This window comes from Canis lupus, chromosome 18 (assembly GCF_048164855.1).
Source record: "Canis lupus baileyi chromosome 18, mCanLup2.hap1, whole genome shotgun sequence".
Taxonomy (NCBI): Eukaryota; Metazoa; Chordata; class Mammalia; order Carnivora; family Canidae; genus Canis; species Canis lupus.
In genome coordinates this window covers 11,470,629-11,538,721 of record NC_132855.1, presented here as the reverse complement: position 1 = coordinate 11,538,721, position 68,093 = coordinate 11,470,629, and the positions used below count along the sequence as shown (strand labels likewise).

General features: G+C 33.8%; 1 long non-coding RNA gene across 4 annotated transcripts; it reads left to right on the top strand.

Moving 5' to 3' along the window:
• The first annotated feature begins 11,604 nt into the window (after positions 1-11,604).
• Positions 11,605-65,147, top strand: LOC140608656 (uncharacterized). Of its 4 annotated transcripts, XR_012010623.1 has the most exons (6): positions 11,605-11,738; positions 22,664-22,717; positions 24,680-24,731; positions 49,476-49,579; positions 62,647-63,598; positions 64,824-65,147. It is a non-coding gene; the product is annotated as an uncharacterized lncRNA (long non-coding RNA). The 4 variants fall into 4 exon arrangements; XR_012010622.1 differs by lacking the exon at positions 62,647-63,598; XR_012010621.1 differs by lacking the exon at positions 62,647-63,598 and having other exon boundaries at positions 64,821-65,147.
• The last annotated feature ends 2,946 nt before the right edge of the window (positions 65,148-68,093 follow it).

Sequence of the window (68,093 nt, the reverse complement as noted above, 5' to 3'; positions counted from 1 at the left end):
TCTTCATCTCATGAATCTCACATATCAACTGGAGAGACAAATTTTAAGAACCTAATTATATAATTACACAGCTTATTATATTAATATAATTGTCAAGATTATTATAAAGAGAAGTTTCAGAATGTAAAAAGAGCACATCATAAAGGGTATCTAACTTAGTTTGGGGCATTTGGAAATGTGTCTTTGAGGAAATTATACAGAGTACAAAGTAGAAGTTTCTAGAAAGTGTGTGAGAGAAGGATAAATACCATAGTCAGAAGGAGCAATCTTTGTGGCTATCTCTGGTATAAAGATGAACATGATGAACGTGAGAAACTGACTTAAGAATGGGCATCTTTGGGACTGGGAGGCAGAACATTGTAGACAGGGGTCAATTCCTGTGTGTACTAATCATCCATATTAAAGAATTCATATTTTATCCTTCTAGAATGAGCACCCATTGAAGGTGTTTGATCAGTGAAATGTCACAAATAGATTTGTCTTTAAAGAGTACTATGAAGAATGTGTTGGGCTGAGGACAAGAATGAACTTAAAGTAGTGAGGAAACTAGTTCAGTATTCAGGAAAGTGGCAGTGTAAATATAGAATAAGGTGGTGGAAGGATATGGTGTTTGGATAGATATATGGAATAAGAAGAGAGAAAAATCAAGTTTTCTCTCTAATGTAACTGGATAATGATAGTTCCAGTCACTGAAATAGAGGATAAAATTATTGATCTTTTTCAGAAGAAATAATGATCTAAGTTTTAGATAGAAAAGGATAGAGTTGCCTCGACAAATAGAGATGTCAAATAAGGAGATGGCTCTAAGGCTCTGCAACTCAAAGATGAGGTCAAAGCTAAAGGCATCAATGTGTGAGTCATTATATGTCAGAGGGTAATTGAAGTATGGAAGTGAATGAGCTTGCCTGAGAAAAAGTGTAGAGTGAACAGAGACTAGCACATGGGGTCAAGACTATAAGAACCATTTAAAGATTAGATGAAAAAAAAGAAAAAAAACATCTGCAAAGGAGGTTGAGATCTGACCAGAGGTATACAAGGAAAAGAAAGAGACTATCTGGGATATCTGTCTCTAAGTATCTCACTGGGATTCAAGGAATCAGGCTTCTAATCAGGCCACTGCTACTATGAATCCTGTATGAACTCATTCTATTAACTCTGTATGCCTCAATTTCCTCATCTATAAAGTAGATGATAAGAATACTTACCTGCCTATCCCAGGAGCATTTGAAGATCAAATATGATAATGTCCAAAAATAAATGCAAAATAGAATAAAGACCTAGATGTAAGACCTGAAACCATAAAATTCCTATATGAAAACATAGACAGTTATCTCTGATATCAACCATAGAAACATTTTTTTTTTGTTCTTTTTCCTATGGCAAGCGTTAAAAAGCAAAATTAAACTATTAAGACTACATCAAAATAAAAGCTTTCACACACAAAAGAAACCAACAACAAAACAAAAAGAACCTACTGAATGGAAGAAGATATTTGCAAGTGATATATCCAATAAGGGGTTAATATCCAAAATACATGAAGAACTTATACAACTCAACACCAAAAAAAAAAAAAAATCCAATTAAAAATGAGAAGACATGAATAGACATTTTTCAAAGAATACATACAGATGGCCGAAAGACATGAAAAGATGCTCAACATCACTAATCATTCAGGGATATGCAAGTCGAAACCAGAATGAAATATCACCCCATGCCTGTCAGAAGGACTAAAATCAATAACATAACAAGCAACAGGAATTAGCAAAGATGTTTCTCAAAAATTAAAAATGGAATTACCATATGATCCTGAAATTCCACTAATAGGTATTTAATAGGTATTTACCCAAAGAATGTGAAAATACTATATTCAAAAGATATTTGCATCCCTATGTTTATTGCAGCATTACTTACAATAGCCAAGATATGGAAGCAATTCAAATGTCCATTCATAGATGAATGAACAAAGATAGTATGGTGTGTGTGTGTGTGTATATATATATCTATATATTTATATGTAAATATAAATATATATATTTACACATACAATGTATATATATATACAATGGAATATTAGCCATTGTTTAGAAAGAAAACAAACAAGAAACAAAAAAAAAACCAACAGACTCTTAACTATAGAGAACAGATGGTTACTAAAGGACAAGTGAGTAGAGGATGGGCAAAATAGGTGAAGGGGATTAAAAGTGCACTTATTTTGATGAGCACTTGTAATGTATAGATTCTGTTGAATCAGTGTATTGTAGATCTGAAACTAATATGATACTTTATATTAATTATACTCTAAAAAAAGAAAGAAATGATAATGTCTAAAAGGTCCTTGGGTATAAAAAAAAAACTTATGACAGCTTAAATTATAATTATGTATCATCATTTTCCCTCTTAAGCATTTTATTATCTCCCATTGTGTTACTGAGGGTAAATGTAAACAAAAATATGACCCTGCCACAAAGCTTTTTACCCAGCATGCCTGTCTTCTCACCTCTTTAGATAAAGTTTCACTCATTTTTCAGATCTTAATTCAAGACTCACTTCTTCAGTGATCTTTGGCCTCACCTTCCAATGTAGGCCAGACTCCGTTGTTATAGAACTGAGTTTCTTTCCTTTAGGGGACCTAACTTAGATTTTTGATTAAACATAATTTTGTGGTTATTTGCCTGATACTGTCTCCCATGCTAAAATACATGCTTCATGTCTTTATTGATCTTTGTTTTATTGCCATTGCTTGGGATACTATTTGTGAAAGGTTGGTATTTAAAAATATTAGTAGAATAAACTGAATAAATAGATAAATAAATATTGTCTGCAAAAGTCAAAATAATAAAAGAGAATTGGGGGCAGCCTGGGTGGCTCAGCGGTTTAGCGCCACCTTCGGCCCAGGGCATGATCCTGGAGACCTGGGATCGAGTCCCGCATGGGGCTCCCTGCATGGAGCCTGCTTCTCCCTCTACCCACCCCCTCTCTGTGTCTCTCATGAATAAATAGATAAATAGATAAAATCTTTAAAAAAAAAAAAAGAAAAGAAAGAAGAATTGAAAATAGAAAAATGCATAGCACATGGAGGTAGTGTGGTACCTTACCAGACTGGATGAACATTCATATCCCAGGTTTTACCAACAGCTCAGGCACTCACTTCATTCAATCTGAGTTAGTTTCTAAGTGGATTGGATACACTGCAAATTTCACCTTAAGAAATAATTCCCAGAGGTAGTGTCCCATTATACTTTAGATTCCCGGTTAAAACATCTTGAATATTTTCCTGTCTTATGCATAAGAAGTAATACTGTAAAAGTCCTCCAAAAGGGCTACTTCTCTATCTCCAGCTGGACTGAAATGAGACTTTCAAGTTTTTCTTTAGACTGCTGTCACCTGTTGCCAGATAGCTGACCTCTTGGATAAAATCTCTAAGGCTTGGAGGACAATTTGATGGTTAGAAACTTCCAAAGAAAAAGGTCTTCAGCTTTCAGGAGAGTGCTCAGGGAAGGCGGCCTTAATAGGATAAAGTCATTTTTAGGCTCAATGACATATACTATTTGCCAGAGGCTTTGGTCGTAATATAAAGGAAGAGAGGGGAATTTTAAAATGTGGAGCTCCATCTCAATGCTAGTTAGAGGCTACTGTAATCAAAGTCAGTTTCCACGTGACCCAGTTTTCACTCAGTATATAGTCTAATAAATTTCTGTATCTAAAAGTAATCTTAAAAACATGAATGTTAAATTGAAAAAACAAGGCAATGCAAAAGTCCCTAATGCAAAGAAAAAGTTCTTTAAAATTCTATTTCTTCAACTAACTCTTTCCTCAGCATCTGACAGATACCTCTTTGAACCCTCTCTTTTGCTGTAGTTCCAGAAAATTCTTCATCTACTCAGCCTGAGTCAAATCTTCTCTTCTCTCCTTCCCTTAGTTTCCTTTTGGGCACCAACCCCACCGGTGGCTTTCCGTTTTACAAAAATCAAAACAAAACAAAACACAACGAAATGAAGTTGATTGTGTGCCTCTAAAATTTCCCAGTCAATCATCACCCTGATTCAAAACAATGAAGAGACAGAAATTGTGCAGGGATTTAGAATTCTCCTCAGTAGACAAAGAGGAGAAGTGTGAATTCTTTATTTTCTTGTCACACAACCTAACCCCCAGATTTCTCATTTCTCCAGCAAATGAATATATTGTGTACCTATTGACTCTAAATTTGCACCAGCCTCATTTGAATTCAAAGCTGCTGATACTGGATATTTGACTTTGGGCAAGTCAGGCAATTTTCTCCTCTCTCAGTGGAGTTATTAATAGCTGCCACACAGGGATGTTGAGAGGATTACATGGAAAATATAGGAAAAGGTTCTGTTGTAAATGGCACATAGTTAGCTTGCCACGAGAGCTGGTTCCCTTTGAATAGGGCTCCCTGCTTGTGACAGTTGTAACTGGCACAGTAATAATTACTGAGGATTAATTTTGACACACATTCGTGTGGGCATGTAAGACAAGTTCAGAAATTTGTCCAAAGAGGTTATTCAACTTTTACATTTGACCTTGAATTGTAGAATGCTTGTGCTGTAAATGATTTCAAAATGTTTAATATTCAAATATCAGGAAAAAACATGGAGAGAATAGATTTTAACATGGGTTTTGGCAAATTGCTTACCACATGTGAAGCTGGATATTTTAATGAGGTGTTTTCTCTTGTATCATCACAGTTACTTATGTTGACAAGAATCTCTTGGACGTGATCAATGCTAAAATCTCGCTTTGAATATTATTTAATATTCTCATATTCTACAATTAAAAATTACCTCTATCTCTACTGACATTCATTTGCCTTTGGCTCTTTTTGCAGTTATTGTGAAAGAGTGATTCTCATAAATGTGACATTACCATTAAGATTATTTCAAAACATTTTTATTAGTATTTACCTTTGCTTCAAAGGTAACAGTCAACTTAACAGTCAACTTTGTGTCAGCTTAATCCTCAAGTACAGCAGTTCCAGTGAACTTTGCATTGAATGTTTTTAATGCCTGAAAAACAACAACTTACTGAATCAGTAAGAGAAGGAATCTTAAGTCTTTGGAAGTCTTTTTTACTGAAATGAAGAATCTACTTTCATTGAATCAGTGTTTTACTAGAATAACTAATTGAATATATAACCCAGAAATTCTTTTAAATCAAGATGTTTGAGTTTTCTTAAAGAATCATATTTCATGTCAAGGTAATTCTAAATTACGTTGGATAATCAGTTGGGGTCAGATGTGTTGAATTTTAGTATATGTTTGATTTAACAAGAACCAGTGGCATTTTTTCACTCAGGGATTTAGGGAATAAAGTTATTTGTTTATTAAAACAAAAATAGCACACAAATGGATTTCAACTTACTTCCATTTCACTACAGGACTACATTGTAATCCACCCTCCACAAACTCCTATCCTGCCTTTAGGTGGAAGAGTGAGGGGACAGAACAAGGGAAACTAGTACCTGCAGAAAAGTCTGCTGTGTGAATCAGGTACAACTGTTAGTCCTAAAGGGATATACCTTTCTCACTAATAGGAAAAAGCAACAACAAAAAAATGCTCAAACCGCCCCCCCCCTCAAAAAAAAATAATTGGTAACTTTATAGATAAGATTGGAGAGGAAAAAATTTTTGCAGGTGCTAACATAAGCACAGTATCTGTAAACTCCTACCACTCTTTTTTTCAATTTATTCATTACTTACTATTTGTTATTCACTATTTCCTACTTCAGAAGTGGATTTTGTTCAACTTATAATGAAAGGTACAGTCACAGCATTTGCTTTTGTTCCTGTGATTCAGCCTCCTAAAACTCAATGAGATTAAGACAGACATCTTCTATCTCTTGGGTTCCCACAATCCATTAACATGTGCCTACTCTTTTGCAATACCATGCTACCTTGATTACTGTAGTCCAGGGTCTTGGGATCGAGTTCTGCATCGGGCTCCCCACGGGAGCCTGCTTCTCCCTCCACCTGTGTCTCTGCCTCTGTCTCTCTGTGTCTCTCATGAATAAATAAATGAAATCTTAAAAATAAAGTTTCTCCCTCTCCTTCTGCCCCTCTCCTGCTCCCCCATTTCCACCTCACACTCTTTATTTCTAAAAAGAAATTAAAAAAAAAAATTGGGCATTACGAGTCCTCCAATGTTGTACCTCTTATACAGTATTGTATTGGCTATTCTAGGAACTTTGTCATGTAAGTTTTAGAATTCATTTGTTGAGATCTATAGAATAGCTTCTGATTCTAATTTGGATTGTGTTGCATATGTAGATCAATTTCAAAAGAATTGACATGTTAAAAATATTGAGTCTTCTGTGACCACAAAATATCTCTTCATTTGATGTGCTATAATATTTATATTATATAATATAATATATTATGATAGAGTAATAATACACAACATGATATATAACCGTAACTTGTGGTTTTGATGTGCTTACTTTTTTAAAAAAATGTTCTGGGAAGATTTTTTGTTGTTGTTGCTAGGAAGAATGAATTCTGTGGAATTTTCTATATAGATATTTATAACATCTGCAAATAGAGACAGTTTTATTTCTTCTTCAATCTGTATATCTTTTATTTATTTTTTATCTTCTTGTATTATTCTTTTCCTTGTATTGGTGTTTTTTGACTTCCAGTACAATATTTAGTACGAATGGAGAGAAAAAACGTTCTTCTTTTATTCCTGCACTTGATCTTAGCCAAAAGGTGGAAAAGCAATTTTTCTTTTATTCCTGATCTTAGGGGGCAAGTATCCAGTTTTTCACGATTTACTATGATGTTGGCTAGCTGTAGGTTTTATGTAAATGTTCTTTATCAAATTGAATAATTTCTTTTGATTCCTAGCTTTTATGTTTTTTTTTTTTTTATCTTGAGTGGATATTGGACTTTGTTAAATGCTTTTCTGAATCAATTGATATGATTGTATGATTTTTCTATTCATGTTGATTATATTGATTAATTCTCAAATGTTAAGCTAGCCTTACACACTTGGAATATGTTTCACTTGGTTATGATAAATGACACTTTTTATACATTGATATGTTCAGTTTGATGATTTTTTTTCTGGGGATTTTTGTGCCTATGTTCATGAGAGACATTGATTATGGTTTTCCTTTCTTGTAAAGTCTATTTGTTTTGGTATTGGGGCAGTGCTATTCTCAAGTGTTAGGAAGTTTCCCTCTACCTCTTCTTCTGGGAGAGATTTTAGGGAATTGGTGCCATTTTTTCCTTAAATGTTTGTTGGAATTTATCAGTGAAATAATCTGAGTTTGACAATTTATTGGTCTGGAAGGCTATTGGTTATAATTCAACTTTTTTAACAGATATAGAATTTTTCAGATAGTTTGTTTTTTGTTTTTTTTTTTTTTTTAGTATGAATTTTGGTAGGTTGGTCTATTTTATTTAAATTTTCACATTAGTGACCATAGAGCTATTCATATTATTGTTTTATATCATTTTAATTCATGGAATTAGCAGTGATGATTCCCTTTCAATTTTCATATTAGTAGTTTGTTTCTTCTTTCTTTTTTTATTGGTTAGCCTGGCTAGAAGTTTATAAATTTTATGGTTATTTTCAAAGAACTACCTTTTAGTTATATTTATTTTCTCTGTTGTTTTCTTGTTTTCAATTTTATGCTTAGTGCTCTAATTTATTTTTTCCCCTCTGCTTGCTTTAGAATTAAACTAATAGTCCTTAAAAAAATAAAAATAAATAAATAAACTAATAGTCTTTTTTTAGTCTTTTAAAATGGAAGCTTCCCTTATTGATTTTTAGATCTTTCTTTTGTATCATATGCAGTAAATGTCATACATTCCCCTTAGGCACTGCACTGTTTTCACAACATGAAAATAATTTTGATAAGTTGTATTGTCATTTTCCTTTAGTTCAAAATATGTTTTAATTCCTTTTGAGACATATTATTTGACCCATGTGTTATTTAGAAATTTACCATTTAATTTCCAAATATTTGGTGATTTTTTCCAGCTACGTTGCTGGTTTTAATTTCTAGTTTAAAAACCAATGTAGTTGGAGAACATACTTCGCATTATTTAAGTTCCTTTTAATTTGTTAACATTGTTCTATGGCCCAGAATGTGGTCTATTTTGGTACATATTCTATATGAACTTGAGAAGAATGAATATTCAACTATTAATGAAGAGAGTATTCTAAAATTATCAATTAGAACAAGATGATTGATATTGCTGTTCAGGTCCATTCTCTCCTCTTTGATTTTCTACCTATTTGGCCTTATCAAAGGAGGATGTTTAAATTTCCAGCTATAATAATGGATTTGCCTATTTTTCTTTTCAGTGCTATTGGTTTTTGCCTCATGTATTTGGATGTTCTATCATTAGATTCATATCCCTTTAGGATTGTATTAACTAAAAACAATAAACAACTATTCTTCCAGTATTCTTTTGATGAGTCTTAGCATGATTATTCTTATTCCTTTGCATTTATCCTATCAGAATCTTTATATTTGAAATGTTTTTGTTTTAGATAAAAATGTTGGGTTGTTTTTTTTTTTTCATCCAATCTGAAAATTTTTATTTTTTCATTGATGTATGTAGAACATTTTAATTGAAAGTAATTATTGATATGTTTGGATTAATAGTAATCATGTTAAATATTTTTTATTTCTTGTTAGGGATTTCTTTTTTCATACTTTTTTTATTTCAGTTGAGCACATTATATGGCTCCATTTTATTTATTCTGCTAATGTCAAATATACATCTTTACAAATATTTTAGGTTACCTTAGAGTTTACAATATGCATTTTTTATTAACATAAATCTACCTTCAAATAACACTATTCTCCTTCCCCTGTAGTGCAAATATTCCAAAACCATGTGTTCATAGTCTCTTGTTCCTGCCTCTTTTAACATTGCTGTCATTTCACTTTGCTTATATATATGTTACTATCACCCAATGCCTTGTTGCTATTATTACTTTAAATCAAACTAACTTTAGATCAGTTAAAAATAAGAAAAATAGGGCTTTTATCTTACAGCACTCACAAAAATGAACTCAAAGTGTATTAAGACCTGAAACTGTTAAAATCCTAAAAGAAGACAGGAGGAAAAGCTCCTTGTCATTGGACATTAACAAGTCCGACTATGTCTAATTAAAAAGTTTCTGCACAGCTAAAGAAATGATCAACAACATGAAAAGTAAACCTACAAAATGGGAGGGAATATTTGCAAAATGTACATATGATAAGAGGTTAATAACCAAAATATATAAGGAGCTCATATAATACAATAGCAAAACCCCAAATAATCCAATTAAAAATGGGCAAAGGACCTGAATAGACATTTTTCCAGAGAAGATATACAAATAGCCAATGGTACATGAAAGGTATGCTTTGTGTTGCTAATCATCAGGGAAATGCAAATCAAGACCATGGTGAGATATCATCTCACACCTGTTAGAATGGCTATAATCAAAAAGACAAAAGATAATGAGTGCTGATGAGGATATGGAGAAAAGAGCCCTGTGCACTTTTTGTGGGAATGTAAATTGGTACAGCCACTATGGAAAACAGGATGTTGATCCTCAAAATATTAAAAACACCATATGACTCAGCAATTCCACTTCTGGGTATTATCTGAAGGAAATGAAATCACTATCTTGAAGAGATGTGTACATCTCTAGTTCATCACAGTATTGTTATCATAGCTAAGGCATAGAAACAACTTAAGTGTTCACCAGTGGATGAATGGATGACGAAAATGTGACCTATATGGGTGATTATTCAGCCATTAAAAGGAAGTAAATCTTGCCACAATCTTGTTACAAAATGGATAAACTTTGAGGGCATTAAGTTAATCGAAATAAGTCAGACAGTGAAAGACAAATATATGATCTCACTTATACGTGGAATCTAATAAAACTAAACATAAACAGAGAGTAGATTAGTGCTTAGTGCTTGCTAGGGCCAGGAAAATGGATGAAATGGATGAAGGTGTTCAAATGATACAAACTTCTAGTTATACAATAAATAAGTACTGGGGATATAATGTACAAAATGATAACTATAATTAACAATACTATATGGTATACTGGGAAAGTTGCTAAGAGTGTAGATCTTAAAAGTTCTCAACAGACACGAACACAAAAGGTAACTGAGCTGATGGATGTGTTAACTAACCTTATTATGATAATCTTTTCATGAAATTCTAACATCAAATCACCCCATTATACACGTTAAACTAATCCAATGTTTTGTCAATTATATCTCAATAAAGCTAGAAAAAATAAGAAAAATATTGTATTTTACTTTCATTTATTCCTTGACCACTGTTCTTCTTTTGTTTATGTATATCTGAGTTTCTGACCTAATTTTCCTTCTCTCTGAATAACTTCTTTGACTAGATCTTACAAGGCAGGTCAGCTAGTGATAAATTCTCTGCTTTTGTTTGTGTGAGAGTCTTTGTTTTTCCTTCACCTTTGAGGATAATTTTGCTCAATACCGAATTATAACTTGATTTTTTTCTGACACTTTAAAATTTCATCCCACTATCCTCATGCTTGTGTGTTTTCAGAGAAGTCCACTGTAATTCTTAACCTTGCTTTTCTGTAGGTAATCTCTCCAGCTCCTAGTCCTTTTAAAATGATCCCTTTGTCTTTGATGTTCTGTTGTTTGAATATATCCTGTTGTGGGTTTTTTTGTTTTGTTTTGTTTTGTTTTTGTTTTTGTTTTCGTGCTATTTATCTGCTAGGTGTTTTGCGATTTTCCTCTATCTGTGGTTTGATGTGCATCATTAAATTTAGAAAGCTCTTAGCCATTGCTACTTCAAATATTTCTTCTGCTCTCTCTGTTTTATTTTCTCCTGCTTTTCCAATATTTGTATGGTACATCTTTTGAAACTGTCCTCAAAATTCATGGATTTTTTTTTCATTCTTTTTTTCCCTTTATTTCCATTTCAGCTTTGGATTTTTCTATTGCTATATTTTTAAGCTTACTGACTCTTTCCTCAGCCATTTCAAGTTTATCGATGAATCCATTAAAGATTTCTTCATTTCTGGATCGTGTTTTTAAAATTTGGTTTCAGTATTTTCTTTTAATTCTAAATTCAAATTTTCATACCACTGCTTATAATATCCATCTATGGTTGTATGTTAATCTATTTTTTTCATTAGCACTCTTAACATGTTTAGCATAGTTAATTTGTATTCCTTGTCTGATAATTCTCACATCTATATCATACCTGAATCTGGTTATGATGTTTGTTTGTTTTTTTTCTATAGTCCATGTTTTTTCTTGTCTTTTAATTTTTTGTTAAAGATTAGACATGTTGTTTTGGGTAGTAGGAGCTGACATAAATGGGCCTCTAGTGTGAAGTTTTATGTTAATATGGGTAGATGTTTGATGTATTTAAAATATTTTGTTGTGGATGTAGTTGCCAGATATTCCAAATTCCTCTAGTGTCCTTGGTCTTGTCTCTTCTTAGCTTTGGGCTTTTTAAAGTTCTGCTTTCCAGAGAGCATTTGCATTTTGCAGCTTTTTCAGCCAAAAGGCATTATGACTTCACTATAGCCTATTGGTATGGTGATAAGGTATGTTGGAGACAAAATATTTAATAATTTATTAAATCTCAGTCTTTTAGTGAACCCATGTCTCTAGTCTGCGATCTTCACATGTTTTCTTTATATACAATTTCCAGGTAATGATACTTGGCTTGAGAAGCCCTCTGTCATCTTTCTTACACAACGCCTACGTAAGTAGTTATACTGCCTCCAAACAATCTAGTTCGTATCACATAAGGCGGTCGATAATGTAAGAAGCACTTTTATAATTCCTACTCTGTATCAGGAACTGGTTTTAGACTTTATATATTTTAGATTATTTGTTCCCTATAAATAAGCCATGAAGGGGTACTATAATAATATATGCATTTTGTAGTTGAAGATACCAAGAGACAGGTTAAATAATTTGCCCTGAGTCAGTAGCAAATAAGTAGCAAATCAGGAGTTTGTCATTGAGAAGACTACCTCTTGAGTAATTAGAAATTTGGATGGATGGATATTGGCTAAATGAGCCTTTGTTTTGCCAGATAAAAGCATGATTTTAGTTTGTTATTACTTTCTCATGCCCTCATGTAAGGGCATAAATAGCACAGTGTTTTTACAACCACTTAGTATATTGTTTACCAGCTATTTGTGTGATTGCTACCTGACAGCAAGTCAATACTTGTTACTCGTGAATGTTTTCATTTCTTTAGTGATCCCCAAATTTATATTCCTCCAGTCCCAATTATTGGAGTATAATCCAGTCTTCACTATTAAATGAATTAGCTAGATGAATCTGTAAATGTTTCTGATGAAATTAGATTTCATTTTCTGTGGAGTCTGGTGGAGGAAATTAGACATTTAATTCAATGAATTATGAGGACATAGTCTGAGCTGTATTGATTTATTTACCCATTTTCTTTTATTGTGGACTTTGAAAATGTAGTTATAACTATTATATTTTCAATAAAATAGGAAACTGTATTTTCACTATAAAATGGTGGCATACATTTCAGTTAGTTTCTTTTTAAATGGTCCTTATAGTTTATATTTAAAACTTCTTATACTTCATGCCCTGTTTTTTTTTGTTTTGTTTTTGTTTTTGTTTTTTGTTCCCTGTTTTATATATTTATTGCCATGGTCAAATATATTCTATGCTTTAGTCTAAAAAGTTGGGTCATCTGGCTGCTAAACATTTTATCTTCCTCATATTATACTGCCCCATATTAAATAAATTTTAACATTTTATGGAATATCAACATGGAAACAGCCAGAACACAAAAGGTGTCTTCTGTAAGCTTAAACTATGAATTTATCAAATATCTTCATTTTCTTTAGATATGAGAATTTGAAACATTTAAAAATGTATTTTTATGAAGATAGTCAATTTTGTCAAACAATTGGGCCCACTGATCAGTCATTTTTAGGTAAATATGATGATATGTAATATCACAGGGAATCCACTTTATGTCTCAAGCATATAGAATATATAGGTGAAGAAATTAAATGTGTAGCTAAGCTTGAAATCAAGAATTGAAGAATCCACAAGCATTTGAAATGAAGCAGAAAAGCAAAGAAAGAATACTGAATAGACACCAAGCCAAATGCCCATAGGGAAACTGGGACCAGATATGCGCTTTAGCTTAGGGCTCTATACTACTGATATATTTTAATAATCCTGACCACTGAAGCACACAAGAAGTATAGGAAGCAGAAATTGAATTGCCATGAGAAGGCCAGGAACCACAGGCACATACTGTGAAATGTAACCCGGAAAAACTCCACCCCAGCTGCCACAGGGAAATAGCAAAGGAATTTTCTACCACCTCTCAGAACTCTATCTTCCCAATTTCATCCTTGTAAACCTTTGTTCAACTTGAAAGGTGAATAAACTGGGCCTTCTCCTGCCTCAAGGCCTTTGAATCTATTGTTCCCTCTGCTTTGGATATTCTTCCAGAGAGCAGTGTGTCTGTGTTGCATCCCTTTTCTTTGATCAGGTCATTGGTTAAAGATCATTTTGTCAGAGGCCTTTCCTAACTGGTGTATATAAAATAGCATCTGCCCTTCTCCAGCCAAGAACACTGTATGTTCCCTTTGTCTTACTTTAGATTTCACCCTAGCACTCGTCATCATCTAAAAGATGGCAAATTCATTTGTTTGCCATCAATCTTCCTCTAGTAGAATTAAAGCTATGCTTACAGAGACAGATTTAATCTCTTAGTACATAGAAAATCATCTGGCATGAAGAAGATGCTTAATAGTGGTTGTTATTAAGAATGTGAGGGAGGCAGGAAGGAAGGAAAGACATACTCACAAACAGGTAAAGCAGATAAAAGTTTGCCTCTCTCTCTTTCTCTCTCTCTCTCTTTCTTTTTTTAGAGAGATTTTTTTTTTTTTTTTTTTTTTAATTCATGAGAGACACAGACACAGAGGCAGAAACATAGGCTCCGTGTGAGGAGCCCGATGCAGTACTCGATCCCAGGACCCCGGAATCACGCCCTGCTCAACTGCTGAGCCACTCAGGTGCCCCCTAAAAGTTTGCCTTTCTAAAAGTAAAGGGGGCATGATAGTTTGGGTGTTATTGCTCGCTAAGTTAACAAGCTCTTCTCATTTAAGAAAAAAGTTGCTTAATATCAGTGATACAGTATGAGGGAGTAGAGATGTACATTTGATATTACAAAGAACTAATATTAACTGTGTTGAAAATGCCAAGTTAGTATTCATCAGTGTATTACTTCCCTGTAATCTGAGATCTAGTTTATGGCAGAAAGTATTAATTCTTAATCCTGCTTGAGTATAGGATGTTTGTCAAGATTGTACAACTATAAATATGCCAAAGAATTTATACAACCTTTCTTTCTCAGTTCATACTTTCTTCATGTTCTTCACCAAAAGATACAAAGCTTGTAAACTTTTGTTCGTTATGTGTCTGATGTCAAGTAGATTTTGAATAAGATCAAAGCAAGCAAATATCATCCAGTGGCCATGTCTAGTCAATAGAACTCTCCATGTTGTATGGGACAAATAACTAATTTCTAAATCTTTTATTGCCTTTTCATGATTTTGTTGTGTAACTTTGTGCTATTCAGGTTAGAAATGCTCACTTTCTATCTAAAAGCTTTAATTTCCCATAATGTAGATTGTAAACCTTCATCTAAGTCTTGAAAGATGTATCATACTGTGCCTTCTTTGGTTCCATCCTGAAGGAAAATGTAAAAATCACAACTTTTATCATCTTACTTCCTGATTTTTAAGCAATATCCATCAGAATTGCCCTTGGTTATGAATATTTGAAATCTACAGGGAAAACATGAATGACAGTAAAGAGAAAACAGGGTCAAAATGGTCAAAGATTTGTCAGACTGAAGAAGAAGATGTTTTAAGAAAGGTGAAAAAGAAGTTTCTTTGAGATATCTAAAAATGAAATCTAACGTTCTTAAAACATTTTATTTATTAACTCAGTTCAGTATCATGAATATTGGATTTAATTCTTTGAGGCAACCTCTCTTTACATTCCTGTCTTGAATCTAGAAGAGTAGCTTAATGTGTAGTGTGATTGCTTACACGTCATTATAGGTTTTATATTGTTTTAATCATTCATTCTTCAGTAAGCATTTATTATTTTTGACTACATGCATAAGCATTTAAGTCATGGGGAGAAATCTATCCCACTTAGTGAACTGATTCTGCATGCTATTATTGTGATCTACATTTATCAACATGGGGTCTGGATATCTGTGTAGGCTGAGTTAACAACTAGAGAACATTCCTCTTCCTTTGCTCCTCATAATAATTCATAGGAGAAATAAGATAGTCACTTCAATAATTTTTGTTTATTTGTATATGGAAGTGGAAGTTGGGGAATGGTGGATAACTGTGACCATACCTCGATTGTCTAACAACGTGAAAGTAGCAGGAACAGAGCTGAAAGGAAGGCAGAAAGAAGCTCTGTTTCCTTAACCTCCCAGAGGAGTGTTTGACTGGCTAAAAATTTAATTCATTGGCTTGATATAATTCAGGCCAATCTATAAGAACTGTTTACATTTTAATGATGATGGAGCTCTAAAATTATTATTATTTATAGAAGACATCATAACGATAATTAACAAATGTTAAACTGCCTCTTTGTTATTATCTTAGCCAAAAGTCACAGTTGGATGCATTTTCCTCCTATATTGAGCAACATATGATGGAATGAGCCCTTTAAAAGATTCTTTCTGGGCATAATTTAATACAGAGTTTGCTATGAATCATTAACAATGGTGGTATGATTGTAGCACTTATTTTTATATAGCTTTTAAATTTAAATTAAGTAGTCTGTTGATACAGAGGAGTAAATTATTTATCAATATATAGTAATCCAGAGAAAGAAAGGTTGAAGAAAAGAAAGATTACTCACTTTTAAAATGAATTATTATGTTGTGGTTTCTATTATACTGCACTGCTAATTTCTTCAAGAGGAGAATAAAAACAAAATTTAATACCTATGGATATATAATATAGTTGGGTAAATTGTTGGCTATATGATATTGGGAATCTGTGGCTAAGCTATAATATTGCTTACCAAATTATAAAATAAATTCTCTGTAAAAAATGCTTAAAGATTAAACATATTTTGATTGAGCTAGAGATTTTATGGTAATTAGACATAATATAATGGTCATAAGGTCAAGTAGAAAGCCATCATTTTCTAGAATTTCTAGAGAGTGCCTAAATATGTAGCCACAGGAAATTTTTCCAGATGTGATGAGAACATTTCAGAAAGAAAAAAAGTAAATTTGTAGTTTATTTTTATTTATTTTTTTTAATTTTTTATTTATTTATGATAGTCACAGAGAGAGAGAGAGAGAGGCAGAGACATAGGCAAAGGGAGAAGCAGGCTCCATGCACCGGGAGCCCGACGTGGGATTCGATCCCGGGTCTCCAGGATCGGGCCCTGGGCCAAAGGCAGGTGCCAAACCGCTGCGCCACCCAGGGATCCCCCAAGTTTATATCTGTTTATCCTTCAGAGGTCATATTTTTTCTAAACTTGGAGAGAAAGTAGAAGTTCACTTTTTCTTCCTTTCTGTATCCTCCAGACTGGACTTTATTTTAGGTATTCAAAAGTCCCTGATAGTTCCTTCTTCTTTCTTTGAGGTAGCACAGCAGGTCTTGGGCTGGGATGAAAGTTACTGAAATTTGGCTTATGAAGGTATGAAACATGCATGTCAAAAAAGAGTCACAAAAAATTAGATTATTTCTATAGAAAGACAGAACACCAGGAGGGTAAGGAGTAAACCTAAATGGGCTCCAGGAAGTGAGGAAAAGATTGAAAAATGAGGAGATTCACATGCATCATACATTCAAAGCCTAGGGAGCATCTGCGTAAAAGGCTCGCCTTACCCTACCAAGATTCTCAGCAGGCATGGAGAGTAAGGGGCATCTTTAGTGTAATAGTGCAAGGATGGGTGACCAGAAACACCAAGCCAGAGACAAACTCCAGTTTTGTCAGACTTTAGAACATTGGCCAACTACTGTGTGATAGAAAATATTTGGCCATAGAAAATGATCAAGATAGAGAAAAAAATAAATCTCAATTCCTCAACTCTCCTTTCCCAGAAGATAGTCAAAGAACCTATTATGAAGATTAAAATATACTTTTGCTGTTATAGACTAGAAAGATAGAATGTCAGGGTTGGAGCAATAATTTCTTACTGTACATCTGAGTCATTGATCAGAATTCACCCAAGTTACATAAAGCAAGCAAATCAGTGAGAAATTATAGAGATGTCAGTGACAGGAATTTGAAGACAGTGGATAAAATAAAATATTCTCTCTCCTATGAAAAAAAAAACTGGATGTAGATAGTTCATGTCTAGCATGGTGATTCAGCAGTGTTATTTGGGGTGTATCCTGCTTCTGAGTTTAATTTTCTTCATGTTTAGTGTAGGGTTTCCATTCCTGAGGTTCTTCTGTGGCCCAACATAGCTTCCGATGCTCTAGCTAACGTGTTTATGTCCTGAGCAACATAAGGGATGAAGAAGGAAAGAGAACAGGTCAGATGCCTCAGAGGAGTCAGTACCTTTTAAGGAGCTTTCTCAGGATCCCCACTCATATACCATTACTTTTTAAGAACTTGGTAATGTATACACCTAGTGGGAGGCTAAAGAATTGATCTTGGCTAACGATCTCTCCTGAACAAAAGATAGGATTCTTCTATGAAAGAGCGGGTAAATGGATACCTGGTATGCAACTAGAGGCTGGGCCACAAAGTAAGATGACCACAAAGAATAAAATATGTCCAGGGCTTGAAGTAATTAGCAGAGCATTGAGAGGTCATATATGTAAATCAGGGCCAAAAAGATCCTGATTCTTTCCTTCCTTCTTCCTTCCTTCCTTCCTTCCTTCCTTCCTTCCTTCCTTCCTGCCTTCCTTCCTGCCTTCTTTTCTTTCTTTCTTTCTTTCTTTCTTTCTTTCTTTCTTTCTTTCTTTCTTTCTTTCTTTCTTTCTTTCTTCTTTCTTTCTTTCTTTTCTCTTTCTTTTCTTTCTTTCTTTCTTCTTTCTTTCTTTCTTTCTTTCTTTCTTTCTTTCTTTCTTTCTTTTTTCTTTCTTCTTTTTCTTTCTTTCTTTCTTTCTTTCTTTCTTTCTTTCTTTCTTTCTTTCTTTCTTCTTTCTTTTTCTTTCTTTCTTTCTTTCTTTCTTCTTTCTTTCTTTCTTTCTTTCTTTCTTTCTTTCTTTCTTTCTTCTTTCTCTTTCTTTCTTTCTTTCTTTCTTTCTTTCTTTCTTTCTTTCTTTCTTCTTTCTTTCTTTCTTTCTTTCTTTCTTTCTTTCTTTCTTTATCTTTCTTTCTTTCTTTCTTTCTTTCTTTCTTTCTTTCTTTCTTTCTTTCTTCGTTCTTCTTTCCTTCTTTCTTCTTTCCTTCTTTCTCTTGTTTATCAGAGAGAGAGAAAGTGAGTGAGCATGTGCATGTGAGTACAGGGAGGGGCAGAGGGATAAGGAGATAAGCAGAGTCCCTGCTAAGTGGGGAGTCCCTGAGAGCATGACATGACTGAAATCCACAGTGAGACACTTAACTGGCTGAGCCACCCAGGTGCCCCATCCCGATTTTTTTTCATGTCAGACATCAATAATTCTATATGAGAAAGATAAAACATAAATAAAGAAGGAGGCAATGAACTATCATTAAAATGTGGTTGAGGATTAAAATGCACTTCCTTTCTGGACTTGATGATTTTATGATCTTCCTCCTTAAGGAAAATATATTTTCTACACGGTTAACTGTAGAGTTTTGGAAGATTGTCTAGGAAAGAATGAGACTAAAAGAAAGTTCAGCTGTAGAGATTTTTAAAAATATTCATTTCTTCTGTTTCTTTGATACAGTAGTCAACGAGTCAGTATATCCTATCAAATCTAATTATTTAATTGTCATGTCAATGAATTTCTTCTTATTTTATTTTATTTTTAAAGATTTATTTATTTATTTATTTATTTATTTATTTATTTATTTATTTATGAGAGACACACAGAGAGAGGTAGAGACATAGGCAGAGAGAGAAGCAGGCTCCATGCAGGGAGTCTGATGTGGGACTGGATCCCAGGACCAGGATCATGCCCTGAGCCAAAGGCAGACGCTCAACCGCTGAGCCACCCAGGCATTCCGAGCTTCTTCCTATTTTAAAGAGCAATGGTTAAAAATATCACTCATATCATTTGAAGAACTTAATCATGGATTTAATAACGCTGACTACTGAGAGTGCCCTAGCGATTCAGAGACAGCATAGCTGTGATTTGGTCCAGCACTCTAGTTAGCAAAACATCAGGGTGAGGGATCCCTGGGTGGCACAGCGGTTTGGCACCTGCCTTTGGCCCAGGGCGCGATCCTGGAGACCCGGGATCGAATCCCACGTCGGGCTCCCGGTGCATGGAGCCTGCTTCTCCCTCTGCCTGTGTCTCTGCCTCTCTCTTTCTCTCTCTCTCTCTCTCTCTGTGTGTGACTATCATAAGTAATAAATAAAAATTAAAAAAAAAATCAGGGTGACTCTTTTGCCAGTCTAGAAAGTTTTCTGTTCTTGATTATCAGATTTTTTGGGGGGTGGCAGGGGAGAGAATAGGTCATTGCGGTAGAGTAGACACATGAGAAGAGTAAAAAGCAACACTGGAAAATCTGTCTTCACAAAGACATTGTAAGTTGTTTTACTCAAAGGAGCATGAACCAATAATAGCCTGAACAACTTTCAGACCACATACTTTAGTAAAGCGCTTGTTTCTCAGTTATAATTTTTTACTACTTATGCTTTTTTTTTTTTTACTAGCTTTCCTCATTTATTCAAAAGCCTTTTTAGTTGCGTGAGGTTTAAAGTATTTTCTATCAGTGAAGTGGTAAAAAGTAAAAGTTGCCCATTAAAAAAATATATTTGGAATTAGGCTAATTTTTATCTTATCTATTATATATATATATATATATATATATCTTAATCTATAATATATATATACATATATATATACACATATATATACATATATATATATATATATCTTAACTATATTTTATCTTTATCTGTAGTTACTTGATTTTTCTTGTTCTTTGCCAGCCAGTATTTTCTACTTATGGACTTATTGGAGAAAGTCAGTAGTTTTCTGTGCCTTATTGATAGATCTGTTGTAATTGTTGGCACATTTAGTCACTGAACAGTCATTAATTTAATATTATGATCATCCGGCATCTACTCTATTCTACATATTTGTTAGTTTCTTCTGACCCCTCCTCATACCAGTGGAATGTAAGCCACTTGAAGGCAGCAGTTTATAGCCATGCAGTGCTTTTCTCATACCTATTATAATATTTTGTCATTTTGGAAAATAAAGTAAAAATATATATATATATATCTTAAAATGTAGCTGAATTTCATCTTTTCAGTAAGCTATGTAATGATTTTTAGCAATTCTTCACAGTGGCATTATTGGATTGGCTGCTATTTGTTTAAATTATTTATCTTTCCCCAAGAGATGATATTTGAAAGGGAAGGGCAGATTCTTAAGTTAGAATTATGTTTCCTGATCAAAAGCATAGGGCTTTGCTAAAATAATTGTTGTGGCTTTTTACTTCATTTCCAGATTATTGGGTAAATAGAAACTAAACTTTGTTGTTGATTTATACTTACCCTAATTTTGGAAGCTTCTGAGGTTGAAAGCATGAACTATACTTCTCTGTGTCCAACAATATATATTTTTAGTCAAATGGAATAAACAAATTCAAAGTACAAATGAACAGTTATTAAAGGTTCCTATTGGGCACCTGGGTAGCTCAGTGGTTAAGCTTCTGCCTTCAGCTTGGGTCTTGATCTTGGAGTCCTGGGATCGAGTCCCACATCAGGCTCTCCACAGGGAACCTGTTTCTCCCTCTGTCTATGTCTTCGCCTCTTTCTCTGTGTCTCTCATGAATAAATACATAAAATCTTTTAAAAAAACATTCCTGTATTATAGAATTAAAAGCTATTAGTTGTAAATTAGCAATGTGGTTTATTTCTAAAAACTTTACTCTTAATTAATCAGTGATCCATATTATAAACTTAATAAATTTATGTTTATAAAATAAGTTGCCTCAGCTTACATAATCATTTTCGAAATATGTTATAGGGAAACAATTAGCTTTCCTTCCCCAAAATCTATGTTCCCTTCTCTTAAAATGCCTTTAGAAAGACAGTCTGAATTCTAAGTTCTCCATACTTGCACTTGTCTATATTTTTTAGCTTACTGTTTTCTAACAAGTATATGATTTAGAGAAACTTCATTTCTACAACACTTAAAACTCAAAACATTTTCTTGAGCTATTCAGATAAAGCAAAAGTATATATTTTCAGACTAATTCAAATAATTATTCTAATTTTCACTTCATTCAGTGTATAAGAAGAAAGAATGTAGGTAATGAGTAAGTTGGAGAGTATAGCTAGTAAATATGATGACTACATAAATAATATAAATAACTGTCAAAACATAGATATTTCTGAAAATGAAAGGAGGTACTAACCAGGACAAAGGGATAACTATATGAAATAACTGAGGCTCTCCTGGGCAAAGTAAGACAAATATTCATATTACTGATAAATAATTCACCAGATCCTGTAAATTTACAAACACAGATCCTGTAAATTTATTGCAAAATGTGCTAGCTAAAATTTCCCATATTCTAATGTGTATATTTTCACTTTGGGCAGGGGGAACTTTTGTCATTATTTCATTCATTTGTACTTACAGAGTTCTGGGATGGGAGCTAGGTTGCTGGAGCTCATCACTGAAGGAAACAGACCCCACCAGGTCCATTTTCAGAGCATTCATCTCAAGCTTTCTTGTTTAATAGACGTATTAGCATTTTATGGCATTTCAAATGTTTTAGAATGCAGCACACACAAACTATAAGTAAATTTAGAATGTAGCACACATAAACTGTAGCCTAAATAGGTAGAACTTTGTAATAAAACTGATTTTAAAAATAACAGAATTTAAAGGAAAATCTATGTTTCCAAATGCCTGATGCTTTTCAACTGATTCCTTTTAGTGCTTATCTTCAGAGAAGAACTAGTAAAGTATAGGAACATCTTTAAAGAGATAACAAGTAATAGATTGAATAAAGTCACTCATCTGTGGGAATCTCTTTGAAAGTCAAAATGTTTATCACAGCAAGTAGTTCAAGAAAAAATGTAACTGGACAGTGATGGAAATGTCAGAGACAGAAACTAGAAAACAAAAAACAATAACATTGTTATAGTTAAGGTTCCTTAAAATCAGTTGAAAGAGATTTTTAGGGTATCTATTCCTTTTCTTCCTCAGAATCACTTCAAATAATAGTCTACTTGTATCCTGATTTGTACTCTAAATTGGCAGGACTGATCATTTTCCAGTGTTTGCCAATGGTAAGGAACACATCTACTCAAGTTCTCCTTCCATATTTGAACAGAAATATTGGTGTTGCTTCAGTAATAGAAGTTCTTGTAAAACAAAGCAAAACAAAACAAAGCAAAACAAAACTTTACCAACTGTTTGAGTAGAACACACAGCAATACTGTGTTTTGTTGTGGAAACATCAGTTTTGGTCCTGGATCAGTTACTGATCGGCAGTGGTTACTTATCTAAATAACTTGTCCTCTTTGGATTTTAGATGTGTGAGCAAGTTGGAATAAGCCTCTAAAATGTCTTCCACCTTGAATGTTTGGTGAGTGTTTTACTTTCATATTGTAATAGAATTTCTGAACTTCATTCTTTCCATTGTTATTTAATTAGGCCAATGTGGGACAATGAAGAGTTGGAGGCTAATGCACTGAACCACCCACATGTCCCATGTTTCTCATTATTGTATGTTCCATCTCTGGTTTTCTAATTTTCTTTTCCTTTCCTTCAGAGAGAAGCTTCTGAAGGAATAGATTTCCATTTTTTGTACATGTAAAACTCTGATTCACTAATATCTCAACTCTATGATACGGCATTTCTCTTACCATTTGACAGATTATTTTTTAGATCATCCACTGAAGACCTTTGTGTTACTAACTCAAGATAAGAATATGAATTTTTATCTCCCTTAACCTCTCTGCAGGACATGATCTTTTGGGAGCTTTCTCTTTTTGAAGTTCTCTCCATCATGGTTTTTCATAATATCTTCTTTTCACTTTTTTTTCAAACTTCCCTAGCCACTCTTTTTTTTTTTTCTTTCTTAATATTGGTATTCCACAAACCCTGATTCAGTCTTTCTTTAACTGTACTTAAAGCTATACAATTTCATCCATATCTCATAAGTTCAATTTCCATTTATTCTTGTATTCATGAATCTCTATCATTGGACCAAATATTTTTTAGGTTCTATTTTACCACATACACAACAGACATTCATCTGAATATCCAGCAGATACCTCAAATTTAACCAATGTAAACTAAGGCAAACCAAACCACTTTAGCCTTCCAACACAAAGATGTTTCTCCCAGAGTATTCCTTATCACTGCATCTGGTACTAGTTGCCTAAGTCTTTACCTTCTATCAATTTTACCTACTTAAAAAAAAAGTCTTAAGCTGTTCTTTACCCTTTATATTCATTATTATGACTGTGGACTAGCCTTTGTATTTTGGTGTTAATGATATAATGGCCTACTGACTAGTCTCTTGTTCTTCACCCCTACCCACCATCTAAAATGTTGGCATAGCTATAGGTTTCTGCAACAGTGAAATTATTCTACCTCTTGTCTGCTTGGAATCCTTCAGTGTCTTTTCTTAGCCCTTAAGATAAAGCCAGAATTACTTAACATGGAATAAGAAACCTTTCAGAGGTGGCTATTGTCCATCTATTCTTATTACCCCGCTACATAGAACTCTATGATTATTTACATATTTATTTCTTCTTTTGAATTATAAGTCCCTTGATGATGAGGTCTCTGAAGTATCTCCTGAGCTCTAAATCCTAGAAAAATGTCCCACATCTGAAAAATGTTCACGAAGTGTTAATTATTTAATTAAATGGATTATCAAGGTTAATCAAAGTAAAAATATTAATTAAATGGATTATCAAGGTTAATCAAAGTAAAAATATTGATATCTGCTCAAAGTTATATAGAGTAATACCTTTAACAAAAAATTAGAAACCTAAGTTCTAATCTTCTATTTTTTATTAATTAGTTCACCAAATCTCATAACTTTCCTGGTCCTCAATTTCTTGCCTAGAAATTGATTTTGTAGTATTAGGTGATTTCTTCAGGCTCTTCTAGTTCTGACTTTCTGTGAGACCTGGTACTGTTCCATGGTCGTAATTTAATGAGACACATTAACTTTTCAGGCCTCTAAGGAACAATTTCCTTAACACTCAAACATAGTGTTTCACCCTAGTTTCTGTCCTATATCTAAGTATGTTTTGCCCCAGGGAAAACAGACTCAGAGTGCTGTGATGGCAGAGAATAGTTTCTCATTTCCATCGGTTTTATATAAAGGGGAAAAAAAACAGTGTCATAACTCTAGTGGATTTATTTCCTGCTAACTTTAAAAGCTAAGAAATGCTTGAAAATATATCTTCAATGTCACAGATTAGAACGTCCTGTGGAGACAAATTAATTTTCTCTAAATGACATTTGAAAACTTGCTAAGGGCAAAGAACAGAAGAATATGGCTATCCAATGAGTCATTTTATAATTTCAGGATGAAGTTGACCACCTTGTATGATAAGTTTCTGTGGAGCAAACAGGACAAGGTGAGTTTTCCCCAGCTATGAGCAAAGTACCTATTACTAATTTATAAAAGGGAGGGATAACAGTCTGGAAAATTATAGGCACATTTAAATAACTAAATGTGCTATAAAGATATATGCCAAGATTTTGGCGACAAGACTTGGAAGAGTTATGGGTAAATTAATACACAGGGACCAAGTTGAATTTATGAGGCATGAAATAATTACAGACAGTATGAAGAAGAGTTTTATGTTAATGCAAATTGATAGTGATACTCAGACTCTGGTGTTTGCAAATTCTGTTAATATCCAGGAAGTGTGTAATAGAATGGAATAGAAATAGCTAAGCTAATATTAAATCATGTAAGTTTGTAAATCTTGTTTTTTTTTGAAGAAGGCATTATTATTGTAGCAAAAATAAATTGTATATTTATGGTGCCAAATGCCCAACATTGAAAATGCAGGTAATCAATGGAATGCTACCTAATTGGAAAGGTACAGATATATGATTGAGATACTCTTTTTTTCTTTTTTTCCTTGTAGACTGGCTACGTATTGAAAGTTATTTTTACATAGTTTGTACTTATGTTACTTTACTCTTATAATTTTTGTGATTAGGGAATGGCTTAAATCATCAGTATGACACATTTTAAATAATACATTCTCAGTCACAGGGATTTGAACTTATTTAGGAGTTGCAAATTTAAAATGCTGATGGTAGTATATTCTTACTAAATCTAAAGAATATTTCAGGGAGATGCATGTAATCCTTTTGACTGAAAAAATAACATTTAAAATTTCATAGAACTAAAAACATATTTCAAACATGTCCGTTACCAGCAGAGTAGTGGTTTAGATACTCAGAAGAGCTCTCCTCCTACAAAACAACTAAATCTTACATTAAAAATGCTTTGTTGAGTTTGAAGAAATAAGCAAAACCTTTAAAGGCCCAACAATCAAACAGCAAAGATGTAAGTTGAAAATTTAACAGAAAGCAGTGAAGAATAAGTTAACCTTAAAGCTGAGTTGGTCCAAGGTGTAAATGCCCATGCTAACCCTGAGATTAAATGCTGTTATGAGAATGTATCACAGTGTGTAGGAGCTTAAGCAGGAGCCCCAAGTAGTTACCAGAATCTCTTAGATCATAGCAGAAGCAAACAGAAATCCTTTATAGCTTAAAGTATCATACTTTTAGGCACTTAGGATTCCCACAGAGTAAGATCTAGAAAAGAAATGCTCATAATCAGAGATCCTAAAATAGAAGGAAAGAAGACACAGGGATAAGCATCAGCATAAAGAAGAAACACTTCATATGCTTTTCAAAAGGTTTTTTTTTAAACTATAATTGATATTCTTAAGGAAAGAAAATGTAATTACATAAAATGCTCAGTTAAAACCACAAAAGGCAGAAAAAGTGTGGAAGACAAAAGTCAGGAAAATGGGCAAGAAGAAGAAAAAAGTAACAAATATGGTAGATATTGATCCAACTATATCAATCATTTTAAATGTTGATGGTCTTATATGCACCAATTAAAAGACAGAGGTAGTCTTTTAATGCCTGGTGGGTGCCTGGTGGTTCAGTAGGTTGGGCATCTGCTTTCAGCTCAGGTCATGATCTCAATGTCCTGGGACTGAGCCCTGCATCAGGCTCCCTGCTCAGGATCTCTCTCTGTGATTTTTTTTAAGGTTTTATTTATTTATTCAAGAAAGATACAGAGAAAGAGGCAGAGACATAGGCAGAGGGAGAAGCAGGCTCCCCACAAGGAACCTGAGCAGACATTCAACCACTGAGCCACCTAGGTGTCCCATAAATAAAATCTTTTAAAAAAAAATACACTGGTAGTCAAAGCTGATAAAAGAACAAGATCTCAATGTATATTCTACAAGAAACTGAATTTGAATAAAAAGACAGACTGATAGTAAAGGGATGCTGAAATATAGATCATGCTAACATTAATCAAAAGAGTGGGGATCTATATTAATTTCAGCCAGAGCAGACTTCAGAGCAGGGGAAGCTATCATGGATAAAGAAGGAATTGCATAATGATAAAGAGGTCAGTAGTTCAGAAAACATAAAAATTCTTAATAAATATGTATTTAACAATACAGTATCAAAATATGTGAAGCAAAAGCTGATAGGACTACACGGAGAAATAGATGAACCTACCATCATGATTGAAGACTTGAATGCTTCTCCATCAGAAATGGACAGATCCAGGAGGCAAAAAATTAGTAGGGACATAGTTGAATTCAACAATGCCATCAATTAACTGGATATAGTTGACATCTATTGAGAATTCATCAAACAACAGCAGAATACACATTCTGTTCATGCTCACATGGGACATTTACCAAGGTAGAGTACATTCTGGGCCATACATCACACCTTAAAAATTTAAAAGATGGGGCTGAAATTTCCAAGCTTCTAATCATAGCTTAGTCCTCCTGGTGGCCAGCCTCCATTCAGGAGCCCACCCACCATTGCTCCATAAGAACAAAAGACACTCCTATCACCCAGGAGATTCCAAAGGAATCTGTTAAATAATGCCATCTCTACATATATCCAGTTTCCAAATGTGGAGTTGTTGGCGAGATTTCTACTTAGTTCCATTGTTGAATTTGTCTGACTTTGTGCCAGCATCATACTGTCTAAATTATAATAACCATTTGCTTGCTAATGAGGTAATTTTTTGTCAACCCCTTACTGGTGCTTCTTTTCAGGAAGTATCCTGTGTGTTCTGGGATCTTTTTTTAGGCATAGTTATTCTAAGTCAATAATCCACTTTCAACCTCATTGTCATCATCATTTGATATTACATTTGACAGTTAACAAATACATCTTCATCATCTGTCATATACATATACATGACCTATGTTAGGGGCTGTAGCGCTGAACTGTGCTATTATGGCCCCTAACCTAAGATAGCTTATAGACTTACTCTGGATTTTGTTTACTGTGCTCTAAGATAGCAAGCATATTCTCTTTCAAAGGAATGTGCAATTCAAAATTGAAAAGAGGGGGATCCCTGGGTGACTCAGTGGTTTAGCGTCTGCCTTTGGCTCATGGCGTGATCTTGGAGACCCAGGATCGAGTCCCACATTGGGCTCCCTGCATGGAGCCTGCTTCTCCCTCTGCCTGTGTCTCTGCCTCTCTCTCTCTGTGTGTCTGTCATGAATAAATAAATAGAATATTAAAAAAAAAATGAAGAAGAAAATATGACCATCTTCCCCTTGATTTTTAAGAGATGCAAAATAAGACAACCTCAGAAGTTTGCATCTAAGCATAACTGACTTCCAGCCAATTCCCAGTATGTATTTAAATTCTGGCAGGTCCGCACATCTGCATACTTTATTCCATATTGGTGAAAAGTCTGGAAAGTGGGTAAAAGCTTGTTAAAGTAAAATTAGAAAACCCAACTTTCGATGTAACTAGAGGAGGTATTTCTGTGATGTGATGCATGCTTGTGCTTGTAAGAAGGCACTGGTCTTCTAAATAGAATTCATTATAGCCATTAAAGAAATGATCCCTTTAGGTACCAGAATTATCAACTGCTATAATTCAGCTAGTACTTGCATTGTTCGTGATGGCAGGGAGTATTTTAATTAAGCAAAGTCAGACTTTTGAGGATTAAATCATTTGTCAGTTACTTTGCAAAATGACAACTAGCCAACTGAAAACAAATTTTCATAAATAGGAGGGGTAAAGGAGATGTCTAGGAAATCCTTTCTTCTGAAGCCAGGGGACAAATGAAAGACCATGGGAAGGCAGAGGAACAATAGAAAGAAGTGACAAAATAGAAAGCTCACGTTTTCACTTAACCTATCCCATTCCCGCTGCTTGAACTTAGGCTGTGATTTTTGGAGTGTTCTGTTCTCAAAGAGTTTTGCCAATCAGGAAGAGTGATGAAACCAGAGAGCCCATAAAACTGGAAAAGTACAGATGAGATAGCAAAAGCTTGTCAAGAGACAGAAGCTTGTGTAAAAAAATGTTTTTAGAAGCAAATACCAGCACAATATACTAAGTTTCTATTGAGGAAAGTATTAGAAGACATAAGATGCTATATAATACTGTCTTTATTCAAAACCAATGATAGTAACGAGTCCGGGAGGCTATAGGAATTAATTTTGAGTTGAAATGGGGGTAAGGCAGCAATTTATTGGATGGCAGTTGCTGGTGCTTGTGCTTGAGCAACTTTGTGAAATCTCAGATTTCTTTCCCATTTGCACATAGGGATAGGCCCATTAGAAGACCTAAGTCCAAAAACTCATTGCCTAACCACACTCTCTGTATCATATAGAAGCATCATACTTTTCAAAAACCCCTAAAGAGGAGTGAATACAGGAGCAGAGCAAAGCTGTTTTAGTACTCCTCTGCTTGAAAGCAAATTTCTTTTTTAATGGTAAGAATTATTAGACTTCTATAAAATGAATACCTATTAGATTTCCTTTTAAGATCCTTTCTCTAACCTCCTAATTGTACATAAAAGTTCCTAGATGCCAGAGAAATTTGTGTTGGACTAGTTGTAAAAAAAATATAGATACCCCACTTTCTTTCTCTCTTCCCTTCCCTCCCCTCTACTTTCCCTCCCCTTCCCCTTCTTTTCCTTTTCTTTTCCTTTTCTTCAGTCTGTCTTTTTTGGGGCCTCTTTTGTCTGTCAGACAGATTTAGAGCACTAGTGAATTACAAAAGGAGGCAGAGAAACCAGAGGGGAGAAATGATGCCCAGCAATAGGCCACATATTTGAGTCTGTAATATATTTTCACACTCTAATCTTGAATACAATTCCAATGTGGAAAAAAAATGCTTCACCGCTTGCATACCTGACTCCTCATTCTCTCTTGTGTTTATTATTTTCTAAATGGCTCAACTTTGAGGTGATTTTAAGGCAGTAGTGTTATAATGTTTCTTTATTTATGGGAGGATTAATCAAATGTGCTTAACATTATAATTGTCCTGAAGGCCAACTTTGACCACATTGATTACATTGTTAAGGTAATGTTGAATTTCTCATTCAAATACTGATTATTATTTTCCACTATTTCTAATATTTCCATTATTATTTTTAAGTCAGGTGCTCTGTTCTTGAGCTGTTTATGGAACAGAATGGTAGTTAATGTTTATGGCATTTACCCAAACCAATTCCATTTCCCACAGAACAATCAAAATATCCAGAACACAGCCTCACTTTTGCTAATTCATCTGGTTTTCTGCAATAAATTGTGTGTATAGTTCTCTACACTAATGAAAGTGTATTTTGCTTGTGAAAAAATAATTCAGCTCCATATGTTCACTTATATGATGGGTATAAAGATCTGAAATGCTTCTCTTTATTATAAAATATTTTTTAAAAATTTTCACATATTTCAAATAACTAATATTTAAAAAAACAGAGTTTTTCATCTACCATTTTAATATATATAGTTCAATATATATAGCTGCTCTCATTCAACCTTAAAAATATTATGATTTTTTAAAATGACACACTTATTCTCGTAGAAAGTTACATGGTGTATATAACCCTTTAAGCTAAAAAAAATATGAAATTGCCACAAAAAGGCTAACGAGTTATAGCATAAAAGATCACTTTTAAATTTTCCGACAGTTTAGCACATTAGAAGGACAAAAATCAGTAGCACGTTTGCCCAGTCCTGAAAAACATCTTGATTTAATCAAGACACTCTGTAGGCTTTTATAATTCAAAATAATTGTACTGTCTGTGAAATCAGACATTCAGATATGTAAGCTACCGTTTTAATAAGAAATGAATCAAAGATTAGAGAAACATTGCATTTACTTTCTTGTTTTCTCTTACAAGCAAATGTAGCTTTCCAACACAAAGACATTTCCTTCTATTTACTCTTTAAAGTTATATTTATACAATTGATGTATATTGTCAACATTAATGAAATGTCTGTCAAAATGTATAACAACACAGAAGTATAACAATTGCAGTTTCAAGGATAACTTACCCTTGAAATTCAGTTTTTTACTGTCTTTAATGGAATGGAAATTTGAAATGATCTGTGTGGGGAATTATTTTGATTAGTACTATCATCGATTCCCCCCAATTACCTTACTTCAAATTAGAAAAATACATTTTTTTCTCTTTGCTTTTCTTTCCATCCTGAAAGCAAATGAATTTTAGGGTTCGAAACATCATTGGCTAGCCAATTTAACCATATTAACTGTATGCTTGCAGGTGAAAATCATGGGTAAATTTTGCAAGAGGTTTTATATATATATATATATATATATATGAATTTAATATATATATAAAATATTGAAAGACTAAGGAAAGTGGTGCCAATAAACATGAATCTGAATTCTAATTTTGGCACATTCCAGCATTTTGAGAACAGCAAATCATTCTCTGAATCTCTGTTTAAAAAAAAAAAAAAAAGTCTGTAGGAAAAAGGTAATCTCATTTAAAAATAATATTTTTCTAAGCAACAAGTAAAATTATGTAGATGAACATATGAATGAACCATAAAATCCCATACAGATCTCTGTTAATATGTAGAATCAGAGATAAAGCAGTCTTTGGGAATGTAAATTGGTACAGCCACTATGGAAAACGGTATGGTGGTTCCTCAAAATATTAAAGATAGAGGTATCGTATGGTTCAGGAATTCCAGTCTTAGGCATGTATCTGAAGAAAATGACATCAGTGTTTTAAAGAAATATCTGCACCCCCTTTTCATTGTAACATTATTCACAATAGCCAAAATATAGAAATAACCTAAGTGTCAATTGATGGATAGATAAAAGAAAATGTGGTACACACACACACACTCACACACACACACACACTGACTCACTCACAAATATTCTTTAGTCATAAAAAGAAGGAAATCCTGCCATTTGTAATAGTATGATTGGACTTTGAAGGCATTATATACTAAGTGAAATAAGTCAAAGTAAGACAAATCTGTATGATCTCATTTATATGTAGAATCTGAAGGGGAAAAAACAAAAAAACAACAACCAAATTCATAGAACAGATCACTGGTTGCCAGAGGTGGGGGTATATGGGTGGGAAAAAAAAAAAGGTAAGTTAAAAAAGCCATGATTATTTAGAAATTAGATATTTTTCCTTGAGAGTCAAATCATAAAATCAGTGTTGCAAAGCACTACTAAGCACAATCATCAAAAATATAGAATGACTCTCATTAGACATGATAGGAATTAATTGAAATAATATAATCAAACAGCTCAAAAATAAAACATGGTTAAAAACCAGCTAATTCATAAAAGTTGTTGGTAGCAAAGACACTTAGGAAATTCAATTATCAACTCTATGAACTCTCATTTGACTCCAGTTTGATGGTTTACCATGACCTTTAAATTCAGTTACTATTTAATTAAAATTCATTCTAGTTTCATTTAATATACCATGGGAGCCCTGTTTTCTTTTTCAAATCTCCAGGGATTTAGGGGTAAAAGGGCTGTTTCAAATATTTGTCTGTAACTCAGCTCTTACATGAATCTCCATTTTGTCTCCTGCTGAACTGTCATTCTTCTTCATCCCTACCAGGCCCTTATTAAGCCTTCCCACAGAACCACCCAAATGAGAATAAGTGCATAACAATATAAAACCGTGACCAACATTCCAAGGATTGTGGTGTGGGTAGTAGCAGTTAGAGCAGAGCACAGAACAGTACGGAAGGTGAAGGTCACTCAGGAGCTGTACCTAATCTCTGGGTTTAAAAATCTGCCTCTCCTTGAAGAGCCTCATCTTTGTAGGCTTCTTATTCTCATTCATCTTGGTTGTCTCTCCCTAAGTCAAAAATCTCCCCTCTCTCTACAGTGGAGAACAATTCAGTTCCCTCCGAGTGAACGGCGTGTCTCCTCTGCATTGACAAAATTTATGAGAGTGATCTATTAAACAAAGGGCCAAGGAGCAGTTCCAGAATTCCACGCTTGCCAATTGTGTTAGTTTCCTAGCGCTGCCTTAGCAAGGTACCAAAGACCAAAAAGTATGAGCCTTAAAACAGCAGATATTTATTCTCTCATAGTTCTGGAGGCTTGAAGTGAAAAACTGAGATGCTGGCAGCATTGATTTGAATCTTCCCTGAATTTCTGAGGTAGAATCTGTTGTTTGCCTCTCTCCTGGCTTCTGACGGTTTGCACCAATCCTCGGTGTTCCTCGACTATGGATGTGTCACTCCAATCCTTGCCTTCCTCTTCACAGGGGCCTTCTTCCCCCCTTGTCTGTGTAATTTCCCTTTTCTTATAAGGACATCAGTCGCTGAATTCAAGGAGGCCCTAATCCAGTATGACCGCGTTTTAACTTAATTATATCTATAAAGACCATTTCAAAGGAAGGTCATCTCCACAGGTTTAGAAGTTTTGATTTCAATATATTTTACTGAGGGGCACAGTTAAATCCATAACATGAAGCAAATGGCTTAAGCAGAAACCTTAAAACTAGACTTTTTCTCTCTCGTTGGCCTACCCTACGGTTTGGCAGAGCTGCTGCTCTCTAATATGAGACACCCCACCTTGCGGGGTGCTCATTATTTTTGTGTTTTGTAGGGTAGCAGAGCATGGCACCCCAACATATACTATTTTGGCATAAAGCTTAGGTTGAGCTGAAAGCTATTGGGAAGAAGCAGATGCAAGAAAAAAAGCAGATACAAGAAAAGCTGTCTGCCCTCCTCTATGTGCCTGAAAGCAGGATGCAAATTTACAAAGATGCCCTCTTTTCCTTTTCTATGAGGAAGGACAAAGGTTAATCACTGGAGACAATTTATGACCTTTATCAGCTTAGAGACAGCATCAGAGGAACTGATAAAACAAACTTTATTAACTAACCTCATTTGCCGTTAATCTCCCATGTATTTGCCTCCCCACAATTTGCTAGCCCTGGAGACCCAGAATCCTTTTTGCTTGTCCTGTCGCTTCTCTAAAAATGTATCATCCCTTTGCTAAGATGCTACCTAAGCCCAAGTTCTAACCAAACCTCTGAGTTACTCATCTCGTCTACTCCCTTGCGTTGCATGCACAATGCATGTTAATAAATACGTTTGTTTTTCTTTTGTTAATCTGTTTTAGGCCCATCTAATTTACAGGGCCCCAGCTGGAAGAAACTAGGTTGGATAGAGAAAGAGATTTTTCCTCCCCTATAACTCCTATAAATATACTTGAGCTTCATTATGGGATGCAAATAAATTGCTTGGGAATAGATCCATCCTTCCTTTTAAGATTTGTTAGGGGGGATCAGAGCAGAGCTCAATTTAGGACTGATTATTCCTCTACCACAGAGGTAAGACTCTTGTGAATATTCCAGGGCCTCAGGAATCATGATGAGGCTTTCCAGCTGGGTCAGTGGGACCGGGCACTATTCCCTCCAGCCTTACGTGAGTTCCAACACCTCTGGCTCCAGACTTCTGGGTGATTCTTTCCCTGACTTTGGGTAGTTTCCTCACACACGTGTTGATCAGTGCTCAGGGGTCCCATCTGCAGGTCTCCAGGCAGCTCTCTTTTCTCCAGTACTCTGTCCTGGGAGCCCTGCCTCCTTTGATCTCCCAGTCTCTCTGCCTTCATGTTCTGATACTAGGGGATCTCCTGAGCTCTGCTTGGGCGCCCTGCTGCAGCCTTGTGTGGCCTTCCCCCAGTTACTCAGCCGTCCTCCTGTGTATGAGCAGATGGTTTCCAACACCTTAGTAGTTACAGTGCTGCAGTGATAACCTTGTGCTTATGCTCATATCATTAGAGGTGAATTTAACAATACGATTTCTAGGAGTGTAATTACTGAGTCAAAAAGTAAGTGTACCTGAAGATCTATTGCTGCCTTGCCAAAATATTTCCTTGGAAAGATTGTATTGATTTCCATTGGCATTAGCTACAAATGAATGTGTCTGTTTCTCCTCAATCCCATGAACAGAAAGTATTGTCAGGGTCTTAAATTATTGTCAGTCTGATAGCTGAGAAATGGTATTTCAATATTGTTTTACTTTTCATTCTCTAGTTACGAGTGAGTTTTGAAGGTCTTTTTGTGTGTTTGACAATCATTTATTTTTATGGGGTTTTTTTGGTGACTTTTCTATTCATACTTTTTCCTAATTTTTATTAAATTTTTTTGACATTTTATCCTCAATTTAAAGAGTTCTTTATATATGAGAATAGTAACTCTTTGTTTATGTTATTTATTGTAACCCCCCCCCAGTTTTTAAATTTTGTTTCATATAATAAAATGTACTTTTAATTTCGTGCTTAGTCAAATTGATTGGTCTTTTCATTTATCACATCTCAGTGTTATGTCATAGGTGAGTAGCCGTTCTCTACACCAAAGTTAAAGAGCAAAACATTCATGTAGTTTTATTTCATTTTATTTCATCTCAATGTTATGTCATAGGTGAGTAACCATTCTCTATATCAAAGTTAAAGAGTAAGCTACTCATGTAATTTTATTTTACTTCATTTAAAAAATTTAGATCCTTAATCTTTTTAGAGTTTATTATTAAGATACGATTCTAATTTTATCTTTTTTTCTAAATTATTATCCTGTTGCCAAGAGCACCATTTATTTAAAAAGATTAGCCTCACAGTAGTGCTTTGAAGTACCTTAATTGTCATGTACCAAGTTGCCACATATATTTGTGTATAATTGACTCTATCCAAGAATCAGGGATTCTCCTACCTCTGTTTGTCCAAATCTTATTTGGTGTCTTTCTTTTTTTTTTTTTTTTTTTTTTTATTTGGTGTCTTTCAAGAATGCTTTAGAATGTACTTGTAAAGGTTCTTATGTTTCTCCTGAAATTTATTTCTAAGTACTGATTTCTGTGTTGTTATTGTAAAAATGGTTTCTTTACCCTTATATTGTGTTTCTTGTTTGTGTAAAAGAAGAATTTTTTAATTCTCTGCATTGATTATATACGCTGGTATTTCTTTGAATTTAATTACCTTTTGAATAAGTTTTTTCATTGATTCTCTGGGATCTTCTTAAGTATGCTATTATATCTATAAATATATATTGTTTAACTTCCTTTTTAGTTATTCTTGTGGCTCTACTTGATTTTTATTGTCTAATTGTACTGCCTGATGTTTAAATACAATATGCAACATTTCTGTATTACTCATCTGTCTTTACCCTACACCTTTGTTTTATAAGTACATTTACATATTTTAACATGCTTATTTCTTTTCTTGAAATTTCCCTGTCATATTTTGGTTGAATGAAACTCATCCTCTAGTACAGAGGTTGACAGACTATTGCCTACTGACCAAATCCAGTCTACCTCCTGGTTTTATAAAGTTTTATTAAAACACAGCCATTCCCATTTATTTATCTTTTGACTTATATTTTGACTGTTTTCATACTACAATGGCAGTTAAGTAATTACAACAAAGACAACAGAGCCCTCATATCCTAAAATATTTACTACTTGGACTTTTATGAAAAAGAGCATATACCTAAGCATAGAATTTCTGGGTCATAGGTAAGTGTATCTCCAAATTTACTAGATAAAATTGAATTAAAGAATTTCTGTCTTTCCCTTATCATCTAAGAATTTCTATTTCTTGAAATTTTGACAAAAACTTATTTATATAAAAATGTAAATCTAGTAGTTTTCAACTGAAGGTTTGACTACTAACATAATTTCTTTAATCTATTTTAGGTCTTTCTTTCTTATTGAATCAATTTTAATAATTTCTATTTTTATAAAAATTCTCATTTTTATGATTTTAAATATGAAGTTATTAACTTTCTTAAAGTACTATTATAATTTTAAAACTTTACTGTAAATATATGACCTTTTTCATTGGTATTATTGCTTATTTTTAATTCCTCTCTTCCTTCCTTTCTTTCATCTATTATGTTTGTCTAGGAATGTAGTATCTTCAAAAGACCATTTATCAGTTTGTTCTCTGTAAAGTTTCTTCGTTTTCATTACATTAATTTTTTGCTCTTTTTTTTTTTTTTTTTTAATGTCTTCTACTTCCTATGGGTTTACTCTCATTTTAATTATACTTAACTTTGCAAGTTGGATACTGGGCTAATTCCATTTTCTTATTTTCTAGTATAATTATTTACTGCTGATCATTTTCTTATAAGCAATATTTTGTGTTCATTTATCAACCTTTATATGTAATGCCTTTATTATTGTTCTATAGTAAATATTTCTAAATTACATATAATTTTTTCTGGGACACATAATTATTTACAATATTTCTACCATTTTTCTTTTGTCTCTTAGTTAGATATTCCTGGCTTTCGTGATTTTGATTAGGGAATAAGATCTGTGTAGCTTGTTTTTTAGTATTTTGGTTATTTATTTGGACCCTACTATGTAGTTATTATTTATACTTGTTCTTTGTGTTTTTGAAGTGATATATAATCTTCTAGTACAATTTTTAGTCAACATTTGGTCAGTACCAATGAATGGATGGTAATACAAATAGATGAATACATGAACAGGTTGTGAAAGAAATAAACATTTCAGATCTAAGGTTGTCAGTCACTAAAATTATCATCTTCCATTGATAAATTCTCTCTTTTTTGATTTATATTTTGTTTGGTGTGATGCTAGTTTGATATACTGAGAATGAGAAATCTATCATATATCAAAGTAGAGATATTATTTAGGCGGCAAACTACAGAAAAGGAATTCAAATGGAAATACTAAGTTAAAATATGAAATTAAGCATAATTAGTCTATAAATAGACTCAATGAGATCCTATGTAGCTTATAGGAGGTCTTTAATCAACATTTGTTAATTCATATATTAATCAGTAGGGGGGGCATTTCAGATAGAAAATAAAAAAGAAACTGCAGAATTCATAGGTTAGGTAAAGAAGGAGAAGACCAAACAGACAAGTACGGAGTGATGGGCAATAAAGCAGTATTAGCAGAGGGCAGAATTGTCAGCAAACCAAAAGGGTAAGATGTTTCTAGAATAATTGAGTCCTATACCATAGAATTCTTCTAAGTGTCAAATAAAACAAAAATATACAGAAATACTTATTAATAAGCATTGATTACTTCATCTGCCTGTTCTAGTCACCAAAACTTTATGCGCAATAGTTAACTGGATCTAAACATTCTAAACTTGAGTTTCTAACTAGAAGAGGCTTTTCTAACCATTATATGACCTCGGATTGCTGCTTTATTTTTTTTTTATTTTTATTTTTTTGGATTGCTGCTTTAATATGAAAAGGAAAACAGGTTGTCTGAAAAATCTTCATCGACAGCATCACTAATCAAACTTCAGAGCAGTAACTTCAGGGCAGTGGGAAAATTTAATCTTCCATGAAATACAGTGCTAAATAAAGAAACCTAGTGACCATTTGCAAATAAAGACATTCATCAAGTATAGATGGGATGAATGTCAGAAAGTTGAACGCCCGTTTGGTACATATGCACTATATAATTAAAAGAGAAAATTAACTGCTGCTGGAAATGTCATATTTGAGAAGTGTTTTCAAAGCACTACAGACAAAGGCAGACTTAGGAGAAGGAAGGAATGAAAAGTCATTAAATTTTTCTAAAATGTATTATATGGCAAGCTTTTTGAGAATGTGTGTGTGTGTGAGAGAGAGAGACAGAGAGTGTGTGTTTTCAGTCATAATTTTGTACCAGAATACTTAATTTACTCATATTTACAAGTGTTAGAGAATTGATATCAACCTGATGTTTCTGATAACAATAGTAATTTGAAAAAGGATACTGAAACAGTACAGAAATTACTTTATATGGACAGGTTCTTGATAATTGAGAAAGAATTATGGACTCAGCATTTCAGGAGTACAGCTTGTTCATTAAGTTATCTTCATATGTTTATTTTATTTTTTTTTGTTTAATGCTAAAAACAAAACAAAGTTAAACCTACATTTGAGAATAAGTTCAAGGACTTTCATAACCTTTTATTAGTGAACCTGCTATCTCTCTGCATATATTGGCAAATATTTTTATCCAATTGGATTACTGGAAAAAAAAACATTTTCTTTGTAATACTTGAGCTTCAGTGAGCTAAATTTCTAAAATAGACATTAAAACTTTTTTCACTATAGAAAGGTTATTAATAAAAAATTCAATTTCATGTTTAATTATTATCTTAATAGTTCAGTCTTTGAACAAATGAGGCCAAGTCTGTTACTAATTTAAAATATGATTCAAGTAATTGGTAGTGTAATTCTTACGGATGGTAAAACTTGAATGATTACATTTGACCTTTTAATCAAGTCATGTGTTCAATTTTATTTATTTTTTGTTAATATCATTTTCATTAGTGACTTTTTCACTTGACTTACGTTTAATCTACTTCTAGTCTTATAGAACTTAATCATAGAGATGAGAATAAAAGTCTTAATCAGGATATTTCCAATGTGTTTACGATTATTTTTATCAATAGGCAATACCTTGCAGTCTATTTGGATGTTATTAGATACTGCCATGGTGTTTCTAAACTGTGTGTGTGTGTGTGAGTGTGTATTTATATATAATATCAACGATTTGTGAGAGTGATCTTTACTCCATATTTTTACCAAAAGTTGGCATTTTTAAACTTTTTTTATTTATTGGTCCTTTAGTGTTCTCTTCTGGGAAACAATAATATAAATACTCACATATATGTATTTTTCTATTGAGTTGCACATTTTTCTTATATTTAATGAAAGTTATGTAATTTGGATAGAAATAGTTTTTTATTTTTGTTATACATATTTTCTTATTTGAGTGTCTTTTATTAAGCAGTTCTTAATTTTAGTGTAATCAGATTTTTCAATTTTTTTAAATTGTGTATACATTTCAGGGATTACTTTAAGAAATATTTTACTATTTATAGATAAATAAGATGTGCCTGATATTTATTTCTAAAACTTTGTATTTTTTATTTTATTTTATTTTATTTTATTTTATTTTTATTTATTTATTTATTTATGATAGTCACAGAGAGAGAGAGAGGCAGAGACACAGGCAGAGGGAGAAGCAGGCTCCATGCACCGGGAGCCCGACGTGGGATTCGATCCCGGGTCTCCAGGATCGCGCCCTGGGCCAAAGGCAGGCGCTAAACCGCTGCGCCACCCAGGGATCCCCTGTATTTTTTATTTTAATGCACATGGAATAGATTTTTGCATTTAAAAAGTGTTATCTTTTGTAATTGATTTCTAATTTCATTGCATTGGTGAAAGGTTTCATAATCTATAAAATATTTTTGAAACTTTGGGAGATTAATTTTTAATGAAGTTTCTGTTTGTGTTTTTTCTGTAATTATTGGTAGTACAATTCTGTGTACATTCATTAAACACTGTATTCTTAGAAATTTGTGAGTGGTGTGTTTTAATACCCATTGTGATCATAGGTTTATCAATTTCTGTTATTCTCTGTATAAAATAAGATGTTTATTTAATGCATTTAAATTTAGAATTTTAGGAAAGCCTGGGTGGCCCAGCAGTTGAGTGTCTCAGCCTTTGGCTGAGGGCGTGATCCCAGAGTGCAGGGGTTGAGTCCCACATTGGGCTCCCTGCATGGAGCCTGCTTCTCCCTCTGCCTGTGTTTCTGCCTCTCTCTCTCTCTCTGTGTCTCTCATGAATATATAAATAAAATCTTTAAATAAATAAATAAATTTAGAATTTTATTATCTTCTAAGACTAAAATTATGTTTTTACAGTCACCATTTTTATCTCTAGTAATTCTTCTCAGCTTAAAATCTCTGTTTTATCCTAATCACAACTACTTCACCATTCTTTCAGTTGCCATTTTCCTATATGTATTTCCAGACCATCCCTTGCAGTCTTTCTGTGTTCTTATGTTTGGAACAAACATCTTATTATGATCAAAGAAAGTTGGGGTGGATCTTTAATCAAACTCAATAGTCTCTTTCAGTTGATTCATTTTTATTAAGATAATTTTATCAATAATTTATTAAGATAATTTTGAATATATTTTAACGTATTTCAACCATCTTATTTTATACTTTCTTGTCATCTTTTTTCTTTTCCACTTACTTCCTTTATCAACATTTTTTTCCCATTCAGTTTTTCTCCCTTGTACTAGATTTGAAATTTTTGTTTCTATTTATATTCTTAATTATACTTGAAATACAGCTATGAATTTTATTATATTTCTTGAGTTAATCAATGTCAAACTTCTTTTCAAATATTTCAGTGAATTTAGAATGTTTTCATTTTGATCACACGCACATACACATACGCCCTCCCATTCACATGGACTTAACGTCCAGCTATTTAGTTCTTGTGAGTTTATTTTTAATTTAAAAATATGTCTAATTTAATATATTGACTTGGAATTCCCATAACCAATAAATAATATATATTTAACCCAATATTTTTTTCTCTTTTTCTATACAGTGTTGTTCTAAAGACAATCAAGTTTCAATTTCATTGTTAGTTCCATTTTGCATGGAAAGAAAGCTTTGAGTAGCCCAGTCTATTATTGGTGTCAAGGCCTCTTAGCTGTTCTGTCTAACACCATAGGTCCTAGCTGTGTGGGGCTTTTGATATTTAAATTAGATAAAGCATGCAACACTTGATCTCTGGGTTGCTAGTTTTAGCCTCATGTTGGCCATAGAACCTACTTAAAAAAACAAAACAAAAAAAGGGTAAATTAAACTTAAATAAACTTTAAAATCTTCAGCTGCACTAGACATATTTTAAGTGCTCGATAGCCTCATGTGGCTAGTGGCTATTGTATTGGTAGCACAGCTATAAAACACACATGGAAAGTCCATTTGCACCTCACTGTTGGAGGGTCTGGGGCTCTCACTCATTATCCAAGAATAGTTTCTTTTTTCCCAAATGGCCCTTTAACAAGAGCTTTGAGAGTTATGCATCTGGTTTTCCGATTTGGATATTTGCCCCTTCTTTACTATTTGCTTTTTTTTTTTTTTCTGTTAACTCTAAGTAGGTTTTTTGGGATTTCCCCAAATTTTTCTTTTGGGGGGGGGCAATAGAACACTATGATACTGGAATAAAAGGCAAGGATAACTTATTTTTATTATTCCCATATATTTCCATACATTTTTTCCATGAACTGTCACTGTAACCTTTACAAATTATCAATTAATTTCTGTTGTTTTGTTTTTTTACAGCCTTGAAGGAACTCTATAGGAAACCACCCCTTTGTTACCAAAAAATTTTGGTGATGTTTCTTTTTTTGTTGTTTTGCTTTGTTTCTCTTTGATGTTTGCTTTTGCTCTTGACTCTGGAATAGTATATATTGCCAAGGAGACTGCTTTATTCTAATTTACATACCTTTTTTATGGCTTCTCATGTTTCATATGAAATTTAAGAAGATCTTTTTTACACTAAAGATATATATTCTTCTAGTACAGTTGCAGTTTATTTTTCATATTTAAATCTTGAACCTATCAGGAATTAATTCTAGTGTAAGCTATGAGATAGTAGTTTTATGTATTCTCAAGACATATGAATTTTTCTACGACTGTTCATTGAATAATCTATTATTTTCACTGATGAAAATCAGTGATGTTTTATGCAAAAGCCCTGTGTGTGTGTGTGTGTGTGTGTGTGTACATATGGTATTGAAGGGCTAATTTAGGACTATTTATTTTCTCCTTCCGTATGGTTTCTCTGTCTAATCTTGCACCAGTCCTAGAATAATAGGATATCCAGAAGTTTATTGTTACTGTTGTTATTCTTTTTCTTCTTGTTTTTAATGTCTATATGTAGAAACTTTATAATTCACTTGTTTTAAAAAATTACATTGTGGTTTTTATTGGTAACAGATTATGCTTTAAATATTAATTTAGAAAATTTAACATTTTATCTTACTGAGCAGTTCTAGCCAGAACAGCATATTGCCTTTTAATTGATTCAAATTTTATTTTTATGTTCCACAAGAGAGTTTTAAAATTTATTTCATATGAATCTTGAACATTACTTTTTAAATGTATTTCTGTAGGCTTAATCTTTTCTTGTTGCTATTGTAAATGGAGGCCTGTCAAATTGCTTTAGTTTTTGATAGAGGAAGGCAATTTAAATTTCAACCTCCAAGAGATTGCCCTTATTTTTTAAAATAGTTTTTCAGTTGATTTACTTTAGTTTCCCAGGCACACGATATTGTTTTGGATAAATAACGATGGTTTTGCTTGTTTTTTACCTTATTTCTCTCTTTTGTCAAATCATATAAGCTGTTATGTCCAAAATAGTGTTAAACAAGAGTGGTGATAGTGAATATCCTTGCACTGTTTCTTTTTCTTTTTTTTTTTTTTAATATTTTATTTATATGAGAGAGAGAGAGCATGAGTGGGGATCTGAAGGGGTGGGGGAAGAGGGAGGAGCAGAGTCCCCCTGAATAGGGAGCCCCTATGTGGGGCTCAATCCCAGCACCCTAAGATCATAACCTGAGCCAAAGGCAGATACTTCACTGACTGAGCCACCCAGGTGTCCTGCCTTGCATGTTTCTAAATTTAACAAAAGCACTGATTTGTACATGAAAATCTATATCCATATTAATACAATAAGTTCTAGACTTATATCCAAATATGATTAAACTTATATCTACATTTTCTAATGTCAAATAAATATCCATGATTTAAACTTATTATGTACTATTTATTTATTTATTTATTTATTTATTTATTTATTTATTTTTAAATTTTTATTTATTTATGATAGTCACAGAGAGAGAGAGAGAGGCGCAGAGACACAGGCAGAGGGAGAGGCAGGCTCCATGCACCGGGAGCCCGACGTGGGATTCGATCCCGGGTCTCCAGGATCCCGCCCCGGGCCAAAGGCAGGCGCCAAACCGCTGCGCCACCCAGGGATCCCTATTATGTACTATTTAAATCAAACATGGATGTTGAATTTTTATCATAAACTTTTTTTAACACTTAAGAAGTGATCACAAGCATTTTATATTTGAATCAATATTGTGCAAACTGTATTCCTTCAATATTGAGTTATACTCAAATCCAGTAAGATTTTAGTTAATAATAGATTATCACTGTGTTATGCTCCTTTATTCTGCTTGCTAATGCTTAATTCAGGATTTATGTCTAAGAAGTGAAAATGTATTATTTCCTTGGCTTGTCTTCCACCTTCATTTAGATCCGTTAAAGGTGCTCTTGAACAATTTAAATAGTGTAAGTTTTATGTTGCCTAAGTAATTGGTAGAATTCCCTGAGTTTACTGAAATATCTGTGATTAGTATTTTATTTTTATGGGCTTGTGTGTCTGGAGATGTGGGAGGTGAAAGGTTGTTCTTTGACAAATGTCTCTCTTCTGTGGTAGTCTGTATGTTTCATGAGTATGGTATCTTAAATGGATTATCTTAGATTATTTTACCTGCATCTGCAAATTAATCTTCATAGTTTATAATTCCTTAATACCATCTTCTATGAAAATCTGCATCTTTTATTTTTGTTTGGTGTATTTGGTTTTTCCCCTTTTTAAAAAAGTTAAGGATTTATCTATTTTATTCTTTATTTTACCTATAGACTCCTTTCTCAGAAATTTAACTATATTCTACTTTTTAGTTCAATATATGCTATTTATTACTTTTTCAAAATATTTATTCCCTTTCCTTATTGCTTTAGCTTTTTAGGTTGGGTATTCATTAAATTTTTTTCTCTGCTTAGTAATATAAATCATTAGACTATTCAATATTTCTCTGAGCACTGCTTTAGATGTGTTAAATCAGCTATCCAATATAATATTTTCATTATTGCTCATTTTAGGGCAGTCTGTATTTTTTTTTTCTTTTTGTATTGGTTTTGAACCAAAAACTACTTGAGAGATTTTTTTTTTTTTATTTTATAGTTTTGACAACATTTTTTTTACTCTCCTTTTATGAGATTTATAATGTTATGGACATTCCATTAATATGTTCTGCTGACTCATTTCATTCTTATAATAAACCTGAGAAGTATACCTTTAAATCCATATTTTGAACAATGCAAAGGGATCCTACAGTATTTAAGAAGCAGGATACATCATGGAAAAAATGAGGGTGAAAGTTAAAATTAAGCCTACATCTTCCATATGTGAATCATTTCTTTTTTGAGGTACATATAAAAAGAATTAATGTATATAATTTGTAAGTGAAAGGATGTGATTAAATGAGCCACAAGGGCCTGAGGTCCCAGCAAAAGTAGCCTTATCCACTCTTTTGATGGGATATTCAGCTTGAAAGGAATAAGAGATGGCAGTGGAAATACTGGAATTTGTGGAGACAAGTTTAACAGGAGACCCTGCTGTATTAGATGCATCAGTGCTTTTTCAGATCTTCTTGCCCTGAGTCACAAACAATGTCATCTTGCCTTAAAACTGCTATTCTTGTTAGTTACCATTTTGTTTTTTTATATTTCCCCATTTAAATGTCTTACATCATGATGGGATGGAACCTGAAAATTGGACACTAAATAATACTGTCACAACTCTTAGTGATCCATTGAAGAGAAGGTATCATTTATGGCTTCTCTGATTTATAGGATGAATACTAAAAAATGCAAAATTACAAACATAATTTCATTTTTTTCCCATAATTTCATTTGTAACTGAGAAACCCCCTCTCTCTTTTAAGCTTGGGTTATTTCCTTGAGAATGCACAGAAGAGCTTATAGATATTCTGTCTTGCAATTCAGAACCTGAATCTCTAGCAAGAATTCTATAGTACTGTAGCTTAAATGCTGTGAGTAGAAGATTCTGTGGAATCTAATTCATGCCTCGCTTTCCCAAAGAGTAAGTGGTGACCTGAAAGTCAAACTGTTCTCTTTGGCCTATAATGCAAGGAGAAAACTACACCTTCTAGACCTTCCTGATAGCAATTACCCTCACACAAAATTCTACTGTGGTTGTACTTTCAGAGAACACCTCTAACCTTGATCATAAGATATGATACAAAATAAGTCTGCTTCAGCAGAACAACACAGATTGTGCACAAGAGAACCATTCTAATGATTTTATTTCATTTAAGTCAATGAATGACTTGTCCCTTAAATTGCTATTAGCCAGGAGCTAATGTATCCCACTTACAAAAATTTGGTTGAAAAGCTTGTCAATGTCTGCAATTCCTTTTATTTTATGTACATAAAAGAAAAATGTAAAAACCCCATTTGTAAGAGAATCTGTTCTCCTTTGAAAGCAGAGATCATCCAGTTTTTGTGGTGGGTTTGTCTTTTAAAGGCAGCAAAATTACCCAATTTGTTTTTACCACAACCTATAAATGTCAAATATTCTCAATAAAAATGATAAACACATAATTTAACTGTCATGTGTATGCTCATAAAGCAAGAACGTATGCTTGGTGAGACTTGGAGATAGAGTTTAACTTGGATTACACTATTGTAAAGTTATGAATATATGTAGAATATGTATTTATTGATTTTCAAAACAGCATTATTTGTTATTTAGCGATTAACATATTTTAGAAGGAATCACTTAGGCTTGCTGTTTCCTAGTAAAAGGCATCTTTATTACTTTGAAATAAGTTACATATATTTATATAGGATTATGATATTGGATATAGGGCCACATTTCGTTTTTTACAGCATATGCCATGACAATGAATGGAAGAAATGACTTAAAATTTGTTATGCTTTTATGGAGGGTTGGACTTGAGTTAGAGTACAATACTAATAGAAATCCAGTCCTGTTAGAAGCTTGAGGATGATTATATGCTTATTAAACTGTATGCATTGGATTTGTAGAAATAAATGATGAATTTCTACTACTGCCATGCATTCTAGTGTATTCCTATCTTCCAGGTACTGATAGGTCATTTATCTTTATTGTTCATGTTAAAAAGAGACAATCTGGCATACATTAAGAATTTACTGATATTCGTAGACCTATTTCAAGTTTTTCTTTTTTCAAAATGGCACTAGTTTCCCCAAATCCTTTATATTGCTAACATTATATGATTTTATTGAATGAATTGGCTTACTCCTCTATAATAAAGTAATCATATGAGGTGGGAAGAGAAAACCAAGTCAAACTAAACTTTGTTCTTTTTCTAGCAGAGACATAATTATAAATATATAGAAAATCATAGGCAACCTGCCATCAGGGTAGTAGCTGTTTTACACACATGAGTAAAACAAGCCCTGAAGAAAAAAGGCACTGCCTACATCATTCTCTTGTTTTAAAACAATTCTTCCCAACGTCTTCCCTGCAGTTCAGAACTAGAAGTCTGTTAGTCATCCTTAACACCTCCCTCTCATGCAATCTATTAGCAGTGATGTTGACTTCACTTCCTAGATATTCCAGATTCCATCATTTTTGTCTGCTGCCATTCTGCTCCTCTTGGAAGCTGACATCCTTGTTCATGCACCTTTTTAGTACCAGCAAAAAGTACTACTTCCCAGGTCAATTTACTTCCACATGTTCCCTCCTCAATTTATCTTCTATTATGTCCATGTCACTCTCATGTTTTCAGCCCTCAGTTGTACCATGAATGTCAAGCGAAATTCCAGGAAAGTCTAGGAGCCTGAATGGCCCCACCCATATTTAACTCCCCAAACTCATCTTGCACATTCTCCTGGCCTTTCCATTCTACCTTCTTACAGTCCATAGTTCCTGTCATGTTCTTTTCTACCCAAGGGTCTTTGTATATGTCATCTTGATGGCCTGGAGCATAATTTCTTCCCTTCTCATCCAGTTCCTGACTGACTAAGGAGTCTGAGACATTTCTTGGGCTTCAGAGCAAGCACAGCAGCCTTCCCTGAGCTCCCTGACAGATATGATCTGTTGTAGTTTTCCTTCTTAGCACATATCATAATAGTAATTTGGGTAATTATTTGTTGACTACCTATCCCTGTCACTAGACTACAGTCCTATGAAGGCAGGGTGGTGTTAGCTATTATTAACATGATACTATGGAAATATTTTGTTCTCTTTATTTAGTATAGTGCTTGCCACCTCACTGAATATTTGCTGAATGAAGACTGCGAATAAAGGAGTAAGAAAATTACAGTTCAGTTTAAAAGACTAGAAACAATGAAAGAATGGTAACTTTGGAGGTGGGATACCTTGGGAAGTGGGTCAACCTAAACAGAATTTGAAGTTGAGTCACATTCCCCTCATAACAGGTCCTATTCAAAATATTTATAAACCTAGTGTTACAATAATAACAAAAAATAAGTATCATTAATTGAATATTTACCATGTCTCAGGAACTGCACCGGGTTCTTTATATTGTGCTTTAAAAGATTGAAGCCATGATTTTGTAAAGCATCTACAGTATATGGAGATGTCAAATGTTCCCAATTTCTGTGACATTTTTGTCTTTAGCAGGCAAAGATATCTGCTGAAAAGACATCAATTTGAATAAGTATATGAGGTTAATGTTTTGAGACGTAAACAGATGGAGGCTTCTTTTTTTGATATTTCCAACTATTCCATATGGCAGAAGGATTATATTTCTTTGAACAGTCAGCGTCCGTTTTTTCTGTTCCCGGGGTTGAAATTCCTGCCCTGTCTGGGATGAAAGAGAGCAGAGAATGAAGGGAAAGTCTAAAGATTAAAAGCTAGTATGTCTTGGAGTTCCCAGAAAAGGGATTGTAGAACCCCTGTGGCAACTCGATCAGAAGAGGCTTATACCACTGTTGTCTAATGGGGCCAAGAATGTAGCAAGATCCCAGGGTTTCCCTTTGCCTATGTGGTGTGGAAGCAGAAGAAATGTCTGTGTCAGCCATCCAGCTATGTGATGCTGCTGAGCTAGTAGACTCCACTCAAGACCTTCTCATAGTTGAGGTATTGCTAGAATTATCTTACATTTAACCCCTCACCTAGTGCAAGGGAGACATAGTTGCATTTAACTTCCTTCTTAGAAATGAGTAAATTATTTATATGACTTTATGGTTTTGTTTGAATAGAAACTCTATTTTCTAGGGGAGGAAGAGAGGAAAGGAGAATGGTATTAGCCAGAGGAATGCAGAGAGATGATAGGCTTGAAAATCTCGAGTGACTAATACTGCTGTTTAGCATCACAGGAGTAAAGTGGCTTATATAGATACAAGTAGTAGATGAAACTGTATTACTCATAAGGCAAAACACATTTTAAATAGATCTCAATAGGCCAAGAAAGCAAGATTTCTTAAAAAGAACGAGATTTGCTGTAGCCTTAGGGCAAAACAGGAATTCCTAGTGCCTATATGAGAGCAAGCACTTCCTATAGTCTTTTGAATTTTATGAGTATTCTCTCAGGATATATATATATATATATATATATATATATATATCCATTTAAATAGAAGTAAAAACTCCTTTAGAAGTGCTTCCTCTTTTTTAGATAATAAATACATGAAGCAGGGCTTTTTTAGGGATAGAGAGCGATTTGAAAGCTTTAATGCTCACAAATCACATTATTGTCATTGTATAATTTGGAGTCTTTTTTCCAAATAGTTCAATTTATAGGTTCAAAGATATTTCTCAAAATTTGTATCAGTAAAAGAAGAACATGATATGCTTCAGAAATATTTTGCTATTTAGTTTTTTCTTAAGTTTTATCACCACCATTTTCATGGTTCATATGGAATAACAATTTGATTGCAATATGGAAAATTCATAGATTTTTCTCAATAAGAAAAATCAAAGGTTTCCTTTATTATTATTTTACTACTGTTTTGCTGAGTTCTAGTGAGAAACCTATTTTAATATTCAAAATATTCTGTTCTAAGATCAAAGGTCTAAATTCTTCTTGGTGTCATTGTGGTTTACATGTGGTTTTAAAGAGTTATTTATGAACACGGAATTTGTTCTGTAGAGAACAAAATGCTATGTGCAGAACATCAGGGTATATTTCATTTACCCATGATTTGAACTATTAATATTTTTCTTCTAGCTATAAAAAGAATGCTGGCTGCCCAGTAAAAAGGACACCGGCAAAGGGGTAACATGGCACCATTCAGGAAGCACCAGCCTGGGAGACAGAGGACAAGGGATAAGGTACTCCCTGACTATTCCTAATGATCTTGTTTTTTGTTTTGTTTTTTTTAAAGATTTTATTTATTCATGAGACAGAGAGAGAGAGAGGAAGAGAGAGAAACAGGCTTTCCGCAGGGAGCCCCTATGGGACTTGATCCCCAGTCTCGGGATCACGCCCTGAGCTGAAGGCAGACACTCAACCGCTGAACCACCCAGGCGTCCCTGATTCTTGTTTTTGTTGAGTGCACCTGAATTTTGCCTCCCATTAATTCTGAGCCAAAAAATAATAATAGTGTTTTTCATATCCATGAACATGTATAACTTTTGTTTTCCCTCTCCCAAACAGGAGAGAAATATGCTTCAAGTTAGTGAGAATGAGAAATTATTGTGTATGCATATGTCTAATCAGCATGAGAATCAACCTATAATTAATTGATTTTATAATAATTACCATGAAAGGCAGTGTGGTTTAATTGAGGAGAGAACTAGATTTACTATCAGCCACGCCTGAGTTGATGTTTTCTTTTTAGTGCTTATTAGTTGTGTAAACTTAATCGAGTTCCTTCAATTTCTGGGCCTTATCTGTAACATGAGGCTAACAATATTTACCTTCCTGTGTTGTTATAATGACTAAATAAAATAATTTGATAGATGCAGTGCATATCACGCTAAGTACTCACTCCACAAATGATTATTTTTATAACAGAAAAACTCTGAATCTTCACCGTCACTTATAGATGCATTGCATTTCTTCTGATAAACCTCAGGTACCTGCTACTTATTTTGTCCCCTTTGGGTACTTGTTGAGAACGTGATGGCTATTCATCTCTCTACGGCGAAAATCTTTATATGAATATGTATTACCTGACCCTGCCATTTTGACCAGCACTTAATCAGTCTATAACCAGTTGACTGAGCAAAGAGCTAGTAAGCCTATGGCTTAATGTAGGGATACACTAAGAGCACAAAGGGCTGTTTATAGCCCTTTTTTTGGAGAATTTTGAATGTGAAATCCTCAGACATGTTTCTTCTTTCCTATTTCCTCCTCTATCCTCTTAATGATTTTATATTACTCACATTACTGAATGTGTCTCTGTTCATTCAGTGCAAACAGGTAGATAATATAGAACACAGTTCTCCCTCTCATTTCACCAGTAATATGGCACCTAAGTGATATTTTTAGTGGTGAATATTTTTTCTTCCTAAAGAACCAGGTATAAAAGACCATTGTCCACTTTACTTCCAAGGAATAGAACTGCACCATTGAGAGTTGCCCTAGAAGCACAAGAGCTAGAATATGAAGGATAAAACTGTTCACTGGTCTAAGTCCTTGATAAAATTACCATTTAAGTGTCTAATGCTTATCTCATTTAGTATCAAAGTAAATGGTAATTGGGGAGAAAGTGATGGATTAGTTTAGTTATGAAGTGTAATGGTTGCAAAATTAAGTACAATGCCACTAAGTAGAAATTTTAGGCATAATTACTTTCAAGGGAGATAAAATTTTCAAATAGCCACTTTGGAAGATTACTTAATTCATGTTTATAAATTATATTAAAGATGAAAAGCACTATTTAAATGTTAGGGTATCATCTAATGTGCCTCAAAGAATTTAATTTATGTGCAAAATGACAATTACTAGATTCTAATTAAATAGTAAGAGAGAGTAATGGTCTAATGCTTTGATGATAGGCAGAACCCTTGATTACTAGAATCTAGTTCTAAGTTTGTTGGTGTTAGGCAATCTCTGTTTCTTCTGATGAGACTAAATGACATTTTCCTTTTCATGGGAATAAAAAAAATTAAAATGAGAGGGTTTGCAGTTGATCTGACATTTTAAATATCATTATTAATTGATTTTGATAGTACTAATCAATTGTCTTCTTTCTTAAAAAGTTAATTCTTGTCTTCTTCAGCTCTTAAGGCATAAGATGATGTGGACATATGTACATGGATAATTACTATTTTATCATCAGAGTAAAATTACTATAATCACTTTTATATATATAATTTATATTGTATATATGCACATATATGCACAAATACAATTATTTAAAAGAGGATTAAAAAGTTGCATGTATTTTGTCATTCTTTGTTAATGATAGACCGATAAATATTCTATGATGAATTTCATGTTTTCATTTAACAGTTGAATTAATAATTATTCCATAAATCTACCAGCTAATAATTACCTGCATTATAGCCCTATTTAAGGGTCAACTTAGAATGAACTAGTCTTATATTTAAACAGAAGTCTTGACATCTTCTTACCCTGCATTCATGCTTATTGATTTTCAGTTTTCATACTCAGCCAGAGTCTTTGTCATTTATTTCTCTATTATTCATTCATTTGGCAGACTACTATTGAAACCCTCCTATGTGTTCTAGATGTTCTGCTAAATTTAGAGAATGCAGAGAGGTCTCATCTTCTCCTCTAAAAAATTTCCTTTCCAGGGAATAGGATAAATAAATAGGTAAAGTACACCACTGCATCAAGTCGTGAAGATAGTGTATATACTGTACTTTATGGGAGACTGACTCAAATACTTAACGAAGTATATGAAAGAACAGAGAAGGTTTCTTGAAGTGTGTTCTCTGAATAGAATATTAAAGGGTAAGTAGCTAAGGAAAGCAAGGAGGGGATGTAGTGACCACATTCCAGTAAGATGGCGCCCATTCATTGAAGAAGAAGAGGGGAAAATAGAGTGTTAATTTTGTGTATGTCTATAATGCCATGTAATAGAGGGGACCACAAAGAGGCGAGATTAGGAAGGAGGCAGGGGCAAGGTAAAGGTGGACCGTGGAGGCTAACTAAGGAACATGGATGTAATCAAATTAGGCAGGAGGGGCCAAGATTTTTTCTGCTTAAGGAACAATTTGTTCCATATTTCTCTGTACAAAGGCATTCAGTAGCCTATACTGCATACTTTTGGTCTCATTGCTCTGAAGAGAGGAGGATCTATATAATGTGGCTTGCCAGAAAGTATATATACACATCCCGGTTAGGGTTCTGGACTTAAAGTTACTCTTCATATTTGCTTAAACTACGCCATGATGGGCTATGTAGTGCTATTAAGCACTATCTCTAGAATGTCAACCTAATTACCTACCATTTAACCATTTCATGTACCATTACCTACTACATTCATACTTATGTGTGTAGTAACAGATTCAATAAGGTAATTAAGGACCAAGTCCAGCAGTAGAAGAGAAACTATGAATTGTCTGTGTGAAACGGTAATGTTTCTATCTTGAATAATTAGGCAATATATATTACAGGAGAAGGCCTTCTTTAACCTTGAGGCAAATTTTCATTATGCGACTTCCTGACTTACCCCAAGGAGTCAGAAAACTGTAGTTAACTTTTAGAATAATTTAACTGTACAAATCCTTTGGGTAAGAGGAAAACTCCAATAGTAATTAGCATCCTAATTATCTAGGATGCCTATACATTAAGTTTAGGATATGAAATTACCATCAGAACCTAAGAGGAAATGGAAGCTTTTTCAAAGTTATGTCTTATAGCCTGATTTTCTTCACTTTTAATTGGGGAAGGCATTGCCACATGAGGTTCTAATAAATCTTCAGGTAGAGTGTAAATAATGCGCGTGCTAGCTCCATTTATGGAATACTAATATATCACAAATGGCTAAACTTGTGTGAAAATAAAGCAAGAAGCTTCATTTCATGACCTTTTAATTTCTGTCAAGTTAAAGTAGTCTTCAGGGAATAAATTGATTTCCATATCTGGAAAAATAGAAATTATATGTCCCAATTAATGCTTGTGGCAAGGCAATTTATTGAGATGTAAATTTGTGAGTATGTGGGAGGGTATGCTACTTTTTCCAGTGTTTTGGAAGGACCCCTTACCATTTGATTCCAAAAAAGAAGTGTTTCTTCCTGTTTTAGGAGCTCTTTTAAGCTCTAACTGTAGATTGCTAGCTATGTTAGGATGGCCACATATCTCTGTTTTCCTGGGTTAATATAAGGGCAGCAGATGCCCAATACTTCCTCAGATTTTTTTTTTTTCATGGAAGTGTGGTTTCTATCCCAGTAGGGAGCATTTGTGTCTTCTTGTGGGAGGGCTACTCTAGGACTCCTTTGACCCACTCTGGCAGCACTTAGAGAGCTGAACGTACCAGGGAATTTATGTTCATCTAGAGCTGCACTTAATGACTGCTGGGTGCACGGGTTTAAATATCCTAGCCAACTTGTCCCTTGGCTCTCTTAAGTGCCACCCAGACTTTTTTTTCTCTCCAGAGACCTCTTAGATAGGGTTGCCAAATAGAGCAAATAAAGATACAGGATGCCCAGGAAGAAATTGTTTTCAATATAAGTATGTCCCATGCAATATTATAAACATACCAAAAAATTAATTTTTGTTCAATTTGAAATCCAATGTAGCTGGATGTTTTGTACATGATTCGGTACCCCCTATTTTTGTGAGACTTCACTGGATGTGGCATTCCTGCTTGGCTTCTTTGCTATCAGAGTTCTACCTCCCCACTCATCTACCAGGTTTTCTTGGGAATATATCCTAGGAAATCACTCTAATATATGGGCAGCCTAGGTGGCTCAGTGGTTTAGCACTGCCTTCGGCCCAGGGCCTGATCCTGAAGACACGGGATCGAGTCCCACATTGGGCTCTCTGTATGGAGTCTGCTTCTCCCTCTGCCTGTGTCTCTGCCTTTCTGTCTGTGCATGTCTCTCATGAATAAATAAATAAAATCTTTTTTTAAAAAAGAAAGAAATCTCTCTAATATGAATCAGGGTTCCACTTCCAGGGAGCCTCATCTCAGACAACTAGCTAAATCTGTTGCCTTACTGTGGTTATTAATCCATTCTCAAAATGTTCTGGTTTGAATGACAAATTATATGGTCATTCAAGCTTTTATAAAAACATAAATGTTTCTTGCAGAAGCTGTGGTATTAGATCTGTCTTGTTTTAGTCATTAAAAACACCAAAAGGGGCCCCTGACCGGCTCAATCAGTTGAGCGTCCAACTCTGGGTTTCAGCTCAGGTCGTGATCTCAGGGTCCTGGGTAATAGCCCTGTGTCAGGCTCCATGCTCAATGCAAAGTCCGCTTGTCCCTACCTTTCTCCCTCTGTTCCTCCCCCACCCATGCTATCTGCCTCTCTCAAGTAAATAAATAAAATCTTTAAAAAACAAAACAAAATCAAAAATCTACCCCCCCAAACAAAACAAAAAAACACCACATAATTTTTTGAGGACATTGCACTGTGTTCTCAAGAAATATACAGAAGATGATGAGTTAGTGACTGTAGGATGGGAAATTGGAAGCATAAGAGGGAAGAGGTGTTTCAACAATAGGGTTTGGTCTAAAATTGTGGTTTCCAGAACAAGTAGGGATAGTGATTCAGACTGTTGGAATACCCTGGAGAGTTTGGGAGATTGGCCTGTTTACTGTGACAAAAGGCTAGCTAGATGCTAGACACCAGGATTCCTGTTCTTATCAAAATTCCCTACACCCAGATATATCACGGAAATAACAGAACAGACCACTGGGGCTATGCAGGTTTGGACAAAGCTAGGTATTAGCAAACAGAGAATATTGAAGCCTGAAGTTATGAAACACACCTAAGGCCTTCACATGCTCTGAATTGCTTGTGCATCAGCCCTAGTAATGATCAAGATTCGGTTTTTCATTAATTTCAAGAGATAAAATAAGTCATATTTAATTTGATTTAAATATAATACTTTTTTTGGTATACATCCAAGTTTATGGCTATAGATTTCTAACATCACATTTTATAGAAGTGTATGATACAGTTAATAATTATTTATTACCTCTTTAAGTTTTAGTTATAACTTTTTAAGTACTCAAAATAGCCACCCCAAAAGTTTTGTGTTTATTTGAATCTGATTTCTGGATTTATATTCTGTCATATGCAGGATCATTTTGATACTAACTTCGAGTAATCTTAAATAGTATACATGAAAATGAGACAACTATTTCAGGAGGAGAAATATACAGAATTATATATGATGACTTTTGTAGGATTTCAAATTAAATATTACAACAGTCACTAGCTATCATGCATTTGTAAATAAAAAAATCACATAAATTGGAAGTCAGGTACTAGATTCACCTTTACTTAATTGATATATAAGTTGTTTAAACAGGATTGTATTAAACGTATAAAACCAAAGAGTATATTTTGTATTGCTTTGAGAAATAATCTGTGCTAATCAATTTCTTTGGCTGAATTAGTATAACATGACCCCGGCTTTTAAATGCACTTAATTTTCTATCAGCAGTACTTTCTCAATGAAGAAATAAAATTTAGAAATTAGAAGACATGATGAATAGCCTTTATTCTAAGGTCAGACGTAAGATACTTGAAGCTAATGGAAAACATCATTCTCAGCCATAGCAAATGAGCCCTACCAACATAACAAACTGCTGATATCAGCCTGGAAACCATCTTGAATGTCAAGGGATATGCTCTTCATTTGCAGTGTTTGATTGTTCATATAAATATTTAATGAAAATATTATTAGACTATTCAGCTGAGTGAAATAAACTGATGGCACAAGTAGCTAAGGAAGCTTACTTAATATTCACTAAATGAAGTGGCATAATAATTTATTTTGCATATTATATAAGTCTTTTGAGAGGTTTTGTACTTTTAAACTTTTTAGCACTATTTAAAAGGCATCATTACTGCCATAATTATGAGTTTTTAATGTATTTTTATGTTTAATGAAAATGTAGCACACATTTTATAGGGAGAAAGAAGACCATCATCCACATAATGGATGATGGAAATAAGGTACCTCTGATTCTGAAGGTTGACTTACCTTTAATATAGCTTCATTGAGTCTTACCATAAATGTTAACTTTATACCACATAAAATTACACAGTGGGTTTCTCAAGAGTAGAACTTAAATGATTAAATGGATAAGGTAGAAAGCTTTTTAACTATCATGTGAGCTTTGAATTTTTAGGAAAGTTGGAAATCACCTGTTCTGAATCATGTATACATTTAAACACTGTTTTAGAGAGACAATATGAAAAAAATATTTGGAAACATAAACTTTAGAGAACAGTTATCAGTTAATATATTTATTTAAATATAAGATTTCTCAAATTGCCTTTCTAAGTGCTTCCTATATTAGCTATTTTGAAAAAAATGTTACTTAAGGTTCATATATATGTACACAGGATAATAAAATATATAGAAAAAGAAAACATGTTGTAAAAAATATTTTCTTTGGAAAGTCAGGAACAAAAAAAATGGTACCCACTTTAAAGAAAAGTTAAAAAATAAGGGGCAGCCCCGGTGGCCCAGCGGTTTAGCACCACCTTCAGCCCAAGGCATGATCCTGGTGACCTGGGATCCAGTCCCACCTCGGGCTCCCTGCATGGAGCCTGCTTCTTCCTCTGCCTAGGTCTCTGCCTCTCTCTCTGTGTGTCTCTCATGAATAAATAGATAAAATATTTAAACAGAAAAGAAAGAGAAGAAAAAAAGAAAGAAAGAAGAAAGAAAGAAAGAAAGAGAAAGAAAGAAAGAAAGAAAGAAAGAAAGAAAGAAAGAAAGAGAAAGAAAGAAAAAGAAGAAAGAAGAAAGAAAGAAAGAAAGAAAGAAAGAAAGAAAGAAAGAAAGAAAGAAAGAAAGAAAGAAATGTAAAATGGAGGCCAACTTTAAGCACAGATTAAAAAATTATAAGCAAAATAAAAGCATATCAATTCAGTAGTATATAAAAAGGATGATGTATCACGATCAAATTAGGTTTATTCCAGGAATATAGGGTTGGTTTAACCTTCAATAATCAGCCAGTTAACGTACTCATATTAACAGAATAAAGCACAAATATATAATGTCCCATATCAGTATGGAGAAGGTACTTGGTAAAATTAAACATATATTTATGACTTAAGAATTCTAACAAATTATGAATAGAAAGAACTTCCTTAATCTGATAATGGATAGGCATAGAAAACATTGCAGAGGCTTTATATTTAAGTGAAATATTGAATGTTTCTTTCAGAGATTAATACTAAAACAGAGATTATACTTCTAATAAGCATCATACCTGAAATCCTAGCCAGAGTAATCAGCAAGAAAAAAAGAAAAGGCAAAAGCATAGAAAAGGAAGAAAGAATCCATAATACATTGCTATAATTAATATTCAAATTTGACAAACTTGTTGGATACCATGTCAAAGGGTAGAAATGAAATTATATGTATGTATATATGGCCTTTGCAGTAGCATCAAAATATTTCAAATACATTGGAATGTGTGAAAAATTGCTGCAGAAAACACTAGAAATATTATTAAGATATATTTTAAAGTAATAAGATAGATTTTAAAATTAAAGAGGGCATTTGTTGTGTTAAGTACTGGATGTTATATGTAAGTGACAAATCACTAAATTCTACTCCTGAAACCAGTATTATACTATCTGTTAAATAACTAGACTTTAAATAAAAATTTGAAAAAAACAAAAGACCTAAATAAATGGAAGCATATACCTGGTCCAAGGATTAAGAGATTTAATAACTTAAAGATGTTAGTTGCCCCAAATAGATTTTTGTATTCAGTACTATTCCAGAAAAATACAGCACATTTTATCTGAATATTGGTAAGGTGATATCAATTTGCTAATGCAAGTAGTATTTCCCAGCCAAGACACTGTTGAAAACATAAGAGGTGATAGAACTTGTCCCAGCATATAGCAACAATGATTATGAGAGTTGGTATTGGCTAAGTTAACAAATATATCAATAGAATAGAACAAACATATTAGAACAGAATTGTGAATATATGGAACTTTATATAGTGCAAGGGTGATGCTATAAATTTGTGTGCAAAAATTGTTGTTTCAACTAATGGGACAGTGCCAACTGGATATCTGTATAGAAACAAAAAGAACTTGACCTTTTTTCATGTCATTAAGTAACAATTGCATGTACATTGCAAAATTCGGAAGACAAAACATGAAAGATTTTAGAAAACATGGAGAACATCTTTATGACCTTGGGTAGAGAAATATTTTTGAATAGGTTTCCTAAAGCATTAACAATAAAAACAATAAATCAGATTACATTAAAATTGTGTATCAAAAATAACCATCAAGAAAAGACATAATGAATGAAAATATTTGCAATTCATATAATTAGAAAGGACACATCCAGAATATAGAAAATGTACAAATCAGAAGGAGGAACACAGTCCAAAAGAAATTGGGAAGGAGACTTGAATAGGCACTTCATAAAACAGGATATCAAAATGACTAATAAAAATATGAAAAGGTGTAGAACTTCATTAATCATTGTGGGGATGCAAGTCAAAACCATTACAGTATACCACTAAACACTCTCCCAAATGCCTGTAAAGATTGACGGTACCATTTTCACAAGAGTTTGAAACAACAGGGTCTCTCACACACTTCTAGTGAAGTAAAATTTAGCATCACTATTTTGGAAAACCATTTGCTATATTGATAACTTTCTACGATTTTGAAATTCTACTCGACTTCCATGTGGGTACATAAAATACATTTTGTATTTTAGGATTCAAAGGACCAAATTGAAAAGGCCAAACATGTACATATTTCAGATTAAACTATTTTCCAAAATACTCATTTCTCGTAATGGAACATATTTATTGATGAAATTGTAACACCTAACAAAGTGCACTACATACAACATAGCTATAGAAAGGCTTGCAGACCGGATGAATCTGTGGATTGTTCTAGTGAGCGATTTTTGTTACTCTAATTGGATGATCTGCAAGATTAACCAAATTTATTCTTCCTAAGCACTTTTCTATTTTGGAGTAGATGTATTTAAACCAAAGAGGATAGAAAAGGAAAGAATAAAATGAAAAGGAATCAGTTACAAACTATATGACATTATTGGTCTCTTGAAAGAGATCATCTTTGGGAATGACTTTCTATATGCTACGCCGACTCAGAGTCTTGATTTAGTTAGAGAAGATACATCGTTTTCCTTAGACTGAAATCACTAAATCAGAAAAGAAGAAGGCTATAAAAGCCGATGTAGACACGAGCACCAGTGAGAGATTTGATTGGATGTACCTAGATTTCATCACAAACTCTGATGATGGTTCAGTTCAATTGAACTAGGTCATTAAGCCTAAAACCCTCTCCTAAGGTGGAGAGAGGCATTACAATCGATAAACCCAGGCTTCTATTTGGGATCAGTGTTCTGTGGCAATGGGAAATATCTAAGAGACTGTCTTCAGGACTTTAGGGAAGGTGAGTGGAGACTTTGGAAAAGCATTACAGCCTCTCTCTCTAAGTCGAACTTTTTGGCTGGATATTACTTTCTATAGTGTTTCTCTGTCATACTAACCAATGTATGACCAAGGGTAAATCTCCTGGGATGATAAGTCTATTGTTCTCTTGCTACAGAAAAAAACTGAATCCAAAATACTAAAGAAAATCAATATACTGAAATCCAGGTAAAGAACTCATAATTTGTTCCTCAGAAATGTCAAAGCTAAAACAGGATACTGAAACTTTCCCTTAAGCTTAAAAACAATAACCCTGTAATATAGAAAGGGATCTCTGTGGATAAATGAACAAATTTATTCCTTAATAGAGAAAGCTGAGACTAGCATATAATATAAATCTAATATTAAAACATTAATTTTGACAAGAAAGGGATTTTTAGCGAAGGTTCCCGTGATTAGCTGTCATTCAGTGGAACTCACTGATAAAATCCTAAGTGTACAATGTCATGTTGTTCTCTCTTTCCACTGAAGAAATAGATTTAACCTAAGGCAGCGTAAATTCAGGCACGTATATTGAGGACTGTTTTGATAGCAAAGGTCATTGAATTCAAGAATAGACTTATTTGGGAGAGAATCATGGATTCTGCTACTGTGTAGTTATTGAATAATAGGACTCACCTGTCTAGCATGACTCTCATGCAATTTCCAACTGAAGTCAACAGGATGAATAAGATAGGCTTTCAAGGATCTTTGCTGTCATATAATTCTACAAGACTGATGCAATATATTTTAAGAAGTGTAATTCAAAGATCAGAAGGCAGACGCATACATACATTGTTGCGAATACAAATCACTTCTGCAATATTTACAGATATTGATAAATGATAGATACTGAACTTTTTCATTTCTTAATATTTGCTAATTCCTGGTGAAGAAGAATGCAAAATTCCCCATACAATAAGCTTTCTGATGGTTGTACTTTATTATGTAAAATAATTCCTAATAATGACATAATTTTTGATACATTTTATTTGGAATCAGCACATTTTTGAAATAATAAGAAATCTCACTTCTTGTTTAGACAAATACCATACATTGTTGGTACCCTCAGAATTTAATTTGATTTTTAAAAATCATTTCCAGATCCTCAAGATCTCATTTTCAAAAATTAATGGAAATTGAACCCTCTAAAGAGGCTTTGTCTAGTTATGATTAAATTAAATCATACTCCCTCACAAGCTTGGTATCACTCTAAGTGTTGCTATCACATGGCTATGGTTTTATGACCAGTCTTGCCGGGCCTAATTTATTAGCTATAAATTTTAAAGTCTATATTTTGATGCATTATATTACATTTTCCTTGGTTTTCAAATATCTGTGCTATTTGCCTTAAATTATACTTGTTATGGTACATGGCATTTCTTTTCTATTTACTTTGAGTAAACATGATGAAAAGAATACTAAGAATATACAATATCAAAATATCAGTGTTTAGAATAAAAATTGAACTTAAGAAGTACTGATAATTTTCCTTATGGAATAAATTCAATCTTTCTTTCTTTCTTTCTTTCTTTCTTTCTTTCTTTCTTTCTTTCTTTCTTTCTTTCTTGATTTTATTTATTTATTTTATTTATTTATTCATGAGAGACACAGACAGAGAGAGAGAAGCAGAGACATAGGCAGAGGGAGAAGAAGCAGGCTCCATGCAGGGAGCCTGATGTAGGACTCCATCCTGGGACCCCAGGACCATGCCCTGGGTCAAAGGCAGACGCTCAACCACTGAGTCACCCGGACATCCCTGTTTTTTTTTTTTTTTCCTTTCTTAATAAAAGTTTGTAATATCACCATGTATAAAAAACAGAACATTTAGAAAAATCAGGTGATGAGGTGTTGATAGCACCAATGAAATCCTGTAAGACATGTTGAATGAAGGAATTCACGCAGACCATGTTCATTTAGAAATGAAAGCAGGGTTATCACACAGTGCTTATTTCTACCTTTCTTATCCATCAGAAATTTCACCATTATGTCACTGTACATAAAGTTGAGTTCTTTTAGCAGCATCCTTGCTCATTTTGTATCTCTGTCTGTAACTTGAAGTAATTTCCAGTAGATGGCAATGTGGGTACCATATCCAAGAAGCCAGTCATCTCAGCAGGTATGCCCTCTATGCTAGTGGGTATTGTTGGAGATTAGGCTAAGGTGCATTAGTGTAGGGCATATCAGAGGATACTATTTATTTTCAAATTAAACATATAACTGAAGTAACAAAAACAAGTTGATATATATTTTGAGAGTTTGACAAGCAAGAATTTTAATGACAGCAACTTAATGCCCTGAAACCTTCTCTGTACCAGGCACTACAATAAATTTCAAATACATAATGTATCATTATCTCATTTTATAGATTTCAGTCTTGCTTCTTAACCTGTTTATCCTATCTCACACCTTTGCTCCAACCTCACCTTTTGAAACTTGCTGCCTCAGCAAAGAACAGTAACCAGGCACACTTGCAGTAGATGTTTTGGGTCAGCCTTGCTTCATACTCACCCCACGACCCTTCTTCTATTTCAGAGAGCTGTATCTGAATTTTTCTCATCTTTTCGCAGCCTTGTTGGTTTTGTGTTTCTGGAATTAGTGCTAGTGTTCTCTAAGGATGCCTACTGAGTACCATTGCTGTTTTCTCCTTGCTCCAGAAGTTCTCACCAGCTCCAGTTCATTCTCTTTATCTGTCATTGAGCCTGCTAGAGTCTACTCAAATCCCCAGATGGGGACAGTTTTTAGTTGTTAGTGCATTAAACAGTACAACTAACACATGATGATGTTTGTTTTTTTATTTTGTTTTTGTTTTATTTCTGGCAGAATTATTAGACACTCCAGTGCCGTAGATGGTGGGTTGAACACTAATTATGTAAGTGCACTCAAATGGAAATGACTCTCTGATATTTCAGAGGGCTGGGGAGATCTGCCAATGTATTGCTGTTACCATTTAAACATTTCTGATTTTAAATTCAGGCAAGTACCTACAGACTAGAAAGCTGAGAAAAGAGATAGCTTTGTTTTTCAAATGAAGCATTCCATTTTCCAGCTTTAATTAAAACAGATGTCTTATGTGAAGATTCTTTTAATTACATAGAATACACGGCTAAAATATAGGCTTTCACTCCCTGAAAAGCCTTCACTGACCAGGAAAATGAGGCCAGGATAACCCAACTTCATTTAAGTCCTTTGAAATTTCAAACATTTCAATTTCAAGCGCTCTTCACAGAGTCTTTCATGCTAAGCTCTGTGTGTAGGTTTGCACAATGCCAAATGAATTGCCAGGGAAGGTGAGAGAATGACAATTGACCAATCCTTGATTTTTATTCTTGAATCTGTCAAGATGACTCATTGGGAAGTAGATTAATGTTCACAAAAGCTTCTCAATATAAGTCTCAGAGACTGTCAGGCTAACGCTATGAATCCTCTTAGAAGGTTTGCAACATTTTTCTCTTAAAGATCCTAAGGTTTTATTTCTAAGGTAGGAGGTGTACAAAGATTTGCTTATTTTGTGAAACCCATTTTAAGGCTTTTCCACCTCCCATTATTAACAGATTGATTAATTATTTGCTCCATGAAGCAAATGCTTGTAGAATGTAAGCAAAGGCAACTCTTCTTCTTTTTGTGTTATTTCTTTTATTCCAAGTCTCATTAATTTTGTATCCCATCAGTACTATTTCTTCCCACTCAGGTGCCCAAGGTCAGAATTTCTTTTCTTCTTTTTGGGTCCTATCATGCTAGGATGCCACCAGTTATAATACAAAAATTTTGAAAGGTAGGGTTCCCTATTATATTTCCTCTATAACCATGTAATGCAGTAGTTAACATAAAATGCATATCAACAATTTTATTTCAAATACTGATTGACTTCCCTTTTCAAATATGAAGTGATGTAGCAGCCTCATGAAATGTTAGTGTTCATTTCCCATATTGCTTTTCTGACAGAACATGCATTATACAGGGTATTTCTTGCACTTTAATTGAAAACAGGTATTATAGATCACCCTCAGAAGATTAGAAGTGTGTATAAATTCATACGTCTTTGGTGAGAATTCTTTGCTGGCTAAAGTTGAATAAAATGATTTCCATTTCTTTGGAGGAGGAAAAGAAAACAAAAGAGCATTGCATGCAATACAATGAATGTTCAATGACTAGTAAACACCAAGAAGAAGGTTGTTTTGAATAAATATTTTTAATTGTTGTGATGTCAGGTATAAAAATTCAACTTTGGTATTTTAAAAAAATATTCATTACCAAATTGTATTACAAAGGACTTCCTCTCATAAGCATTCTAAATACATGAGAGAAGACAAGCAGATGATTGTAAATATTACGCACAAAGATGATAACCATATTGGCAAAACTAATAGGAAGGAAGTTATATACCACTTGTAGAAGGCACAAAATGACTTAAAGAATTCTCTGGAGCTCATTTTTCTCTTTACAAAGAGAATACATGTTTATATTTAAACAAAATTGATGATTCTACTCTCTTTGTATAAATCTGAATTGCTAATTTTAAGGTATCAAAGTTATCAGTTTTTTTTTCTGGGATTTTCACCTCTGAATTGGAAATTATTCAAATTCAAAACTTTATTCAATTTAAATAAAAAGAAATATAAAACTTCTCTTGATATCTAACAAAGGTAACTGACATTAAACATTAGATGTTTCAGATATTCCAAGATAAAATATTCAGGTTTAACTTGAATAATTTAGAAGTTCTGAGACTAACTAGAGATGTGATTTATAGGCAGCCCTGTAAAAATATATTTTGCAAGATATATGGTAACACTCTACTTTTTCAACAAACTCAACTCTATAGGATAAGCCTAAAACTGGCAAGGCTTCTTCTTGTAAAAAGCAGCTAAAACTAAGTCCTAACGCTGCCTTTATTTAGACTCTATTTATATTCATTGTATCCAAAAGTTATTTGATTTCTAAGAGTGTAATGGGTCCTTTTTTTCCCCCTATCTTACTTCAGTTTCTTTTACCAGCAGGATGAATGTTCACAACTAAAGGCTTAAAACTTCCACTGGACAATTCCTGTCAGCTCAGTAAGAGCAAACCTGCCTGGGAGGTTCTACATCCTACCCCAAAATGGGCCACCTCCATTGCCTGGGGAAGCGACCACTTAATGACCCACTGAAACGAGGGTCATAGAACTGGTCCCCTTGCATCAGGGTAGTAGAGAGTAAGTAACAGGATGATGGATTAAAATCTAATCATATCAACAATTACATTAAATATACATAAATAATTACTAAAAATAAAACACTTGATATGTTCTGATTCATAAGAATATAAAAATTTAAAAAGCATATTATAGCCTTAAATAATTCAAGTAAAAATTAGCAGAATAGGGACGCCTGGGTGGCTCCATGGATGAGTGTCTGTACGAGCTTCTCTAAAGATACAAAATCAGGACATAAAGAATTTTTAAAGAATCTAAGATGGCTTTATTTGTAAGATGTACCAATTGCATGTGCCACTAAGAAGAAAAAATAGTGTGCCAATTAAATTATGCCAAGATTCTCTTATTCCATGAATTTTAAGAGATCTTGGTTTAGAAATGTATACTGTTTATGATGAGGTACAGTATGAGGGAATTTAATAGAACAAACATTGTAGAGAGATAGGCCTGATTTGGGAATCTGCTAAGAAGCAATTCTCAGAAAAAAATGTATGCCACAGGAAAGGGTCCAATATTACAGTTAGACTGAGTTACTCCAGGAAGAGTTAGGCTGATCAAGGATGAATATGTATCACTTCTCAGTTTTGGGTAGGCAAATGTGCAAAAGCTCAAGGTTTGAACTCTAAAGTTTGATTTCTACCACTTATTAACTATGTGATTCTGAATAAGCCATCCACCTCTCTGTTTCAGTTTCCTCTTATGTGAAATTGAGAATATATTGAATTGAGAACATATATTCTCAATATATATTCTCACATATGATAATCAAAACTTTACATATAAATAATTGGTAAAGGTTATTATGACTGCCTCTGTCTCCAAAACAGAGGTGAGAAAGGAAACAAAAAGATCTCTTAGGTGGTTATTGTAGAAGACAAGATCCCCACCCCATCCCCTGCTTCTTTTCTCGGACTTCTTAACTTACTGAATGGTTCCCTCACCATCTACTGATGTACGACAGAAATCTGAGAATAATTTTTAGTACTTTTTTCTCACCTCCTCTTTATTCTAGCTATTTCGAAGTGTTATATATTTTCCTTGAGTTTTTCTGCTTGCCTGAAGCTTTATTATGCCAATTTTCAGCCAAATTATTATCATAATTCTTCACTCAGACTTATCAAAGGCTTCTACCTTGTTTCTCTGCAGGTAGTACTTGTCTTTCCCTCCTCAGGACATGATACCTCCAATCTCATTAAAATCCTCACCTGGGGCAGCCTGGGTAGCTCAGTGGTTTAGCTCTGCCTTCAGCCCAGGGTGTGGTCCTGGAGATCCAGGATCGAGTCCCATGTCGGGCTCCCTGCATGGAGCCTGCTTCTCCCTCTGCCTGTGTCTCTGTCTCTTTCTCTCTCTCTCATGAATAAATTAAATCTTAAAACAAACAAACAAACAAAATCCTCACCTGTTATCATTGTGTATAGGACAAAATATCTTCAAGTCTTTGAAACCTGTCACAAGTCTACCATTCAGTAATGATAATTAGAGGCTTGGAGGAAAAAAAAACCTAAAAATTTCAATAATTACTTTAAAAATGGAGTAAAAATATTTTGGAGTCATACCATATTGTTCATTGGTTGGACCAATTCTATATGATTAAATGGGCAAAAAGAGACTAGTTTCAAATGTGCAGTAAATTATTTCATTGATACGATTCCTTATTAGGATTAGTGAAATTATACCAGTCCTTTGACATTACCAAGTGGTTCAGGTCTGTAGAAGCAGGAAATTAGGGAAAGGACACAAAGAGCCCTTGAACAGACATTAAGTCTCTTGGAAGAGATGGTGAACTCTGTCAGTGGAAAGCACAGAGAAAGTTTTGGAACATTTAGGATCCAGGCTGGGAGTATACGAATCCAACAATGAATTAGTGTAGACTGGAGGAATGTGACGGAGGAATCAGGTGGGAGCAGAGTAAACTGACTCAAAGGTGCTATTGAATATTGAAGGTAGGGATGAGACAAGCTCAGAGTAGCATGCCCAGAACTCTGGAATGTACAGGTATCTCCTCAGTGCTCCATCCCCATTCCCATCCCTATTCTGGCATTCTTAATATGACCTGATCACATAGAAATATATTTTGAGAGCATGCATGTTACCTTTTTTAAATGTCACTGCAGACTATATTCATTGGTTGTTAACCTTTGTGTGTATCAGAATCACCAGAAAAAGTAAAATTTCTGATTCAGTAGATAGAGATGAGGGCCCAGGAATCTGCACTGCTAACATGGTCACAGGAGCTGCTGAGGCTGGTTGTGGGACCACATTTTTATAATGGTATGAGCTATATTATGGTAGTGGAAGGAGACAGAAAAATCTTAATTCACTGCCTCCATTTGAGGAGAGTATGCTTCGTATTAGGAAGAAATACTCATTTTGGGGAAGGAATAAGACTTCAAAATGAAGGCTTATAGAATACTTTCTAATTCAGGAGAGTCCTGTTTATTAGAAGCCCTTTTGCTCTGCTGAGCTTTGGCATAAATTAGGATATACATGTCTGTGGAGAAAAACTGGGGCTGAATTTAATCTGCCAGCATTAAAAAGAGAAGAAGGATTAAAAGATCTCAGGGATAAATGGAAGGGAAAAGAGGCAGGAAGACTTTCTTACAAAGAGGGGAGAAAAAGCAAAAGTAAATCACTAGTAATGGTATTTTAAGGTGGGATTTAACAAAAGGAAAATATGTAAGGGATTTTTAAGAAATTAGCCTGGGTATGTGAGCCTGGAATAATCAGAAATGCTTTGGAACAGGAGAGTACTTTGCAGGAATAACAAATACTGCTGTCTGGACATGGGAATCCTAGAACAAGTGGAGAGCTGATGACTGGTTAAAGTAGCCTTATAAAAATGATTAGAATAACTATTTTAAAATTTAAATTGTACCTCAAATTGGAATCGTGATGTTGTTTTTTTCTCTATTTAAACAGTTGCAGGGATCCCTGGGTGGCGCAGTGGTTTGGCGCCTGCCTTTGGCCCAGGGCGCGATCCTGGAGACCCAGGATCGAATCCCACGTTGGGCTCCTGGTGCATGGAGCCTGCTTCTCCCTCTGCCTATGTCTCTGCCTCTCTCTCTCTCTCTCTCTC